The sequence below is a fragment of the Lutra lutra genome, chromosome 4 (genome assembly GCF_902655055.1).
Source record: "Lutra lutra chromosome 4, mLutLut1.2, whole genome shotgun sequence".
Lineage (NCBI taxonomy): Eukaryota > Metazoa > Chordata > Mammalia > Carnivora > Mustelidae > Lutra > Lutra lutra.
The window spans coordinates 73,956,919-74,029,007 of record NC_062281.1 but is presented as its reverse complement, the minus strand read 5'-3'; the positions used below and the strand labels follow the sequence as shown (position 1 = coordinate 74,029,007).

General features: G+C 36.2%; 1 long non-coding RNA gene and 1 pseudogene across 1 annotated transcript; one reads left to right on the top strand and one right to left on the bottom strand.

Moving 5' to 3' along the window:
* The first annotated feature begins 29,339 nt into the window (after positions 1–29,339).
* Positions 29,340–29,451, top strand: LOC125099371 (uncharacterized; annotated as a pseudogene).
* A 30,532-nt stretch (positions 29,452–59,983) lies between these two features.
* LOC125098278 (uncharacterized) lies at positions 59,984–66,561 on the bottom strand. Its single transcript, XR_007126781.1, has 2 exons — positions 66,233–66,561; positions 59,984–60,231 (listed from the first exon to the last, which is right to left on the bottom strand). It is a non-coding gene; the product is annotated as an uncharacterized LOC125098278 (long non-coding RNA).
* Between the last annotated feature and the right edge of the window lie 5,528 nt (positions 66,562–72,089).

Genomic DNA, 72,089 nt, shown 5'->3' with positions numbered 1-72,089 from the left:
TCATGGGATTGGCCTGAGGACGAAACGAGCTAATAGACGTAAAGCATGAAGAAAAACAATACCTGGCACATGGGAATCACTCAATAAAAATGTGCTGTTATTATTTGGAAAGTAAAAGGATTTTCAAATGCAATTTCCAAAGCAGTAGCAGAGATTTTTGGATTTACTTCCATGCTCCTCTTTTAATACTAAAATTAGCAGCCTTCCAAGTCCAGTTCCTGGGTAACTGCTGTTGCTATTCTAGGCCATCTGTGATCTTCAGCATTACCAAATTGGGCGTTTTCAATCCCCGGCTAGACCGCATCTCAACTCCGAGTGATCTGTTGTCTGTTTATTTGCAGCATCGGTCACAATTTGGTCTTTTTTGTATAAATTGTCTACATTAGCTCCTGAAACTCTGCAGCCGTCTACTGGGGCGCCAGCATTTGGATGGGTGTTATAACACCACATTTTCTCTTCATTATAAGTCCTAAAAATAGGGTGCCACTGAGTAACGTTTTCAGCCTTCGCAGCAAGATTTGGTTTGTCAGGAAATGGTGTGGGAGTAGTTCTCATATGCAGTGAAGGTGCAAAGTGCAAAACAAAAATAACTCAACAAGAGCTTCACAGCCCTGCTTTATGTACGTTATTTACAAAGGCCGCAATCTGGAGTTCCAGGCAGAGCCTTAGGGAGCTCTGGAGACCCTTCTGGAACATGAAAAAATGCCAATATGGATTACACAAAAGGGAGCATGGGATGAGGAAAGACAAGGTTTAATCTGTTACTCCTGCCCTCTTCAGTAGCTCTTGCGTCTGCTCGGGCTTCAGGAGGACTCCAAGTTTTGTCAAACTTGGAAGGAACTCTTCAATTCCATCATGCATAAAAACATATGGAGAAACTTTGAAACCATCACTGCTTTCACTTTTATGTGTAAAATTTCCCCCAACCTCTCTAGTGGGTGACTACTTTTCTTTCAGCTGTCTTATTTTCCTGTATGAAACAAGACATGTTGCATTAGTGAATCTTAATTGCCTTTTCCCTTTCTGTGACTTCATAATGTTTGGGAGCAAATATTTTGCAAACATTGAGACACTTCAGAATTATTATTCCAACCCTTCGGTGTAAATTCTAAATATTGTCAGAAGGCAAGATAAAGACAGTCATCTTCATTAATATCACCACAATAAAGAAAAAAAAAGCCACGATGTTTGGTACATTCTCCCATCCAGATCTAATAAATGTCACATTCTCAATTACAATAAAAAATCTCAGAGGAACATAAGCTATTCCTTTTGCTGCATTTTTTTTTTTAATTAAAGACATTATTTTGTTGCCCAGCTTGCTGTTAGTCTTTACCAACTTGGGTGAAAAGTCTTGCGTATCTCAATGCATTGGGGATGACGTCTTTATTTTTATGCCAATGAAATATGATCACAGACACCTTGTTTCGGTGAAAGAAGCTTTAGAATAGCTTTGCTTTAACACAGCTTTGCAATGTACTTTTGGAGTTAATAGACTCCTACAAATGAAATATCAAAGAGATTTTCCCCTTTGCATTTTTTTGAGTTACTTTCCCATCAAAAGTTTGTCAGTTGTACAGTATGGAAAACTTTCTCTTTTACTTATAAACCAGAGAAAGAAAAACTACACTATTTTATGTGAAGAGCAAAGAAGATGATGGATTAAAGCAGATGTAGAGTGTTTGCAGTTATATAAGACTATTAGGGACCCTGCTTGTTCTGGTTTTTGTAATTTGTCCATGTCCTACTTTATATAACTCAATCCATTGTGAGCCAAACATGAAATAAGCAAATATAGTATTCCATATTTCACTTTGTCAGCAAATTAAAAAAAAAGTGTAGAACAAACACAATAGTCATCATGGTTCTTGAATAGAGAACAAAGCATTTTTCAAATCCCAGGGACCTGTAAGAAACAGAAGGTTAAGGAGATTTTTTTTTTTTTTAACAATGAGCAGATGTGTTTGTTACTGTTGATGGACAAGCTTATCCATTTACTTCAATTAATAACAAGAGTGAGCACATCAATACGTAAGCTTGTCCTGATGCCTTGATTTTTTTTTCCAATTTGACAGGTAATAGTGGGGCTGGGAAAATGTCACAACAATTTAGTCCTGCCTTGCTGGCTTTAACTAGTTCAGTGACAATGGGAATGCATCTTGCTAAGATTCCTTCTAATTCATAATAATGCTATATTCGTTGACTCTTAAAGAAGGTTTAGAATCTGTGACAATTAATGGTTTAAAATCAAATGCTTTCCTGGGTTATTCATTTGGGCACTAAGTAAAATCAAATTAAAATATTTATGAACAGTATGAAAATGTGGAAACTTTCTTTAGGAACCTGTCTTTTCATATTGAGTCATAAATGAAACCAACTATGTTTGACAAAAAAAGGCCATTTCTTTATACGGCCAAGCTGCTACCCCCTTCCCATGTTCTAAAAGATCTTTTCTACAATCTAACATATTTTGTCAGAGAAACTCTAGTGACATTAAACAAACCATGATCTCATGAATTTTAGCATATGAGTGCAAATTAGGCCTCTAGCAAACTTGACAATGGATATCAAAATGTAATAATATCAGTAAATCGCTTCAGTGCTCACTGACCCACTAAATAAATGCTGTCCTTTTAACAGTGGAGCTTGAATGATTAATACCTGCACAGGAGGGGAGGGCAAAATTGGCAATTTCTGTTGTAAAGATAAAATAAAAGCCTATCTCTACTATTCCAGTGGCGATTGAGTTCGTCGTAAAGGCAGCAGCCTCAAGCGCTCCCTAGAGGTGTGACACCTCTCAGAGAATGCTCAGAGTATGTGGACAAATCAGTTTCTTCAGGGCAAGGACAGCATTATGTTCATCTCTGTGCCTCCACAGTGTCTAAGACGACACTTCTCACACATAAGGAACTCAACAAATGTTTTCTAGTGAGCACCATTCTTCTAGACCATTCCCTATGGTACAGTGAACCAAGTGTCTTAAAAATAGATGCGTAAAACTGAGGGTTTGTAGGAGACTTGGAGGATAGCCTTATGCAGTTCTCCCCAAATATGTCTCTTCTCATCACTGCTCACTCCCCACTTTATTCTATAAGTTATATAGAATGTTCTATAACATATATTCTATATGTATATAGGGCCCACCTCTGAGGCCCTCCCTGGCACCTTGAACACCCCAAAGATGAATGGCAGGACAAAATAGAGTAAAATCAGGTATTCTTGGTTGATTTACATCCCCCTCAAAACTCATGTTGAGATCTGAACTCCTAATACTTTATGATGTGACCTTATTTGGAGACAGAGTCTTTACAGAGTTCAATAAGCTAAAATGAAATCGTTGGGGTGGGCCCTAGTCCAATAGGACCAGTGTCCTTGTAAAAAGGGAAAACATGGACACAAGCAAGTCCAGAGGGCAGACAAAGTGAAAACCCAAAGGGAAGATGGGTATCTCTAAGCCAAGGAGAGAGGTCTGGGACAGATTCTTCTGTCCCTGACCTCAGAAGAAACCTACCCCATCCACGCCGTGATCCAAGACTTCTCTCATTCTCCAGAACCCTGGTACAATACATTTCTGTTGTTCATACTATCCAGTCCATGGTACTTTGTTATAGCCATCCCTGCAAACCAAGACAAGTATCTAACTCTTTTGCCCATTATTAAGAAAATCTAGGCAGAAAGTAGTTTGTAATGGTCTTGTAGCATTGTTGGGGAAGATAGATAATATAAGGACTCATATATGACCTCTACAGAATATCATAAAATAGAGGAGCTAACATTATTCCCTCCTATAGAAAAACATTATCTTCATGCTATTACTATCCTGCACTAACTCAGTGTTCAAATGCGTTGTGTAATATGAAAATGGATCTTCAAGTAGGATGGGAAATTACATTTGCTATAATCAATCAGCCTGCTCTGAAAAATAGATTATTAAAAATGCCTTCATTTGATTACCTGGGTGAAAATATAAATGGAAAATAACAATTCTAAATGCAGTGTAAGTATTGATAATGTGATGACTAGAGGAACTGTATTCATTCCTAACATTAATAAATTTTTAAGTTTTATTAATGCCTACAATAATATGGGCTTTTATATTAACCATAATTTACGTAGGCTTATCAACACAATGAGGATGGGGCAAACTCCAGGGGCTGCTATTTTCTGAAATGAAAATAGAGACAAAGAGACAAAGAGGTATGTTTACCAAGATAGCATATGAGGTGGGGTGGGGAAAACAAAGTACACAAAAAAGCTTATTGTAAAATTAGTCATTTAAAGAAATTGAGATAATACACTTGAGAAGGCAAGAGTAGTCTTTGATCAGATATATAGTTTTGTTTTTCAAGGTTTTCACTTGATTCCAGCCTCAGCAAGTTTAAATTTTTTTTTTTTTTCAGACAAAACCCTATTCCCATTCTGTAGAAAAAAACACAAGAGTAAGAAAATAGCTAGAGCTGTATCACAGGCACAATAGAATTCTTGGCTTTAAAATAGCTCATACAAACCTACAATAATAAACCAAAAGAATCACTACTATCCAGATCACATTTCACTAAAGGAAAAAGCCCTGAAATGTGAGCCTGGGTCTACATTACCAAGTAAAGACCCAATATGCCAATATGTGCTTTTCGATCATTTGTTACAGCCATTTGTTTCTGCCAGATAAGCCATCACTCAGCAAACATAAAACAGAAAAATTGAAGATCACTAAGAAAGATCTCTGTGAGGAATTTTAACAACTAGAGATTTAAATGTAAACATATTTAAAGCATTCATTCAATGAAAAAGGAAAAAAAAATAAAACATTACGTTCTTTAGCTTTCTCCCTTCAAAAACACATTCTTATTAATTCAGCAAATAATTATTGACCATTAAATTATTTTAGGATATCTTTGGTCATAGGTTGTGTTTACCTGTATAAGTCAATATGCTACATAAACTCTTATTTTGTTCTGAAATGGATCCAAATCCTTATTTTCATTTCTTGACAAAATTACACTTTTCCTTAAAGATAAGGACTACTTCAAACCACTTTTGTATATTTCAGAAGTCAATCTACACCTATTTTGAATAAATAAATAATGAGTGATTCCAATTTCTTATAATTTATTCTAAACCAGAGATAAAGGAGAGCGAAAAATTATCTGGAGAAAATATGCAGTCTGCTGTCATTAACAGCTTCCTTTAAAACTTCCCCATATCTGCCCCCAAGTGATTTTTCTTGCCTAACTTTTTATGTCAGTAAAAAAGATAATACCGTGCTGCAATGATTATGGGTGAAACTCACAGCAGCTGTGCTCATTGAATAGATAGTGACTTAGAAAACAGCTCAACAAGCTGCCATCATTGTTTATTTTCTCCTCTTCCTTTTGTCATACCCATCCCTCCACAACACCTCAGCATTGGATCGATCCAAATATTGTCACTTTCTCACTCCTATACTGGACTGACAGAGATATACCACACGGCAAGATAGACAGAGGTCTCGGACTTCAGTCTCCATACTACTAAGCAATCTTTCTGCAAGTCCTTTATCAGCCACCTGTCCTCTGCTCCTGTGGTTTTTGAAGCTTATACTTCTCTTCACAAAACTGTCCTTTCCTTAGTCCCTTGCTTTCAGAAGATGATCTTCTTTTTCAAAGAATCTAACACCGCCCCCAAAAAACCCTCAGAGAAATGGTAACTGAGCTCAGCAAGGTTGTCGGATACAAGGTCATACACAAAAACCAAATGCATTTCTGTATCCTAACAACAAGCATGTGCAAACCAAAATGTAAAAATCAGCACCATTCCAATCATTCCAAGGGAAATGGAATACTTAGATACACTCCTACACAAAACATGTATAGGATCTATATGTGTTTTGTTGAAAATTACAAACTACAGATGCAAAAAATTAAAAACCTGTATCAATAGATGGATGTACTATAATCAGGACTAGAAGATTCAGTAGTAAATATGTCAGTTTTCTCTCCAAATTTACTCATAGTTTTAACTCAATTTTCTTCAAAATCTGAGCTAGGTTTTTGGTAGATATAGGCAAGTTTATTTTTAAGTTCATATGGAAAGATATAGGCACTAGAATAGACAAAACAACCTTGGAAACAAAAGGAAAATCATTCTGGCCAATATTAAGACTCAGTGTGTAGCAAAAGTAGTTAGAAGTGTTAAATACTGGCATAGGGATAGACATATAGATCATTGATACCCAGCAATTTGACTCACACAAATACCTTCAACCAAGTTTTGACAAAAGTGCAAAGGTATTTCAGTGGAGCAAGGCTAGACTTTTCAACAAACAGTACTAGAGCAATTAGACAGTCATAGCCACCCCACCCCCTGCAAAAAAGAACCTTAATGTGCACCTCACAACTTTTACAAAAATTAACTCCAAAGGCATCAAGGACTTACATGTAAAACTATAAAATATTTTTTAAAAAATAGAAAATCTTTGTGATCTGGTCTAAGCAAAGAGTTCATAGACTCATACTAACAGCATGGTTCATGAAAGGAATATTTCACATGTTAAACTTCATCAAAATCGAAAACTTTGTTTTTAAAAATACCCTCATAAGAGAATAAAAAACTAGCTATAGACTGAGACAAAGTCATTGCAAACCATATACTCCACAAACAATTTTCAAAGCTCAATAGTAAAAATATTAATGATAAAACAATTACAAAATGGGCAAAAGTCATGAATAGACATTTACAAAAGAGGATACACAGATGTCAAATAAACACATGAAAATTTGTTTCTTGTCATTTACCATTAGGCAAATGCAAATTAAGACCACAGTATATCACTAATCACTACACACATATCCTGAATGGTTAAAATAATAAACAGAGACAACTCCAAATGCTGGCAAGGATGTAGGGAAACTGGATCACTTGTATATTACTGGGACAAATATAAAATGGTACAGCCACTCTGGAAAACGTTCAATGATTTCTTATAAAGCGAAATATGCAACTATCCTATGACCCAGCAATTTCATTCAGGGGCACTTAACCCAGGAAAAAATGAAAAATTAGATTCACATAAAAACCTTCATTTAAATGTTTATAGCAACTTAATTTGTAAGACCCAAATACTGAAAAATACTCAGATATCCTTCAATAGTTGAATGGCTATAAAAACTGGTACTGTCAGGCCAAGGAATACTAATCAGCAATGAAAAATAATGAATTATTTACATATATACATACCTAACAATTTTGATGCGTCTCTAGAGAATTATGCTGAATGAAGAAAAAAACAATCTCAAACAACCGCAAACATTTTTGACAAGATAAAATTATTAAGAGTGGATAACAGGCTAGTAGTTGTCAAGGGTGGCAGTGTGGACATTGGGCGTGCCTATTAAAGGACAGTATGAGCCATGCTTGTGATGGAATTTCTGGTCTTAACTACACCAAAATCCTGGTTGTAGTAGTCTACTATAGGTCTGTAAGATGAAACTTTAGTGTTCCATCTTAAAACCTTAGTGTTCCCTCCTCTTTGTCCTAATTTTCACAGCTTCTACATGATTTGTGAATGACCTCACCTACATTCATGAATTCAAGTACTCTTTCCAGATTGAAGAATCTCAAATTCATACCTTTTCTATAAGTCTGTGGAGCTGCCTAAAAGACATTCTTACCTTGGAGCCAATCCCTGTCTCCACTGCAACAGGTTTCACCTAATCTTACCTTCTTCTGATATTCCCAACACCCATCCACTTCTCTCCTAAATCCAGTTATCCCTGACTCAGAAACCCAGGCTCTGGAAACTCCAACCCCTCACTCACCCCACCTCCAATCAATCCACACTTCTCACCTATGGATACTTCTGGAATCCATTATTTCATAAGTTCTGCTGCTGCCCTTGTTCTAGCTCTCATAGTTTATCGCCCAGATCGATCCATCACCTCTTAAATAACTTCCCTGGAACAAATGTGGCTTTCTCAAATATTTCCTCCGAGCAGCAACCAGTGATTTTACAAAAACACAAATCTGATCACAGCATACCATTGCCTGAGACATTTCAATAGTTCCCTATTGTTTCAAGATAAATCTCATACTCTTTATCTTATAGTCTCTCAGTCTTCTGTTATACATCACCCCAGACTGACTTATGAAATGCCTGGCTGCTGTGTTCTTCTACTGTTAAAACTTGGTGTTGACCTCCTAGTACCAGCCCTGAACTTCAGTGTAATACTATGCATCCAGACCCTAACACTGCCTCCTTGCACATTTTAAACTGTCGTGTTTAAGAAGGTTAAGACATGAGAACTTAAACCCTACGCCGTAGGAAACTGCTCTCCATTGGCCCCTCTGCTACCCAAGTTGCTCATGGCTCCCACCTGGACACCCTCAAGTCATATCTTTAACATCTTCAGCCCCAGAATTACTCCTCTGTAAATGGAGGGATTGGTCCATACAATCTCTAAGAGACTTTCCATTTCAATATAGTATAGTCATATAAAATGGTGGCTGGAAGTGTATGTCTAATGACTCAGGTAGCATGTTTCCATTCAATTAGCAATTGTAATTAACTCTATGTCTGCCTGGCATCATATATATATATATATATATATGTGTGTGTGTGTGTGTGTGTGTCTGTGTTTATATATACACACACACATATATATGCACCTAACAATTATATATATATGTATATATATATATGCATATATATATACATACATACACGCACACATGCACATACACATATATATATAATTTTTACCTACTTGAAAGGCTATAAATCATTAGTGATTCTTTGATGAATGATATTAGCTAAATATAGCACATCACCTATCTTTCCATTAACTTTCCACTAACTGCATTGGAGAGAACTAAGGAAGAATTTTACCCTGAAGATTAGTCTGTGGGTATTTTTTTAAATGTTTCTTTCTTTTTTGTTTCAAATCTCATTTATGTAAATTGAAAAATAAACATGTTATTTTTGCAAAATTTGTTTTCCATTTATACTACTTCTCACATATAATTATATCTGAATTGATGTTTTATCCCACCCATTAAAACACAAGCAGAAAAAGTGCCGATTAAATAAAAAGTACTGATGTATTTTCCTAATGAATTTTGAAGTAGGAGTAAAAGTGGAAAAAAAAATTTTTTTTCCAAAGGAAATTTTGATAATTATTTAAAAACATATAATTACAAAAGCCAATTGAAAGTACATGTGAGTGTATAAAAAGCAAAATATTTCTATGTTTATTATGAAGGAATTCATCATATTTTGATATCTTTATTAAAACTTGTGAAATGAAACTTAGCTCTTAAATAAGGTTATTATTTCTAAGAATATCATTTACTTTGGATAAAAATAGCTGTGCTTCTTTCTCTGGGGTACATTGAAGAAGTTATTTTGTATGGAAAATTGATAAGTATATTAGAGTTAAAGGAATATTTTAGCTCTAATTTTTATGTAATTTTAATAATAGTGTAGCAAATTATAGTGTAAGTGGAAGAGCAGAAGAAAATGAGATAAAAACATTCTTTTTTTTTATATTTTGCTATAGTTCCACCCAATGTAATGCCATAGCACAAATATATATTAAGGCCATGGCAGAATGAAAAGAAGCTGAGAATATAGGGTGATAAAAACCCACTTAATTTCACAGGGCTTAACCTTTCCCAAATTAAATCAGATTCATTCACTTTAGGAAACTTCTTAATGCTAAGTAATAGTTTTTAAAATGTAAAAGGCAAAGAAATTTAACCTTTAGTCATGCATTTAATTTCCCGCTCCTGACATAGTTTCTATTACTTGCAGGGTAGGTAAGAGGAAAAAAAAAAGATATAAAATAGAAATGAAAAAATTGAGAGATATGTCCCTGTAGCAAAAGACTGACTTGTAAGACATAAACCTAAAACTTAGTGAGAAGCCATGAAAAGATGCTTAATCCCGAATCCCTGCTGTGGTTCTGGGTAGCCAAACAATTGTTAATGGGTAATCAATGCTGCTCACCCTAAGCTTCTTTTTCTCTTTTCCTGGCTTTTCTAGAACTTTGCCTTGTACTTTACTAAGACCACCACTGAGATTCATTAAATACTGGGTATATTACTGGATATTGGTTGTACAAATGTCAGCTGACTAGACATTCCCTGTAGTTTGCCTTGACTGCCAAGATTATAAAAGCCCTAAAGTATATTTAACTTCATTTTTGTCATTATTAAAAGTGACCTTTTAGACATTTTGCTCTACTGATATCTGAACTTTGGCTGAGGATCTTTTTGAAGAGGGTGTTTCGGTTCAGTGAACAATGATAAGGTGACAGGTGGAAGTGAAAGCCACAGTTATGCACATAGGAGTGGATCCACATTTCTTTTTCCCCCCAAACTGTCCAGGTTGTAGCTCTTGAAGATTTAGCAGGAGCAAGAAGAGCTGAATACATATCTGTTACCAAATAAGGAATGGGTGCAAAGCCAATTATCAATAAATAATCTATGCTTTTAAAATGATGGTAAAATAAAATCTCTCAGCTTTGGAGACATTTAGAAATAAGAGACATTGTCCCTGGTTTGAAATAAGTTAGGTTGGAAAGCAAAGGTATAGATTAATTATGATCCCTCACTATTAAGGTATATTCTGGGGCAAGAAATGAACTACATGAAGGACACACACACACACTTACACACACACACACACACACACACACAATAGGCATTAGAGCCCATCGTTGGATCCCCAAAAAGAACTGGCATAAAACAGGCAGAAATTTTGCACCTCGTGAGTACATTTTCCGAAAGTCTTAGCTTTTAAAAATGTTTCAGGCATATGCTAACTTTCTAGCTTGTAAGACTAATGAATAGATCTTGGAGGAATTCCTCTCAAACTGCAGATTGCAACCCATTAAGTATAAAATCATTTAAGAGGGAACTAACTAGAACTTTAATTGATATTTAAGTTAAAATGTTATTTCTTTTAAAAAAATCACACAAAAAATCAATAGCTATAGTACTAAACACATACACACAAATAAGAAATAATCATTGAAACAGAGACCCTAAAATTACAAAGAGGTCTGCTTTGGATAATATTAAATTGTAGAACCCAGAAGCACAGATAACTTTGTAGAAAAATTAAGTTTACTAAGTTGACCTCAGTCAAGGTAGAACAATGAAATGGACCAATGCCCATAGAAGAAACAACAAAAATTATCAAAGAAATAGCTAAACACCCTTCCCTAAGAAAATAAAGGGGAAAAAAACTAGACCTAGGTGGTTTAGCCATTTTTATTAATTATGAAATTCCAGGGAAATTTTAATAATCTTTCATGGAACAGATAGCCCAAATGATATTTAAATTGTTACAGAAAAAAGAAGAAGCTTTAAATTTTTTATATGAAGAAAGAATAACATTAGTCTTTTTTTTGGATAAAAAAAATGATGTCTATTATTATTTCAAATATCAAGAAATAAGAACAACTTAAAAAAACCCACTTGAGGTGAAAGTTTCTAGAGGACTTAGAATTTGAGATATTAAGTCACTTGAAAGAAGAATAACATTAATATTAAAGCTTGATAAATATAGCATGAACAGGATAATGACACATGAAATTTACTCATGAATATTGACATAAAAATCCTGTATAAAATATTAGTAGAGGACGGACTGAAAAATAACCACATGAGATTTATTCCAGGAGTGCAAAGATGGTTTAATATTAGAAAATCAATTATAAAATTCCCCATATTAAAGGGTTTAAGTTTTCTTAAGGAAATGGCTGATCCCAGGGCTGGGGCAAAGAAAATGCAAAGTGAAACAGAATAGGAAGTAGTCAAAGATAAATGGAGACTGTCAAAAGACATTCAGGAGATGACTTGCTGGAACTCCCACTGGCTAAATTTGGAACAATAGAAGCAGCAAAATAATGATAATGATGAGATTAGAACATATTGAATAAAAATGAACCCATGAATTCACAGTAATATTCATAGAATTGGTACTTGAGTGGTAAGACTGAAGATAAATCTTGTCTATACTTAAGAAGTTCAGATAATAAATGCAGGAGGAATTATGGGATTAAAGAAACACCAGTTTGCAACATACAGTATAAATGGCTTAGGGAAGGGTTATTGACAAATGTTGAAATCAGAGTGAAAGATTGCTGGGAACAGGACATTCACACTACCTCCACAGATTACTTTGTTATTACTAAAGGAAAATGTGTCATTACCATGGAAAGATATGGCACTTATTATCTTAAACAAGTGATCAAATTTAACCTAACCAATAAAGGAAAAAAATGAACATTATGCTAGCAATGGGAAGTATACATCTCTGCCTTTGAGTGTTCTGGGCGTGGTGTCTGGCTCCAAGTGACCCAAGGTAGATGATGAACAATAGGAAGGACAAACTTCCAAATAACTTTCTGGCAAAGATTGCACCCAGCTTCTTTCTGAGGAACAAAACAAAACAAAACAAACAAACAAACAAACAAACAAACAAAAAAACACTTTAAAATGAAAAGCACAATTTATCCAAGAATTAGAAACTTGTGTGGAATATGGGTCACTTAGAAGAACTCCTTGGGAATATGGCACTTGAGCCTTCTTGGTGAAGAGACCGATGCTTGCCCACCTAGGAGCTGACAACCTCATACTTGTGGTGCTCACGTTTCTACTCCTTTCCATCACCTTTTTTTTTAAAAAAAGTAAAGGTGTTCTGAATCTTCCTGCTGCCAGACAATGGGAGGAGTCCTTTATCAACCTGGGCTAATTTTGGGGAAAACCTCTGCTCTGATGTTCAAATGACACAAGATATGTAAAGTTTCAAGGATACCACTTGCCACACAGAAGAGGATGAAACACATTTCTTGCCTCTAATGAATGTCAATATTTCTTCTTGCCAATATTTTATCTCATCTTTAAAGAACTGTCCTCCTCTCTTCTAAAATCGCTTCAGGGTGAACTGAGTAAATAAAAATGCCTCTTCTGGGGACAAGTCAGTTGTTTCAGAAAGAGAAATTTCTTATTAACGTGTTGGTGGATGGAATTATCCTACTCTTCACTGTGAAGATAAATTCATCTCCCTTGTTCCTTTTTTTTCCCCCGCTATAGAAATAGTTTTAAAAGAGAGACATAGAAAGAACCAAAAATAGAAAGAACCTTACGTGTCTCTGCTAGAATCCTCTCCTGTGACTTTGCTGAGCTGAATGATAATTACCAGTTGCCTTCTTTCCTGTGTTTCCATACTATTCTGTGTATAACCTTATTAGAGCATTTATTTATTCATTGATTTGTAATTTCTTGTTCACATGCATGCCTTCACTGCTGGTGCATAAGCTCTGTGAGGGCAGGAAGCTTGCCCTATTTACAATTCATACTAGTACTCAGCATGATAGCCAACTTGGAGTGGGCATTCAATAACTGTCCACAGAAGATATAGAAATATTCTATTCTTTTCTCTCTGTTTCTCCTGCTCTTCTGCCTCTCCTCTTTCTCTGCCTCGGATCTACTAATGTCTTCACTGTCTTATGAGAACACTGTTATTAAAGGTAGGTCTTTCACATGTTTTTTTTTTTTGTTTTTTTGTTTTTTTGTTTTTTTTTTTGCTTTCCAATATCCTATGATTCTATAGAAGAAATGGTTCATAATATGTCTGCTTTATATTTGCCAAGTTATGTCACCTTCAAAATTTTACTACTGTACACAAAGGGTCTCAGCCATTAATGAATGACTCATTTTATTTGTCAGAAGATACAAAAAATCATGTCTTTCTAGGTCTACGATATTTAGTAAGTTACACACAGTGCACTACAAACCCTCTTATATGCTGAGTCATTGAAATTTGATTATTAATTTTGAAGAAATAAGAATACTTTATGAGATCCAAATGCTTATTTAAATATTTGCATACTTCTTTTGGTTGCTTTGGAAAGCTATGTATATATTCCTAAAGTATCAGATATATATTGCCCTTTAGATTAATGTTTCTGGATCTTTTATAGAGGGATGAGTTTGAGTGTTAAATTTATTTGCCAGTACACAGATACAATGTAAAACTTTTTTTGTGTGTGTGAAGAGTATGATCAAAATACATTAGTTGAATTGGCATTTCTGTCCTATTTATTCTCATACAAAATTATGCAGACTTGATTTTCTTTCTTTAGGAGAAGTTAGAAAATGCTAAATTTGAGTCAATTCTCTCTTGAATCTTTTTCAAGTTATTTTTATATATCATTGATTTTTATTTCTCTTTTAGAGATAAGACCAAGAGAACATATAGATACCCAGCAATCCTTACAAAAAGTTTCTAAAACATTTTGTTTCCCAAAACATTTATAGCTACTGTAACAAAAAGAGACATTTGGAAGATCACAATTCTTGTGAAGTGCCCTACTTTTTCTCTGCTGTATCTTAAAATCTCTATCATTTCTATAGATCAAAAGATCGGCATTTAGAAAGTTTAAAGATGCTCAGAACAACATCAAACAACATAGGGAAGTCCATGTCTATGAAGCAAATTGTTTTAATTGCTGAACTAAAGGTTTTAATGACAATGTCTGCAAAGATTTTATCTACCTGAGATGCATTCTTTTTTTTTTTTTAAGATTTTATTTATTTATCTGAGAGAGAGACAGTGAGAGAGAGCATGAGAGATGAGAAGGTCAGAAGGAGAAGCAGACTCCCCATGGAGCTGGGAGCCTGATGTGGGACTTGATCCTGGGACTCCGGGATCCTGACCTGAGCCCAAGACAGTTGCTTAACCAACTGAGCCACCCAGGTGCCCCCTGAGATGCATTCTTAAAGGCCTTATTCAATTGTGAGGTTTCAAAGTTCATTCTTTCCTATTTCTGCAAATGGGACAACTTCTTTCTGTGTATAAAGAAATCACTGATCTTGATTCATACTAACTTGGTAATGGATTAACCCTTTTAGATGTGTCCAGTACAGTATTTCTAACAACAGAGAGGAAAGTTGAACCTTAAAGTACTATTGCAATATACAGAAAATAGAATGTGCTATGTGGTGGCAGTCTCAGATAGTTCACATATTAAGTTTAGGTAAACCTTACAGAATGAAAAAAAAATTATGTCTCACAAAAAAATCAATAAAGATGATGTATTACCTTACCTTTTCCATGTGTTTAAAAATTCTTTTCCTATATATTTAATCATCTTTGAGGAAAATTTCTATATTTATACACACTGGTATGAAATTACTTACCCTTTATAACATACATAATAAACCATATTAATTTTACCATATGCCAGCGAATGAGGTAATTATTATTACTTAGCAATTCACTCTAAAAATGAGGTGTCTACATTTTAAAATCAGACTTCCAATTGGCAAAAGTACATTATCAAAAGCTTCCTTTAATATCTTTGTCCACAGGGACTCTGCTATGTGTCATATAAAGGAGGTTGAAAAGACTTGACAACTCACCTCCAGGAAGCTGACAGTTTGCATAAAACAAAGTTGGTATAAACAATCCTAAGACTTAAATGTGCGTGTATCCTCCCTATTGCCATGATTTGAGAAGTACCAGAAGACCCATACTACCTGAAAATATCATCCCAGTGTCTGGAAATTTAATTTTGGGTTCAGGTATTATGCCCAAAGGCCAATGTTAAAATGGTCATGTTTCCTTATGTACAAGTAAAGAGAGAAAAGGCCTAAGGAATTGAAGGGGACCCAGAATACAGGACGCCAAAGATGCTGCTTTGGCATCTAGATTATTTTTAAACTGAAGACCACTGCAAGGAGAAAAGCTCTAAACACAGGGCACAAGTCTTCCTTTAATAAAGGAAATTTACATATATAAGGGAAATTTACATTTATATAGTCTCCCTTTGTAAAGATATCTTCAGTTCCCCTACCAGAAAGAGCAAAAATCTTATCAAGGGAAAAGGCACCTACCTACCCCCGGATAAAAACCTTACGATGCAACCCTTCTTTGGCCCACTTCTCCTGCTTATCTTCTTATAACTTGACTTCCCTGCCCAGAAGCCCAGGAGACATTTTCTTTCTCTCTCTCTCTCTGTCTCTCTGTCTCTCTTCTCTTTTAGCCTAAGCTATAACCCCAAATCCTAACCACATCTTTGAGTTACTCATCTCTGAATATGATTCCCATGAGCAAGTGAAACACAGATCTGTTTGTTTTTCTCTTACTAATCTGTCTTGGTCAGCCTCGTTTACAGAGCACTGGAGAACCCAAGATACATGGAAGAGAAGAGGTTTCCCTCCCCTACAGAGTTCAACCCATTGGTTTGTGTTCACTAAACAAAGGATCTATCAGCACAGAGTTTGCTCTGGTAAGGAAGGGAAACCAGATTGTTACATGGAATCAGGATCCATTTTCTCACCTATATGGACCTCAAACTTTAGAGGCGTCAAGATTATCATAAGGTCTCTGCAAATCTGAACATGAACCCCACATTGTCTGTAGCAAAATAAAAAATAGATATCCACATACATGTATATATACAGACATATTATGTGGTTAACAAAATCAACTTTATGTCTAATGCCACTGATTTTTTAGATTTTATAGATTCTTTAGAGTCAATACTGGAAGTACATGTACTTTCAGGTAAAAGTATGTAAAAGTTCTAAGATGGAAGAGAAGTCTTTATACTCACAAGGTAGGGAGTCATGAGCAATTGTATGCTACCTAAGACAAAATGTTCCTAGGGTCAGCCTGTTGGAAAAAAAAATAAGAAATCTGAAGATAAACCACCAAAACTATTGAGGTCTGACATAGACAGGTAGAAAAATTGCTCTCCACTCACTTACTGATATGAAAGAATGCACACCCACATGGACCCTCACCACAGTCTAAGAATGTTACTGGACCAGTAAGTTTAAGACAAAAATCTAATCTTAAGGGACTTCTAGTAGACCTGGGATAGACAACTGCCATATGCAGAAATATCTGATGGAAGTTTTAGTTAAAACTGTTTGGGGGGGTGCCTGGGTGGCTCAGTGGGTTAAGCCTCTGCCTTTAGCTCAGGTCATGATCTCAGGGTCCTGGGATTGAGGCCTGCATCGGGCTTTCTGCTCAGCAGGGAGCCTGCTTCCTCCTCTCTCTCTCTCTCTCTCTGCCTCTCTGCCTACTTGTGATCTCTCTCTGTCAAATAAATAAATAAAATCTTAAAAAGAAAAAACTGTTTAGGGAAGTCTCTGGTTAGGTCTGATGAGTAATTACTTTGATAAAGGAAATTTTAAAAATATATAGCAGGAATTAGCAACTTTCTTGATCTTGAGCAGTGAGAAAAATACCAGTGTAGGAAAGCAAGCCTCAGTTGCACATGAAAGATTGGATCTAAAGAGTTAATAAGAGTTTACTTATGGAATGAGTTGTTGGGAAAAGCTCAAGATTCTGTTGAAAATTGTTGTTGAGAAGATCTCAAGATTCCATTGAAAATTGTTTGCTCCTCTATTCTAAAAAACCCACAGTTATGTTCAAACCTGTAGTGAAAATCTGTTATCCAAATAACTTCGTGTCAATGGTGCTTTGGAGAATAAGGAGAAATAAGTGTCCATCCACCCTTGGGACAATATGGGTAGAGTCAAGATAACAACAGCTGCAGGGAGGTAAGGTAGCAAGCAGGTGTGATCGTTGAGTAAGGAGTAAAAATCGAGAGGAAAAGGTGATGGCAAGACATAAGTCAATGTCAAAGCATTTAGAAATATGTTTTTCCTCTGATGCATAGCATGGAAGCTTGAGCCCTTCATTTGGATATTAAAGTAACAGATGGGTTCAACATGTTAGAAGATCAGGGACCAGTGAGTTAAAAAATGTAATCTGCAATTTTCGTTGATGCTTGTATTACATGGAGAGGAAAGGATGTGTCTGTGCGGGACTGGGGCAGGGAGGAAGGGATAAGCTGGGCAGTTGAATGGAGGAGACAATGGAACAGGAGAGAATAGTGTTTGAGATTCATGGATAGAAGGTTGAAGAAAAGATGTAATGCAGTCTGTATTCTACTTCCTCTCTAATTCATTAGGGTATCTTTAGCCACTTTTGTTAGAACTTCTTTTTCATAGAATTGATTTTTATCCATCTAAGATGAAGAAAAGGCTTGGACACTTATACAAAGAATTTGTAAAAGACAAGTTAACTTGGGCAACTACTTCTGTTCCTGGCCACACCAGAGGGCTATATAAGGGGTATATAAAAAGCAAGAATAATTAGGAAAGAATTTTTATTCATTCTTATTGTAATTGAGTCTTTGTTCTAGCAGAATCAAATTAAAACGTTGCTTGTGCTTTTCAAAAGACATTTTTGAAGTAATTTTTACTCTCAATGTGGGGCTTGAACTCCCAACCCCAAGATCAAGAGTCACATGCTCTACTGATTATGCCAGCCAAGCATGCTCATAAGAAATTTAAAGAAATAATTCTTGACTATAAGTAAACAAAATTGAAAGAAATAGAAATTTGGTTTCTGACAGATAGTTATATGAAAAATGTTGCTCTTTTATCCAAACACCAAAGAGACCAGTGTTTACACATATCAAATATATGACAGTTGTAATTTGAGCTGGAGTTTTAAAATGAATATAAACAGCAACCAAGGAAGAGAAGAGTACAAATTAGAAGGTGGGTATGCAGAGCAAAGATCAAGGAATGATTTTTTTAAAGGATAAAACACATTTTTGACAGAAATCTCTCAACTCAGATTGTACTTTTACTACAATTATAGTGGATCAGTGTGGATATAAAGTTGAGTGTTTTAATTAAAAATATGCAATGCATATCGAGAAACTCTTTGTTGCACCAGGTACTTATGACTTAGTGTTAATCTAAGAGTATTTCTGAAATTTGTAGAAACAAAGACATATTTAACAGCACCAATCAGTTAAATTTTCAAAGTAAGCTCAGATGCATTCAACATTCTTATAAAAATAGAAACCACCCATTTTTTTTCAGCATTCCAAAATTCATTATTTATGCATCATACCCAGTGCTCCATGCAACACGTGCCCTCCTTAATACCCACTCTGAGAAACAAACTGAGGGTTTCGGAGGGGAGGTGTGTTGGGGGTTGGGTGAGCCTGGTGGGGTATTAAAGAAACCACCCACATTTGATCACACCATAGCCCCTCCTTATATTGCCCCCTCTCTGAGCCAAAAGAGGTGTATGCCTCAAGTTCCTGGTATGTTTTTACGCACGCTGCCTTTAAACCTCTTAAATACAAATGAACATAAAATACAGGCATACTTCTCATTATGACTTCCACACACAAATTCTAAAGGAAAGCACAGAACAGCTGCATTCCACTTTTTTGGGGCATGAATAGGGTCTTTAATATCAATACTGAAATGGAAGTGATTAGTATAGTTACTGAATTTTAAAGCACCTTGGGATGTTCAGCCAGCCAGTTTATTTGATTGGTTGAACATGCGGACACCTCATTGTGGGAAAAATATGTTGGCACAGGCAAAGAAACAGCGATCTCGCTGTTCTATAGACATTTTCAGATGATTTGAACTGATAATTCTGCTTTTAAAAGTGATGCTTATAAAGAATAGCATGCTCTTTCTAGCATTATATGGTCTTCTTTACCTAATCACACTCCTTACTCTAAAATTAGGAGCATTGAGTATGATCGTTTAGGTTTGGCTTCACTCACAGAAAGCTTTTATTCATGATGCTTTGATGTATAGTATTGAATGTGGAAATTATCTACTTTGATTATAATACATTGCTAGTACAAGATCAATATACAAAATAAGTTGCATTTCTATACACTAGAAATAGTCTGAAACTGAAATTAATAAAACAATTCTATATACAACTGCATCCAAAAGCACAAAATGCTTAAGAATAAATTTAATAAAAGTACAAAACTTATATACTGAAAGATACAAAACATCATTAAAAGATATTTTAAAAAGACCTAAATAAACCCAAAGACATCCCATGTTCATGGGTTAGAAGATTTAAATTAATAAACTTATGATAGTCCCCCAAATTGTTCTATAAATTCAACACAATCTTTATCAAACTACCAATGGGTTTTTGTTGGTTTTGTTGTAGAAATTGACAATCTGGGATGCCTGAGTGGCTCAAGCCATGGTCCCAAGGTCTTGGGATCCAGCCCCACATCCAGCTCCTTGCTTCACAAGGAGCCTGTTTCTCCCTCTTCCTCTGCCTATAGCTCCCCCTGCTTGTGCTCTCTCTGTCAAATAAATAAATAAAATCTTTAAAAAAAAAAAAAAGAAAGAAAGAAATCTATGAAGTGATCCTAAAATTTACATGGTACCACAAGGAACCCAGGATAGCCAAAACAATCTTGTTAAACAAACAAATAGCAAAAAAAAAAAAAAAAAAAAAAAAAAAAGAACAGTTTTAGAGGGTTTATATCACTACATTACTACAGTAATGAAGACAGTACTCAATCAATACATTGGTACTGGCATAATGATAAGGATGATTTATAAAACAATGGATTAGAATTAAGCATCCAGAAATAAATTTTTACATTTATTGTCAATTTTTAAAAGAGTGTCAAGACAATTTATGGAGAAAAGGAAGTCTCTTCAACAAATAGTCCTCGAACAATTAGATAAGATATCCCACCCAAAAAACTAAAACTGGACCACTACCTCATATCATACACAAAAAAATTAACTCAGCATGTCTCAAAAAACTAAATATAAGAAGTAAAACTAAATAAAAGGAAATCTTAAAACACAAGCAAAAACATTCATGACTTAGGATTAAGCAATGTTTTCTTAGAAAAGTATAGATACCAGAAGCAAGAACAAAAAAAAAAAGAAAAATTAGAAAAATTTAAATATACTTCAAAGGATATTATCATGAAAGTTAAAAGACAACCAACATAATAGAAGAGATATTTGAAAACCATATATCTGATAGGGGACTATTATCCGGAATATGTAAGGAATCCTTAAAATTCAAAAGTAAAAAGAAAATAATTAATTTAAAAATTAACAAGTATTGGAATAAATGTTATTCCAAAAGTGCTCTGCAAAGAGCCAGTAAATACATAAAAAGATATTCAGTGTCATTATCAGAGAAATGTAAATCAAAACTTATTTGTGATATAGCTTCATAGGTATTAAGATATCTATAATAGAGAAGATGGCAATGATAATTGTTGGTGAAGATGTAGAAAATTTTAATTTATAATTTTAATTTATAATTTATAATTCCTAATGGCAATATAAAATAGTACAAAAACTTGGAAAACCAGTTTGGCAAGACCTCAAAAAGTAAACCATAGAACTACTTTATGCGGGCACCTGGGTGGCTCAGCGGGTTAAAGCCTCTGCCTTTGGCTCAGGTCATGATCTCAGGGTCCTGGGATCAAGCCCCACATCGGGCTCTCTGCTCAGCAGGGAACCTGTTTCCTCCTCTCTCTCTGCCTGCCTCTCTGCCTGCCTCTCTGCCTACTTGTGATCTCTGTCTGTCAAATAAATAAATAAATAAAATCTTTAAAAAAAAAAAAAAAAGAACTACTTTATGATCTAGGAATTTCATTTCCATATATACATATACCTTGGAAATTGAAAACATGTTTACACAAAGCCTTTATATACATATATTCATAGCAACATTATTCACAAGAACCAAAAAAATGTAAGTAATTTGAATTGGATAAATGAAGTGTGGTATATCTATACAATGGAATATGATACAGCCATAAAGATGAATGGAGTTCTACTATATGATTACAACATGTAAAAACGTTGAGAACATTACCCTAAGTGAAATAAGACAAATACAAAAGTTCACACACTGTGTGATTTAATTTATATATAATATCCCATGTCGCCAAGTTCATAGAAACAGAAAGTAGATTAGGTTTTGCCATGGACTGGAAGTAAGAAGAATGAACAATCCATGTTAATGAATATGGGGTTACTTTTTAGGGTAATGAAATGTTGTATAATTAGATAATGGTAATGGCCATAAAACTTTGTAAATGTAACAAAAGCCACTGAATTATACATTTTCAAAGAGTGAGTTTTGTGTTATATGAATTTATCATAATAAACAAACAAATATTTTTTTAAAATATTTATTTATTTGACAGAGAGACACAGCGAGAGAGGGAACACAAGCAGGGGGAGTGAGAGAGGGAGAAGCAGGCTTCCCACCAAGCCGGGAGCCCCATGCGGGGCTCAATCCCAGAACCCCGGGATCATGACCTGAGCCGAAGGCAGACGCCTAACGACTGAGCCACCCAGGTGCCCCACAAATAAATATTTTTAATGAAATTTTCAAAAGGAGCTGAAAATTAGGACAGTAGTCCTCTCCCCTTATCCATGGGAGATACCTTTAAGACCCGAAACTGCAGATAGTACTCAACTCTATACATGTGCTTTTCTTCTTATACATACTCATCTATGACCAAGTTTAATTTACAAATTAGGCACAGCAAGAGAATAACAGTAACTAATGATGAAAGAGAACTATTATAACAGTATAATAAAAGTATATGGATGTTTTCTGTCTCTGTCTCTCTCTCTCAAAATATCTTATACTATACTCACCCTCCTTCTCGTGACGTTGTGAGATGACAAAATACCTGTGTGATGAGATGAAGCAAGGAATGACAGTGACATAGGCACTGTGACATAATGTTAGGCTACTTTGGACCATCTCACAATATGTCAGAAGGAGGATCATCTCCTTCCGGACCATAGTTTATTGCAGGTTAAAAAACTATGGAAAACGAAGAAATTGGTAAGGGGAAATACTGTGTAACATTTGTGGAATTATTCAATTGTCAAATAGAAACCTCTTCTGTATTGTGAGAAAATGGTAATGCTAAAATTATATGCCAAAAACCCTAACAAGATGGGAGAAGAAGAGTGGGTACCTTGGGCAATTATGTTAATATATTTGTTGTGCAACTTATGAAGACAGACTATTATAAAGTTTATAATAGAACAATATGGACCAAAATTTAACTTCCAAATTAATGTAGGAGAAGGAAAAAGGAAATACACTGAACACAAAGCAGGAAAGAATAGAAAAATGATCAACAGCTTACTCAGAAAGTTATGATAGCAATACTTCAAAATATAAAAGCAATCCCAATGAATATCTAGAAAATTTAAATTTATCTGTAAAAATGTAAAGATTGTCAAATAAATATTTTGAATCTAAAACTATGTGGAACATAAACTGGTAACACAAAATTTTAAAAATGGAGAAGATAAATCAGGTCAATACTAATCAGATAATTTCAGATAATATAGAAATTGAGGAAAAAATAATGACATAAAGGAGAAAAAAACAAAATAATCTATCAAATACACAAATAAGAATTTTACATGCTTTACAACATAGCCTTGAAATATATGAAATTAAAAAAGATAAGGAGAAATCAACAAATTCACTGTCATTTGGGATATTATATTAAACACTTGTCAAGCACTAATAGGTGAAGCAGAAAAAATAGTAAGACTATTGCCTTGAGAAGCAAACTGTACACATTCATCTAATTCAAAGAATTTGGAGGTAGGAAAAGACTTCATACATATGAAAAAAGCACAATCCACAAAGAATAGATGAATTTGACTATATTAAAGTTAAAAAAAACATCTGAACAACATAAAACATGTTAAATAATATTAAAAGTTTATGATATAGTAGGGAAAATACTTAAAACTTTTATATAGCACATAAATTAAAGTCATTATTCAGATATGTTATATTATATGTGTGTGTGTGTGTGTGTGTGTGTAATTATTCCTGCATATATAAAGAATCAGAACAAAAGTATTTTAAATTTAAACTAGATTGATACATGAAAAGATGTTTGACTACACTAAAAATTAGGAAAATGCAAATTAAAAAACAAGACATAATTTCACTATTAGTTTCACAAACTTTAAAAAAATCTATCACCATTTTCATAAAATGTAACAAGGAGTAGAACAATAGAACAATGAAAATTCTCAAGCACTACTGAAGGAAGTATAAATTGGTACAACCAATGATTGATATTATCAATTCATTAGAAGTATCTTATCTTTTAAATTGTAGTTAGTGCTCCAATATTTTAGAGGGTAGTAAAATAAATTTACCTAAGTTGTAATCTGAAGTGACTATTTCTTTTGTAAAAGTACGGGGACAGATGCCTAAAACATTTTTCTTTGAATCCAGAAAAGGAATGGAAAAGAGTTCATGGAAAAGATCAAATCTCTTGAGCTAAATTTCCCTTGAAATTAGATTCTTTAGAATACTATTCATTTTACTGAATACCTACTATGTTCTTAGATGAGAAAGATCAATAACTTTTCTAAGGAAACATTTACCTTTCTTAAAAATGACTAAATCCACATTTTTACTAATTCTAAGCAACATGAATTTCTGAGAAATTTTATATAATTTTATGTTTATGAAAAACTTCTGTTTCTTCTAAAGTTACAACCCATTTCTTCTTTATCCTTTAGGGTAGTTTGTCATCATGGATGTGAATACATCAGAAATGTTACATTTTAGCAAAAAAAGAAGAGGGACAAATTAAATTTTATAGATATATATGCTTATTTCTATGTTTATCTATATTAATTTACCAATAAATACAATTCTAAAACACAAAATTAGCATCTCTAATGCATACTGAATATACTGAATTAAGTAAAAGTCACAAATAGAGTACACAGAATAAAACAATTTGTTTGTTTTTGCCTTACCGACTATTCCTAGGTTGGGAACATAACATTTTTTTTTTCATTTGCTTTTGCTTAGGAAAACTACATAGATTAAAAATTGATTCTGATTCTAGAAAATAATATTGTCATCTAACCCATACAACAAATGTCTTTGTGGTTTAATTCACTAGAACAATTAGTCTCAAAAAAACTGATATACCATAAAGTGTTGAAATTATATTTTAATGCAGATCATAGTAAAAGAATAGATTACCTGTGGATTCTGATCATTGCTTCTTAGATGTGCTCGCTTCAGAGGAAAGTTAGAATTGTATAACACAAAAGTTATAAGCAATATGATAGTCAAAATATGTGAGAGCTCTAGATCAAAACACATCTTCCTTTTAGATATAAAAGCACTTTATATTTTCAGATGCGGACTGATACTGTAGTTTAATAAATATGATTCTTAAAGTGTATAAATTTTGTACATTAAATCTCCTTTCAATAAGAGCATAACTGGTATAACTGGTAGAAGTAAACTCTTGTAGTTGAAGACTATTCAAATAAATCTTCTCTTTCTCCCCAAACCCACTAAAATGCCAGAAAAATATAAACGGTCATCTAAATGATTTTAATCTATAAAACAAGATTTAACATCCACCCCTAAATCAAAGGACATGTTACTGTAGTTATATTCTAGAAAAATCAGGGTTTCTCATGACAATCCTTGAACCAATCCTTGCTGAAGTCTAGTACACCCTACCTCCAAACCAGGATTTTGGTCTCTACTCACTTCAGGGCAGAGAATTCCCATTCTATATCATTTCCCAGAAAAGGGAGAAACTACAAATTAAACCCATGATGTTGCTTTTCTTAAAATTTTATCATATTTGCTATGGGAAACTTCTCACTAGCTATATCTCTTTTATTTATTTTTTTAAATTTACTTTTATCTTTTCAGTGTCCCGAGATTCATAGTTATGCACCACACCCAGTGCTCCATGCAATACATGCCTTCCTTAATACCTGTCTCCCACCTTCTAATACCCTCAGTTTGTTTCTCAGAATCCACAGTCTCTCATGGTTTCTCTCCCCCTTCGATTTCCCCCAATTCACTTTTCCTTTCCTTCTCCTAATATCCTCCATGTTATTTCTTATCCTCCACAAGTAAGTGAAACCATATGATGATTGACTTTCTCGGCTTGACTTATTTCACTATATCTCTTTTAGATTCTAGTACACCACCATTTTGCTAGGCCTCTTGAGAATTGTAGCAGATATTCACTACCTGCTTTGTGGAAACTGCCTTTACACGCTGGGGGTTAGAGGGGAGAAGGTTGTCAATCAAAAGACACCACTTCCCCCTCAACAGGAAAGTTGGTATATTTAATAGTCTTCAGTTATGGATTGAGACGGGACATGTGAGCCAACCAAGACCAGTTATGGTCCTTGCAGGGGAATTCATATAGAAACGAGAAAAGAGATTCTACATTGTAATCTATATGCTGTCAAGGTCCCATAATCTTGTATTTAGAATTACATACTTGCCTTATATTTTATAATAATCCTAAGTTATAAAACCACCAATTTCTGACTTGAAAACTACATATTAAAATATTTTTCTATGTCCAATTAAAAAGAACTAGAATTTCCAATCCCATCCCAGACTACTTCACCTTTCTTGGCCATGGATCAATGGCAAATTTACTTTACTAGCTAAACAGTAGGGAATAGGATAATTCAGGAAATTGGTGATAGATTATGGAGGCATTATTATCTAATATATTTATCTGAATTTCATGTTACTATGTGATAGAAATTCTGTGAATCGTATAAGTTAATAGTTTCTGCCCTTAATTCATAGCCAGATGTCCACAACGTAATCATACACCACATACACCTCTAAGCTCTTAAATGATGCAGTGATAGTTGCACTGGGAACATTTCCATGGAATTAAAAGTTTCAGTTAAGAAGCCAAAGATTTGATGGGCATCAAAAATGAACAAACTTCTAAAAGTCCTAGAGAGAAAATGTGACTCTGAGAAGCAAGCAATGTCCTGGATATTTCTTATGGACATGGATTTCCTATCTTAGATGTACCCTTAGCTTACTGTTTACCTAACACAAACATGCAGAGAGAAATTACTAAGTAAATTAGGATTGTTCCAATTACCAATGACCAGTAAAAATTTAAGGTAGGTTTTGTTTGTGTGTATATGTGAAATTTTTAGTATTGCTTATGCTCACCAAGTAACTTGTGATAATATTTCTCATGATTTGAAATAATCATGTCCTTCTGGTCCTAAGGCCACAATTGATTCACTGATTTCTGTATTCCACCTGTGCACTGGACCAGGAATAATAGCAGTACTTCCGAACACAAAGACAAATTGCGTATTCAAGTGGGAACAAACTGTCAGTGCTGAAGGCTGTGGTTATGGTGCCTATTTGATAACCAACACCTTTTCTGAGAATATATAGCCAATCCTTAAATTCGAGGGACTTGAGATGTTGATGCTCCAAATATGAAAACATCATAGCACTCCTCCTGGAGAGCTCTGGAAGAGAGTGGGGTAGACAGTCAATTCTATCTTCCAGAAGCCCTTCTTAATAGGATAGCAGAGGAAAGATGGCTGAACAAAAAAGGGCTGAAGATTTTGGAGTATAGCAAATAGTAGGAGAAGAATAATTGTTAAGTCTACTTCAGATTGATAGGCTCAGTACTGGTTATTCTTCAGCCTCTACACTCACCCAGTTTCCCTCTCATATGCAACATTTTTTTAAACCTTTTTGATCAGTTCACTGAATGGGCTGGATATTGATATTTATGCGTAAAGAATAGAGTATTGTATTTTATTTGAAGTGTGCAATTAGTTTCATTATGCATATCTTTGGTGAAAAGCCAAAGAAAAACTGAATGAAAGGATGTTCTCTAATTTGTCACCTCTGTAATTAATTTTGCTCTTTTTATAGTAGTAGTTCGATGACTGCATACTTGAATTTGAAGGCTAGGAGAGGGGTAAGTAATCTCGACCATTTTGTACATATTGCATTTTGGGAGAGAACTGTGAATTGATAAAATACAGAGAATATACATATAAGTACACGGACACATACAGGTATATTTATTTAAGTGTGTATGTCTCATAAATGGATGTGATCCAACATACACACACACACACACACACACACCCTGGTACTCATTACAATCACTACAGACACATAAAAATTCAAGAATTTAAGTAACAGTGGTTATTAAAAGGAAAATTCCCTAACCAACACCATCTATTCACCTTTCAAATTAGCATTTCGGGTGTCAAAAGGTAAAGGAAAAGATGGTAAATATTATTTTTCCAAAAATTCCATTTTGAGGCACTTGGGTGGCTTATTCAGTTAAGCATCTGTCTCTTGATTTTGGCTCAAGTCATGATCTCGGGGTCCTGGGATGAACCCTCTGTAGGGCTCTGCACATGGCAGGGAGTCTGCTTGATGATTATCTCCTTCTACTTTTACCCTTCTCACTGCTCACACACACATGCTTGTTCTCTCTCTCTCTCAAATGAGTAGATAAATCTTTTTTAAAAATTCCATTTTGAACTTGCCTCTAAAATATTAAACTGTATTTCAAAATACATGTTTTAATTAACTATGCATACAGAAGTATATGCTTTGTCCAAGACCTTATAAATAAGCATATCAAAGCTACAAAGAGCATATAAAAGGCCTACTATACATTTTCCTATTCCTTTTACATTAGCCCCTTTGACTTGCTTTTTTTTTTTAATGTTTTATCTTCTGTTTCACACAGAAGCTCCTCATAATGATCTCAGTTCATCTTTGTGTTAAGAATGTTTGCATGTATTTATATGGCTGTGACTCTACATTCTATCTCTCAGACAGAACTCACATTTAATTCATGTTCTTTTCATAGCTATGGGATAAGGAATTTCTACAACTTTCTCTGGTCCAGCATGTTTCACCTGTAAGAGGTAGAATCAACTTCATTCCATGAGTAGTGTGTGTTTTTTCTGTTATATACTCACTGTCTTTCTGCAAAGACTACCAAAAGCTGTTGGCTTTTATCTGGCAGAGGCAACAATATACTTTCTCTGCCTTGCCTCAGTGTTATGCCAAATCTTCCACTCTCTGCCATAATTTAGACTATGGAGATGTTCATTTCCTCGGCATCCCAGGAAACACCACACTGGTCTACCACACTGTGAGCATCATACTGATTTGACATGATAAGTAGAAAGAAGAAAACACGAAGTATCACAGATGCCTTTGTCAAACATGATTGTCCCAGATGGTGGGAAATCAACCATGAAACTTGAGGGGGTACCACTGGAAGCATTAGACTGCTGGGGTATTCTTTCTTTCTTTCTTTCTTTCTTTCTTTCTTTCTTTCTTTCTTTCTTTCTTTCGTTCTTTCTTTTTTTTTTTTTCTGGGGTATTCTTTCTATAGGAAAAGATTGTTGTATCCTACCATGCCTATCATTAAGAAGAGATATCTTCAGATTTTAGAGGAAATATATCAGTTTCAAGTGCGCTGCTCTGATTCATTTAAGAAGTAATAGTATAAGGCTGCTAGTTTTGAGTGGGATCCAAAGGAAGATCAGTATCAGGAGCAAGTCCAGGCCAATTATTTCACCACTTGGCTCTCAAATACTTGAAGTGTGAGTGACAAATAGTGACACTGTATGGAGCTCTAATAAGAATGATACCACAATCAATCGCTTCTCGGCCTTTTGGCTAAGATCAAGTGAAGAATTATACCACAATCAGTTTTGAATAAAGCTGCATCTTCTGCAGATTATATTCTTTTCTTCATTGGAGAAATATCTCCTCACTTCTTACTAAGACTTAACAAGAGCTAAACCCATAGCTATGGCACAAGTGAACTTCACATTATGAAATATTCCTGGGCACATCACGTGCTAAGGTAGAACGTACACCAGCGATCTATGACCAAGTGGAATGGCCTAATGAGATGTAGGAATCTAGGAGTTCTGAAGTCACAAAGAATTTATATGAGAAGTGGTTCAGACCCTCTGGCATTGTATGCTGTATTGCCTTCTCTTCAATCAACATTAACATCTCATAGGGATTTTCCCAATATATGCATTGAATTGTTGATCATTTTTTGTTTCTGTTTTTATCATAGTTAGAATACAGGAGTTCAAAACCCAACATGTAGAATTGGGATGTCTCTCCTCACTCTTTCAGGGAAAAGCATTGTTTTGAAATATGTGTTACTATTCTTAAAATATGCTATATTTCTCAGATTTGGCATCAATATAGACGGTCTTTGCTTCTTTTTGTGTGTTTCTGATAATATAATTATATTCATTATTTATTGGCTAATCAGTCAACAAAAAAAGTCCCAAACTATTTTATCATGCTCAAATTATTCACTAGTGTTGTTACTTAAAATTTTTTATTTTAGATATACATGTATATTTAGGTATATAAATATCCTTATGCTACTTTGATATCTTTTTTATTTTTTGAATTTTATTTTATTTTATTTCAGTGTTCCAAAATTCATTGTTTGTGCACCACACCCAGTGCTCCATGCAATACATGCCCTCCACAATACCCACCACCAGGCTCACCCCAACTCCCACCCCTTCCATAACCCTCAGTTTGTCTCTCAGAGTCCACAGTCTCTCATGGTTTGTCTTCCCCACCGATTTCCCCCAACTCACTTCTCTTCTCCATCTCCCACTGTCCTCCATGTTATTCCTTATGCTCCAAAAGTAAGTGAAACCATATAATTGACTTTCTCTGCTTGACTTATTCCACTCAGCATAAACTCTTCCTATCCCATCCATGTTGATACAAAAGTTGGATATTCATCCTTTCTGATGAAGGCATAATAGTCTATTGTATATAGGGGCCATATCTTCTTTATCCATTTGTCCACTGAAGGGCATCTTGGTTCTTTCCACAGTTTGGCAACTGTGACCATTGCTGCTATGAATATTAGGGTACAGATGGCCCTTCTTTTGACTACATCTGTATCTTTGGGGCAAATACCCAATTGTGCAATTGCAGAGTCATAGGAAAGCTCTATTTTTAATTTCTTAAGGAATCTCCACACTGTTTTCCCAAGTGGCTGCACCAACTTGCATTCTCACCAATAGTGTAAGAAGGCTCCCCTTTCTCCACATCCTTTCCAACACTTGTTGTTTACTGTCTTGTTGATTTTGGCCATTTTAACTGGTGTAAGGTGGTATCTCAATGTGATTTTGATTTGAATCTCCCTGACAGCTAATGATGATGAACATTTTTTCATGTGTCTGTGAGCCATTTGTATGTCTTCTTTGGAGAAGTGTCTGTTCATGTCTTCTGACTTTGATTTCAATTAATCCCATATTGCAAAACTATGCTTTATTTTAACACTTTGTTCTTGTGTTTCATCCATCTTGGTTTTATAATTTCATTTAAATAGACAAATTTCAAAGCAAACTTGACTCATATTTGACTCCCAGAAAATACTGTAGATTATTCCTCTTGTTTCCTACTGGTTTAATTACTCAGTCTTTCTCAGGAGTTTGGTTTTATATCAAGTGGTTTTTCTATCTTTGAAAAAAATTCTATGCTTTTCCTATGGAGATATGGCATATGGCCCATTTTAGAATTTTTTTTTTTTCACTCCTTTCAATATACTGTGATTTGTTAAGACTTTGGTATAAACACTGGAATGAAGTAAGTCTCTTCCTGAATCTGAAATTCTGAAATTCCATGATCTGAATATGAACAAGGGAGTATTCTTCCCACCTTTCAAATTATTGTCCCAAGTAATGAGCATTCTGTTTTGTTCTGGTTTCAGATCATCTAGAGTGAAAAGAAGCCCTTACAAGACTTCATGTTATCCACTTACCTCAGTAAGACCCTGCTATAAATTCTAAACATAAGGATAAATAACATTTAGGGAATAGTCATAGTTTAATTGTATTTTTTATGTCAGATTATTTATATGGTGATGAGGTGCCTTAATGTTCTCTAACCTCTCTTAAATATCAAAACTTCTCATTAGGGCTTTTAATAACTGAAATTTTTACAGTGAACCTCACAAGAGAGTTTTTATATTTAAACAAGGATGGTAGCTAAATGAATGAGGAGTGATATTTGAAACACCATCAAAGCTTCAGGGGAAAGGTTTTTGTGTTATAAAATTTTAATACCTCTGTAAAATTCTAGTCTAAGAAATGCACCATATTGTTAGGAAATTATCATTGTCAGAATGGAAGTATACAGCATTACACTCATCTTAAGGATATTTTTTGGTCACAGAACAAATGTATATTTAGAATTTATGAATTCATTGTGTTTAACAAAGGTGAGATAATACATAATCTTTTAGTATTTGTTAATCATCTATGTTACAGAAATCTCGTAAAAGTTTCATCCCAATCATATATATTTGGAATGATTGAAGAATGACTTAAAATCTTCTCCAATTATTTAGAAATCAATTTAATGATAATTCAGCAAACATTTTATTGTCTTTGCTGAAGTTCGATACTCTCTTGGCTTCAGGGAATAAAGAGAGGCTATATAGAATAGAAAAAGAGAAGGAAGAGAGATAAAGCACTAAAGTAATCATGGCATCAAGACAATTTTGATAACAGAAAATACTCCTGAATGTAGGATAAATGAATTTGGAGTAGAAGTTAAGGACCATGAATATGTTTGGGTTGGTCACAGAGGGAGAAAAGATCTAAGCAGAATGTTGAACAAATATGAAGTTGCTAGTTTGATACAATGGAAAAGAACATTCTAGTTAGGAGAAAACATGTAAAAAAAAAAAAAAAAACCCAGATCTGTGAACTGAAGTGGTTTAATGTGTTAATTAAATAACCAGTAGTTGCCTCAGGTCCCGCAGGATCGCAGAAGGATCGGGGGTGTCTCAGTGTCGCAGAGCTTACCGGTATTAGAACGGGGAAGCCGGCTGCAGAGACAGAGCCGAGGAGTGACTCTCAGCTCAGGGTTGCCTTGAACCGGTCGCAGGCTCGGTCAGCTCGGAGCGCGGCCGGAGGCCAGGGTGACGAGAGTCATTTGGCACTGTTCTCTGAGGGCGCACTGAGGAGTGGGGCCCCGGGCTCTCGGCTCCTCCGGGCCGGAGACCGGGAGGCCGCCATCTTTATTCCCGTCCTCCGGACTCTACGGAAAGCGCTCAGGGAACAAAAGCTCCCGAAAGCGAACCCGAGCGGATTACTCAGCGCGGCCCCGGGTAAGGGCGGTGCAACGCCGCCTGGGGCAAAGACGCTTGAGAATCACTACAACGGGCCCCTCCCCCAGAAGATCTACGGGAAACCCAGCCAGGACCAAGTTCACCTACCAAGGAGAATGGCGGAATTCCAGAGGAGAAGAAAGCAAAGCACGGAACTCATGGCTTTCTCCCCATGATTTTTTAGCCTTGCAGTTAATTTAATTTTTTTTTCTTTTTCAATTTTTTTTTTCTTTTTCTCTTCTTCTGCTAAAATTTTTTTTAACTTTTACCATTTTCTTTTTTTTAACGTTTTTTAAATAGTTTATCTAATATATATATATTTTTTCCTCTTTTTATATTTTTTTCTTTATCGGCTTTCTTTTTTTTAATAGTTTTTTTTTTTTCTTTCTTTCTGAACCCCTTTTATCCCCTTTCTCCCCCCTCACAATTCAGGATCTCTTCTGATTTGGCTAAAGCATATTTTCCTGGGGTTGTTGCCACCCTTTTAGTATTTTACTTGCTCCTTCATAAACTCTTATCTGGACAAAATGACAAGGCGGAAAAATTCACAACAAAAAAAAGAACAAGAGGCAATACCAAAGGCTAGGGACCTAATCAATACAGACATTGGTAATATGTCAGATATAGAGTTCAGAATGATGATTCTCAAGGTTCTAGCCGGGCTTGAAAAAGGCATGGAAGATATTAAAGCAACCCTCTCGGGAGATATAAAAGCCCTTTCTGGAGAAATAAAAGAACTAAAATCTAACCAAGTTGAAATCAAAAAAGCTATTAATGAGGTGCAATAAAAAATGGAGGCTCTCACTGCTAGGATAAATGAGGCAGAAGAAAGAATTAGCGATATAGAAGACCAAATGACAGAGAATAAAGAAGCTGAGCAAAAGAGGGACAAACAGCTACTGGACCACGAGGGGAGAATTCGAGAGATAAGTGACACCATAAGACGAAACAACATTAGAATAATTGGGATTCCAGAAGAAGAGGAAACAGAGAGGGGAGCAGAAGGTATATTGGAGAGAATTATTGGAGAGAATTTCCCCAATATGGCAAAGGGAACAAGCATCAAAATCCAGGAGGTTCAGAGAACCCCCCTCAAAATCAATAAGAATAGGTCTACACCCCGTCACCTAATAGTAAAATTGACAAGTCTTAGTGACAAAGAAAAGATCCTGAAAGCAGCCCGGGAAAAGAAGTCTGTAACGTACAATGGTAAAAATATTAGATTGGCAGCAGACTTATCCACAGAGACCTGGCAGGCCAGAAAGAGCTGGCATGATATATTCAGAGTACTAAATGAGAAAAACATGCAGCCGAGAATACTATATCCAGCTAGGCTATCATTGAAAATAGACGGAGAGATTAAAAGCTTCCAGGACAAACAAAAACTGAAAGAATTTGCAAATACCAAACCAGCTCTACAGGAAATATTGAAAGGGGTCCTCTAAGCAAAGAGAGACCCTCAAAGTAGTAGATCAGAAAGAAACAGAGACAATATACAATAACAGTCACCTTACAGGCAATACAATGGCACTAAATTCATATCTCTCAATACTTACCCTGAATGTTAATGGGCTAAATGCCCCAATCAAAAGACACAGGGTATCAGAATGGATCAAAAAACAAAAACCATCTATATGTTGCCTACAAGAAACTCATCTTACACCCGAAGACACCTCCAGGTTTAAAGTGAGGGGGTGGAAAAGAATTTACCATGCTAATGGACATCAGAAGAAAGCAGGAGTGGCAATCCTTATATCAGATCAATTAGATTTTAAGCCAAAGATTATAATAAGAGATGAGGAAGGACACTATATCATACTCAAAGGAACTGTCCAACAAGAAGATCTAACAATTTTAAATATCTATGCCCCTAACGTGGGAGCAGCCAACTATATAAACCAATTAATAACAAAATCAAAGAAACACATCGACAAGAATACAATAATAGTAGGGGATTTTAACACTCCCCTCACTGAAATGGACAGATCATCCAAGCAAAAGATCAACAAGGAAATCAAGGCCTTAAATGACACACTGGACCAGATGGACATCACAGATATATTCAGAACATTTCATCCCAAAGCAACAGAATACACATTCTTCTCTAGTGCACATGGAACGTTCTCCAGAATAGATCACATTCTTGGTCCTAAATCAAGTCTCAACCGGTATCAAAAGATTGGGATCATTCCCTGCATATTTTCAGACCACAATGCTCTAAAGCTAGAACTCAATAACAAGAGGAAATTTGGAAAGAACCCAAATACATGGAGACTAAACAGCATCCTTCTAAAGAATGAATGGGTCAACCAGGAAATCAAAGAAGAATTGAAAAAAATTATGGAAACAAAGGATAATGAAAACACAACAGTTCAGAATCTGTGGGACACAACAAAGGCAGTCCTGAGAGGAAAATATATAGCGGTACAAGCCTTTCTCAAGAAACAAGAAAGGTCTCAGGTACACAACCTAACCCTACACCTAAAGGAGCTGGAGAAAGAACAAGAAAGAAACCCTAAACCCAGCAGGAGAAGAGAAATCATAAAGATCAGAGCAGAAATCAATGAAATAGAAACCAAAAAAACAATAGAACAAATCAACGAAACGAGGAGCTGGTTCTTTGAAAGAATTAATAAGATTGATAAACCCCTGGCCAGACTTATCAAAAAGAAAAGAGAGAGGACCCAAATAAATAAAATCATGAATGAAAGAGGAGAGATCACAACGAACACCAAAGAAATACAGACAATTATAAGAACATACTATGAGCAACTCTACGCCAACAAATTTGACAATCTGGAAGAAATGGATGCATTCCTAGAGACATATAAACTACCACAACTGAACCAGGTAGAAATAGAAAGCCTGAACAGACCCATAACCAGTAAGGAGATTGAAACAGTCATCAAAAATCTCCAAACAAACAAAAGCCCAGGGCCAGACGGCTTCCCGGGGGAATTCTACCAAACATTTAAAGAAGAACTAATTCCTATTCTCCTGAAACTGTTCCAAAAAATAGCAATAGAAGGAAAACTTCCAAACTCATTTTATGAGGCCAGCATCACCTTGATCCCAAAACCAGACAAGGATCCCAACAAAAAAGAGAAGTACAGACCAATATCCTTGATGAACACAGATGCAAAAATTCTTGCCAAAATACTAGCCAATAGGATTCAACAGTACGTTAAAAGGATTATTCACCACGACCAAGTGGGATTTATTCCAGGGCTGCAAGGCTGGTTCAACATCCGCAAATCAATCAATGTGATACAACACATTAATAAAAGAAAGAACAAGAACCATATGATACTCTCCATAGATGCTGAAAAAGCATTTGACAAAGTACAGCATCCCTTCCTGATCAAAACTCTTCAAAGTGTAGGGATAGACGGCACATACCTCAATATTATCAAAGCCATCTATGAAAAACCCACCGCAAATATCATTCTCAATGGAGAAAAACTGAAAGCTTTTCCGCTAAGGTCAGGAACACGGCAGGGATGTCCGTTATCACCACTGCTATTCAACATAGTACTAGAAGTCCTAGCCTCAGCAATCAGACAACAAAAGGAAATTAAAGGCATCCAAATCGGCAAAGAAGAAGTCAAACTATAACTCTTCGCAGATGATATGATACTCTATGTGGAAAACCCAAAAGACTCCACTCCAAAACTGCTAGAACTTGTCTAGGAATTCAGTAAAGTGTCAGGATATAAAATCAATGCACAGAAATCAGTTGCATTTCTCTACACCAACAACAAGACAGAAGAAAGAGAAATTAAGGAGTCCATCCCATTTACAATTGCACCCAAAACGATAAGATACCTAGGAATAAACCTAACCAAAGAGACTAAGAATCTATACTCAGAAAACTATAAAGTACTCATGAAAGAAATTGAGGAAGACACAAAGAAATGGAAAAATGTTCCATGCTCCTGGATTGGAAGAATAAATATTGTGAAAATGTCTATGCTACCTAAAGCAATCTACACATTTAATGCAATTCCTATCAAAGTACCATCCATTTTTTTCAAAGAAATGGAACAAATAATCCTAAAATTTATATGGAACCAGAAAAGACCTCGAATAGCCAAAGGAATATTGAAAAAGAAAGCCAAAGTTGGTGGCATCACAATTCCGGACTTCAAGCTCTATTACAAAGCTGTCATCATCAAGACTGCATGGTACTGGCACAAAAACAGACACATAGATCAATGGAACAGAATAGAGAGCCCAGAAATGGACCCTCAACTCTATGGTCAACTCATCTTCGACAAAGCAGGAAAGAATGTCCAATGGAACAAAGACAGCCTCTTCAATAAATGGTGTTGGGAAAATTGGACAGCCACATGCAGAAAAATGAAATTGGATCATTTCCTTACACCACACACGAAAATAGACTCAAAATGGATGAAGGATCTCAATGTGAGAAAGGAATCCATCAAAATCCTCGAGGAGAACGCAGGCAGCAACCTCTTCGACCTCAGCCGCAGCAACATCTTCCTAGGAACATCACCAAAGGCAAGGGAAGCAAGGGCAAAAATGAACTTTTGGGATTTTATCAAGATCAAAAGCTTTTGCACAGCAAAGGAAACAGTTAACAAAACCAAAAGACAACTGACAGAATGGGAGAAGATATTTGCAAATGACATATCAGATAAAGGGCTAGTGTCCAAAATCTATAAAGAACTTAGCAAACTCAACACCCAAAGAACAAATAATCCAATCAAGAAATGGGCAGAGGACATGAACAGACATTTCTGCAAAGAAGACATCCAGATGGCCAACAGACACATGAAAAAGTGCTCCATATCACTCGGCATCAGGGAAATACAAATCAAAACCACCATGAGATATCACCTCACACCAGTCAGAATGGCTAAAATTAACAAGTCAGGAAATGACAGATGCTGGCGAGGATGCGGAGAAAGGGGAACCCTCCTACACTGTTGGTGGGAATGCAAGCTGGTGCAACCACTCTGGAAAACAGCATGGAGGTTCCTCAAAATGTTGAAAATAGAACTACCCTATGACCCTGCAATTGCACTGCTGGGTATTTACCCTAAAGATACAAACATAGTGATCCGAAGGGGCACGTGCACCCGAATGTTTATAGCAGCAATGTCTACAATAGCCAAACTATGGAAAGAACCTAGATGTCCATCTACAGAAGAATGGATAAAGAAGATGTGGTATATATACACAATGGAATACTATGCAGCCATCAAAAGAAATGAAATCTTGCCATTTGCGATGACGTGGATGGAACTAGAGGGTATCATGCTTAGCGAAATAAGTCAATCAGAGAAAGACAACTATCATATGATCTCCCTGATATGAGGGAGAGGAGATGCAACATGGGGGGTCGAGGGGGTAGGAGAAGAGTAAATGAAACAAGATGGGATTGGGAGGGAGACAAACCATAAGTGACTCTTAATCTCACAAAACAAACTGAGGGTTGATGGGGGGAGGGGGTTGGGAGAGGGGGGTGGGGTTATGGATATCGGGGAGGGTATGTGCTATGGTGAGTGTTGTGAAGTGTGTAAACCTGGCGATTCGCAGACCTGTACCCCTGGGGATAAAATATATGTTTATAAAGCTGTAAAAAAAAAAAAAAAAAAAAAAAAAAAAAAAAAAGAAAGAAAGGATGAATCCCCAAGTTTTGTAGCAACATGGACGGGACTGGAAGAGATTATGCTGAGTGAAATAAGTCAAGCAGAGAGAGTCAATTATCATATGGTTTCACTTATTTGTGGAGCATAACAAATAGCATGGAGGACAAGGGGAGATGGAGAGGAGAAGGGAGTTGAGGGAAATTGGAAGGGGAGGTGAACCATGATAGACTATGGACTCTGAAAAACGATCTGAGAATTTTGAAGGGGTGGGGGGTGGGAGGTTGGGGGCACCAGGTGGTGGGTATTGTAGAGGGCACGGATTGCATGGAGCACTGGGTGTGGTGCAAAAATAATGAATACTGTTATGCTGAAAAAAATAAAAAAAAAAAATAAAAAAAATAACCAGTAGTTTAGTGATGGTGCAACCAGAATGAAAAAGAAGCAAAAAGAAACAAATCTGGAAGACCAGCAAAGAAGACTGTAAAAGGCCATATTTAACCATCTATTTATATTTCTGTTATTGAATTATGAGCCATGCTAAGGGCTTACACTTTGTGTTTAATTCTAAGGGAGTTTTTTCTGAGTTCTGCCCTTACTGTCCATGAAATGGATTCTGGATTAATAAGAGACATATGGGAGAGAGGGAGACCAATGAGGAGTCACCTGTTACTTAATACTAAATTATAAAACAGTTATACAGCACCTTTATATTATCATAGAGTACCTTATATGTTGGATTTTATCATATTATAGTATATTACAGTGTGGTGTATATATACAGTATATACTCTTTTGTAATACTATATATGTCATCTGTTCTATATAGTACTACTTGGACTTTACATATAGTAGAGAGCATCATACCCATTCCATTTGTTATAAAGTATATAATTTATATTCCATTCTTAATATACACTCTAATTGTAATTATATAATATATATATATAATATATATTACATATATATAATAATTTTTTTTGTGGTACATGGGTACCACATCACTTTATTTTCCAACTTGACTCCTGGACAATGGGAATTCAGTTACTCACTTTTCTGGCTACCTTAAGGTCCCTCGCTGATGGGGCACAGGCTCGGAGGAGAGGCTCAACAGAAAGATGGGATTCCCCAAGAGCCAACCAGGCTGGGAGAGGACTGAAAGGTCTACAGCAGATGGACCAAGCACCAGCAGAAGCTCGAAGCGCCCTCCCCCAAGCCCTTTACCACACTCCTTGCAAGGGACAGGCCGGCACCTCAGTGACCCAGCTCAGGGCCCTCCCTCAGAGATTCTTCCTATATACCCTCACTTGTCATGCTAAGCCTGGCACCCTCTCTTATATAAGTATACTTATATACTATTTTAATAGTATATTATGAAATATAAGGTACCACCTATATTATGAAGTATATATAATATGCATTCAGAAAGTTGTATTTAAAAATATTATCCCCTGGGGCACCTGGGGGCTCAGTCGGTTCAACATCAGACTCTTGGTCATGATCTCAGGCTCATGAGATGGAGCCCTGGCATCAGGCTCCACAATCAGAGCAGCACAATCCTTCCCCATCTGTCCTTCCCCCTCACTCACCCTCTCTCAAATAAATAAAGTAATTAAATCTTTAAAAAAGAGAAAAAGAAATATTGCCCCCCAAATATTAAAGGTAGCAATTATCTTTGGGTAATATATTTTTTTAAATTCTTCTTGTACTTTTTAAAGTTATTTTAACTTTTTTCAGTGAATGTGTATGATTTTTTTAAAAATTGATTTTTTAGGAATAAAGTCAGCAATCTTAACTTAGAGTTAACTGCAGGTGAAGAAGTGCAGAGTATAACAGGCATTTTGAATGGAAAAGTGGCAATGCTTATGTTTAATCAGACATGGGCGCTAAGAGACTAGGATTTCTGCAGGATTTCCATAGGTTTCTGCTCAACGTGAGAAAATCAGTCAGCAGGTTCAGGAGGAACTAGGTAGTGTAGAGGAGACAGATGGGCTAGAAGAAATGGAGAGAAGGGGGAACCTGAAGTGCACAAGGAACATTAATGAGAAGATATCCAATTAAATATCTAGGCCTGGGGGTGGGGGGAATAGGCCTGGGCCTCAGGCTAGAGAATGCAGCTAGAAATATAATTTAGGGAACTGTCAAAATATGTTAATTTGTATACTTTTACCAATAGAACTGTGATATACATTGTTATTTAAATTTTTGTCTTAATTTTACTAGGTGTTATAGCCTCAATGTGTAAACCTCCCCAGCATTCAAACCCTAACCCCCAGCACCTCAAATGTGACTGTTTTGCAAATAAGGCCTTTAAGGAAGTAATTAAAGTTAAATGAACTCCAAAGGATGGGGCCCTAATGCAATAAGACAGATGTCTTTACAAGAAGAGGAAGAAACACTAGAGTTCTCTCCCATGCGCTGCTCATACAGAGAAAATGTAGAAAGTGGCCATCTGCAAGCCAGAAGAGAGGCCTCACCAGCAATCATTTTCTCCCACCTTGATCTTGGACTTCTAGCCTTCAGAACTTTGAGGAAGTAAATTTCAGTGGTTTAAGCCACTAGCTTGTGATATCTTGTTATGGACACCAGAGCTGACTAATAACCTTGGAGAAGTGTCAGAAATTACTCTGCCTGTCAAGTTTCCCAGGAACGGTGTAGTGTAGGTCTTTTCAGTGAATAGTTTTAAGTGTTCACTTATTTCTCAGGAGAAACTGAGGCAGAATTGTTAAACACCATGACTATAGCCACATCAACAGTAAGGAGTAGAGTAGGGATCCTAGTCCAAGACATTTGATTCTACTCTAGACCAGAAATACTTCCTTTAACCTCACCAAGTGAGGATGATAAACAATGTTACAGTGTACTATAAGAAGGACTGGAAGTGACTATTAGAACTTATTCTGTAGCCTCTGTATAATTAAATTTATGCAAGAACAAATAACAAACTATACATTGTTCAAATATATAAATAATAAATGCATAAATGCAGCAAGGCTATATGTAATGTACTTCTCAGCAATAAGAATGTGATAAAAAATAAGTTCGGTTGGGGGCCACTTGGATGGTTCAGTTGGCTGAGCAACCAGCTCTTGATTTCAGTTCAGGTCACGATCTCAGGATCCTGGGATCACCATTCAGCAGGGTGTCTGCTTCCCTTTTTTTCTCTCTCTGCCCCTCCCCTGGCTTATGCACTCTTTCTCTCTCTCACTCTAAAATAAATAATTCTTTAAAAGGAAAAACAAAATAAAGGGTCAGTTGGAATTATAGGTATGAAAAAGATGGCCACGTAAAAGTGATACAGTGAGATGAGAAGTGTGAAGAGAGACTTGGCTGCCTCCAAGTCAATAGGTAAGCAAAGGAATGGGACCCAGGCAGAAGAGAAGACCAAGAGGGGAAAGAATTGGGCTAGAATTTGTGAGAAGTGAAAAAGAAGTTTCTAGGAGGGTGGAGGGGTAATTTTTCTTCCTTTGCCTAAGTTGAATTAAGAAAACACATAAGTAGATGTTGGAACACTCCTTTTTGGTTTTGATTCTGAGTGGATTCTGATGTCATTTTGATCCCATTTTGCTGCTGCTAGAAAGTGGGTTAAGAAAGGAGTAAAGGTTGTTGGGTGAATCTCATCCTCAGTGTGCCATAGAAGACCGCTGTAACAGCCTTGGCTTCATGACACCAGACAGGGGGAAGGGAACAGTACTGCACTATTCGTGGAGATACCATGTTTCTCTGACTGCCCTGTATTATACTACAAGTACAGTAGTTTTTACTTTCCCAAACTGGGAACAGTTCCAGAGGAATGCATCTGGATAGCATTTGCCCATTACCCTCCCCAGAAAAGAATTAGTCAGCAAGGACCCTATTCATAAAAACAAATTCCATCCATTTCTGCTTGAATGTCACGTCTTTATGTGGCAAAGTGTGGAGTGAAACCCTTTTTCTACATAAAGAATGCTTTTTTGTGATTAATGGATCTCCCTCCCCCCACTATGTAAGTAGACACCTCCTGATTATATACCTGAGGGAGCTCAAAGATTACAGACACCGTGAGAGGGGTTTCGTGTGGTGTTTCTGGACTGAATTGTATCTTTTCTGAAAATGGAAAATATAGTAAGGATTGGTTTCAAGAGAAATGTGTGCTTTCCAAACTACAGAAGGTATATAACAGGATATTCTGAATGTGGGAGTGTAAAAACTGAAGCTCATGTTCCTAAATCAGGTGAAAATTTTAAGAATCATTTCTATTAGCAATGCGTAGATTCCAGGCTCTCAATCTGGTGAATTACTTCACAAAATTCTATTTCCCAGAAGTGAGGAGTTAATCTTAATGGAGTAATAGAGTTTTAATCAGCCCATAAGGTTGATAAATTGGGTTGATTGGAACCACATCATTAGACAGTGAATTTTGGCAGATTTTTAATAGTCACTGAGGGTGCCTGAGATTTATGGTCTAGCCAGTTTATTATTTTCCTTTGGCTGAATGATCATTTTAATGTCCTGTGACATACAATATACCCTGCCTACTGTGGAATTTATTCAATGACAAGTTTTTAACATACCGTAAGTCCAGATCATTACATTTCAACTAAGGAGCAGTATAGAACTTCGATGTTGTTCTTTACTTCAGACACTTAAGAGAGATGAGGTATTTCATTGGTGATATTTAACACAGTTCCCTGTTGTTGATCTGAGGCCCTGTGTAAAAGAAGGTCATAAAATAGTGAATACCTCTGACCAAAGGATTGCATCACCTGTCAAAAAATTGGAGTTTTGAAAAATGCTTTGCCAGAAGAGCCTCATAGGCTTTCATTCTAATGCTGATTGTAGACACAGCTGACTCCGCAGACAATTTTACACAATGACAATAAACATGCATATGCCTGCATGAGGAACATAGGCTCATACAATTACATCTCTGCTCACTCAAGTACTAGTCACTCTATGCAATTACTCTATACATATATACTCAAAGAAAATGTGGGGGTTCCAGCCTCCCCATATTTTCCTTCCCATTATTATTTATCCCATTATTGTATCCCATTATTATAATGTATCCCATTATATATTATATATATTATATATATATTATATATTATAATGTATCCCATTATTGAATACAGTGGGATTCTCTTTCTGCAATTGTGAGTACCACAGTCCCTCCTCTTCTCAAAAGTGGGTCAGCTCTGCCAAATGCTTGTGAACACTTTTCAGCAGACAGTTTGAATAGAAATAGAGGTTTAAAGAAAATGAAACTACATCACTATAAAATCCATCTACTGACCCTGGTTATAATCCTACTACCCAGGTATTCTAGAAAGGGTGATGTTCAGGATTTAAGAAGACTCCAAATGTAAAAGTATCATGAGAAAAAACAAGCATCCTATCACATTTTATGTGTCACACACCTTAACAATCACTTTGATTACATCAACTTGTCTTTGTGGTAACTGGATGAGGCTGGCCCTATCCCTCCCACTTTTTGGATAAAGAGATTGAGGCTTAAAGAAGTTACATTGCACACAAGATCCCCTTGTTACTAAATGTGACATCAGGACTGAGTTCCAGGTATGTCTGACACCAACCTGGGGATCCTCAAAGCATATTATTTTGCCTTGGGAGGAACCACAACACCATCCAACTTGATAGTCAGTAATCATAGGAAGTTATTGGCAGTTATGCATTTTTTTTTCCTTTTGGCCACTGAAAGCTTAATTTGATTGACCAGTTGGTTGGTTTGTTTGACCAGTATGTAACATGATTTCTTCCATTCAGCCAAAGAGAGAGAGAGAGAAAAGAAAGAAACCTAGTTCTATGGAAAATGGACCTGGCCTCAAGAACATTGTGTGGTCGATAAAGGTGCAATCAGTTTACCTCCCTGATTGATTCAAGGGGCTCCAGGACTTGAAGACTCCATGTAAAGTTAGTGGCAAATCATATTCACTCATACATTATCTCAGAATCTTCCCTTCCAAAGGAACTTATCTCCCCAGCATTAATTTCTCTCTCATTCTTCCCAGACCAAAAACCCTTCATGTGCTGATGAAATTATCTTTTCTCCTAATCCAACTACTAACCTAGAGTCTCAGGAGAAATGCCCAAGAGTTGTCTGCTAATGCCTAAGAGTACAATGAGTACATTCTCTTCTGTATGAATGATAAGTAAGGAATGCACTGTTCCCATTATTCTTATAGAATTTCAGGCCTTTGCATAAAATAATAGGATTTAAATATACAACCAAAAAAAAAAAAGAAAAAAAGCCACCCAAACAAATAAACAAAACTTTAACTTTCTGTCAATTTCCATTAAACAAGGCAACTGACATTTTTATTTCAAAATGTCTTGTGAGGATGGCTCATTGGCTACATAAATATAAATGCACATATCTGAAATTCAAATGTCTGATTTCAAACATCGGTCATAGGCCAAAAATGTTGGCAAGATCACTCACAGATGTTTCACAGAAATGGGGAGAAGAGAGGTCAACGTACTGTAAATACATGTAGTTGCCCGATGCTTCTCTGGTCAATTTCCTCCTCAGCAGAATACATTTAGTGTAATAAATGTTTCATCTGGGAAGCTTTCCAGATTCATCATTAAAATAAAAAGTAAGCACAGTTGTTCTTAGTGGATCTTTTTTCCATCACAGTATTAGTCACATCTCAGAGGCATGCTGAAATGTGTTGGTGTGTACAAAAGGGTCAGAAGAGAAATGAGAATGAAAAAGAAAGAGAAATAAAAAATAAGAGAGGGGTATGGATTTTACAGGGAAAAGCCCTCACTTGTGGAATAAATTTAAGCTTTATGCCTCCTTGTCATCTGTTGGATGATAGCACAATATATTAAAAGTAAGATTTTATCTTGCAATGCCTTTTTGCTCTGGCTTAGCAAAATGATCTCCTTTTTCTAAGTATCTATAATAATTGCAGACTATTCTGCCTTGGATTGTTTGTGATTCTACCTTGCACTTTTTGTGTTGCTAGTTATTTTAAATTCACCGAAGCCAGGAATCATATCTTAGGTTCTGTGGATTTCTCACTGTCTTAGTCTGCTCAGGCTGTCATAAGAATATAGCACAGACCGGGTGGCTTAAACAGCAGAGCTTTGTTTTCTTGGAGTTCTGGAGACTGGAAGTCCACGATCAGAATGCCAGTGTGGTCAGGGTCTGGCAAGACCTCTCCTCCTGGTTTGTAGACAGCCACCACCTGGCTGAATGCTTATGTGACCTCGTGACCTCATCTAAACCTAATTTCACTCCCAAACAAACATCCCCAAATATCATCAGCTGTGGGATTGGGGCTTTAATATGTGAATTTGGGGAGTACACAAACATTCAGTCCATAGCATTTATTTCACAAAATGAATTGCCTTATACACTGAAAATTGTCTTTAAACAGTGAGTTAAGGCGAGCTAATTAATGTGACTTTTATAATTAGAAGTAAAAAGTTTTCTGTTCATTGTTCTGAACAAAGACCTAGGATCATTGATCCTATTAGGATCCTATGTCTGGATCCAGGAGTCTGAGGGATGCTTTAAATAAGGGAGGGGAAATTTTGGTAGGAATTGGATTAGAAGGGAGACATGTGTTGTGTTGTGTTGTGTTGTGTTGTGTTGTGTTGTGTTGTGTTTTTATAAAAAAGGAAATTCAAAGGGAAGGGCAGAGTGGAAGCCTTATTGCTTTTATCCTATTATTTTGGCTAAAGAATAACAAGAAGTTAGAAAGTCTAGAAAATTTAAATTATTTTCCTAATTACCTAAAGCAGTGATTTTTAAGGTGAAATGCACTTATCCTCCAGAATATGAGATAATCTACTGGATATGGTGAGAAAATAATAAAACTTTTATTCAGATTTTGTCTAAAAAGGTAAGGAAGCACTTAAGCTCCTGCATTATAAGAAACCTTAAGGAGAGCATTTTAGTATGTCTTTTAGTAAGTATTTTATAAGCATTTTGTGATGCCTTGCCATTTTTGTGAGCCTGGGTTTGTCCAGTTTTAATGAAATAAAATCTGTCAAAATGGACAAATCACTTTAAATAATCCCAGGTTGAGTCAGGGAAATAAAAGTCACACTAAGTATTCCAAGCATTACAGTGTTCAAATATTAAATGGACTTCATTTGGAGAACAAAGTGATTATAAGACCATTGGAAGGGCTGGCTCTCTGAGAGCAAAATCAAGGAGACCACCACTAGTCCTCAGGTGTCAATACAGAAAACTAAGAAGTGCTGTTGCCATCCAAAGATTAGGAAATGTAGAAAACTGTGACCAAGGACACAGTCACCACTGGCTATGGCTCTGCAAAGATGATGGTGGTTAAGAGGATGGCATTTGGCTGATGTCACCACTTTCAACTGCCAAAGCCCATGCAGCCACCACCACCTGGAGAAGATGGAATGACTTGGAGCAACCTTCCACCTCCCAACTCTTCTGAAGGGCATTTTGTTGGCAGAACCTAAACCATATAGAGAATCCTGCTTGCTGAGGAGTCTAGGAAAGCTTTCCAGATCTGCAGTACAAAGGAAAGTCCAATAGAAAGCGGGATGGTCATTGAGCATCAACCTCAAATTTCCAGCCTAGAGGAAGATGGGAATAATGCCAAAACAAGAAAACACAAGAAAGTGGTGGAGTTGACACTTTGCTCATAGTGTGAATTCTGTCAGACATATTATAAAATTGTTTTTATACACACACACAAGTATATCTATTTATATTCTAACTAGATGAAAAAATTTCCCCCAAATTATAAAGTTACCCAAAAAGTGCTTTAAATATGGATTTATAGCCACTATTGATAAGTATGATATTCACAATAAGTTTTCCATTGTGATATTAGTTGATAATAAGAGGAACCCATTATGCATAAGACATTTAAAATTTTGTATCCAGATCATGAAAACAATGATCATGTTGTTTCAGATGATGTTTAAGGAATGTAAACCTTGGCCCAATACCTCACAGAATTTCACTAGACTTAATAACAAATATTTGAAAACTGTTGCAGTTTTAAAGTAAATAATGACTGTGGAAAGAAAGATACATTCCATTGGGGGAAACAATTGTTCTTTCTGCCAAGGTAGAAGTATTTGTAACACTAAATAGAAAATATGGGAAAAACTAAACACATACTCTAGTCAGTAAACACTATTGAATATATATAGAGTACATTTCTAAATGTTTGTAAAAAAATATAAAAAAAGCATGTGGTCTGAAAAGTGTGTTGTACAGTTTAATAAAGGCACAGATGTTTCTAACATGTATCGTGTTATTTTCTAGAATCTGTGCTAAACTAAAATGCCTATAGAAGTAATTATTTTAAGTCACTAAAGAAAAGAGGTCCTGGAGAAGGTGAAACAATATTTGAAGGAGAAAAAAAAAATGTGTAAATGTAGCCACTGATGGAAGAACTGCTCTGACAAAAATAAAAATAGTAATATTATTTAAAGGTTTCTAAAATAAGTTCACAGAGATGGCACCAGATGTGAAATTACTCACAGCATTGCTCACAGACACATTATTGCAACAAAGGGAGGGATAAAGTGCGATGGGAGGATCAATGCCCTTAATTTAATAAAACCCAGTCTTTTAAAATACAAGAAAATCTTTAAAATACTTTATTATGACACTTGGATGCACATTAACACCTTTCAAAACAAATAAAGATTTTCTCCAGTTCTATCATAGCAAAAGTGTTAAAAGAAATTGTTAAAGTTGTATACACACACACACACACACATGCACGCACACACACATATATATTCTAATTCTGCTGATTTAGTTGGTGGTGATATCCAGATGTTAAACAGCAAATAAACATAATTTAAAAATAAACACATTTAATTGGGCCCCTCAAAATATGGAAAATTATTTTTACAATGAATGTGAAAAATGAAACAAATGTTATGGAAGAATGTTTTCAAATCAATAGTTGGAGCAATTCCATCATTATGTTATTTATTATTAAATACAATATGTGGGAATTATAAATATTCACTACGCTTCTAAGAAATTTGGGCAAAAAATTCATAGCTTATTTTAAAAAACCAAAATAAAGAACATTAGATTTTGATATCAAAATCTGTTATCAAGAAAAATGGAAAAAGGTTAAGGAACTTGAAAGAAAAACCTTATGATATTGAAAAATAAACTTCATGGTTTGCTAAGTACAAACAATAATATTCTTCTATTTTAATTTGTTTTGAAACTATTTTTTCATCCATGATAGTAGTTGAAATCCAATATCAAAATAAATTGAATTTAGAACCACATATTGCAAAATGTGAATTTGATATTTTTTTTAAAAAATTGATTATATTCAATTGCATTACTGAATATTTTAATTAGAACAAAAATATTACTAAATTAAAGTAAAAATATTATAAAATGGTGTTTCCTTTTTATCTCATAATCTTTCTTGATTTGCTGTGTTTTTTTACAATGTAAAATTACACTATTAGCACAGTATATTTTGTTTTCTCCTGCTACATAACAAACTACCCCCAAACTTAGTGGCTTGAAAGTAGCAAGCCTTTATTTATCAAGGTTTCTGTGGGTGAGGAAAGCAAGTGCAGCCCAGCTGGGTGCCTCTGGCTCAGATCTTCCCGCACAGGCTCTTAAGCTGTGGGTGGGAGCTGCAGTCTCTCAAGAACTGACATGATCTGAAAGTTCTGCTTCTAAACTCCCTCACACGGACTTGGTAGGCTTCAGTTCTTCATGGCCTTCTAGACCCAGAATCTCAGCTCCTCGATTTGCCACACGAGCTTTTAAAATTTCAGGGCTGCTCACATCATGGCAGCTGGCTTGCCTTAGAGTGAATGAGTGACAAAATGAGAAAGGGTGCTCAGCATGGAAGGTGCAGTCTTTTTGTATCATGATCTCAAAGGGACATCCCGCCAGTTTTGCCATATTCATCAGTAGTGCACCACCAGGTCCAACCCATGCTCAGGGCTAATGGGAATCTCACAAAGACGTGAATGCCAAATGGATCATCTAGGACCACATTATAGGCTGCCTACTACACACAGAAATACATGTATGCAACATTTAAGTATATAATATGTTAATATTGAGTCGCAGAGAGTTTCTGTTTGAGAGAGTGAAAAGTTCTGGAAACGGATAGCAGTGTTTTGTTTTTTTAAAGATTTTATTTATTTATTTGAGAGAAAGAGAGGGAGAGCACGGAGGGAGAGGGGTTGGAAGAAGCAGATTCCTCACTGAGCAGAGAGTCCCATGCAGGACTCGATTCCCCAAACCCAAGATCATGACCTGAACCAAAAGCAGATGCTTAACTGACTGAGCCACCCAGGTGCCCCGATAGTAGTGACTGCTATGAAAACTTTGTGAATGTACTTAATGCAACTCAATTATACACTTAAAATGGTTGAAATGGTAAATTTTGTTATATATTTACCACAAAAGAAGTTTGAAGACAATTTTTTTTTTACAAAATTAACTTTCCATTTTTTTCCAAGTATGCAGAAGACAGCGACGACAGATCAGATTCTTTTTTTTTAATTTAGAAAATGTTGCGGCACCTAGGTGGTTCAGTTAGTTAAGTGGACGACTCTTGATTTCAGCTCGGTCATGATCTCAGCGTAGTGAGATGAAGCCCCAAGTCCAGCTCCACACGCAGTGGGCAGTCTGCTTAAAATTCTTTCTCTCCTCCTCCCTCTGCTCCACCCCTACTCTCTCTCTCTAAAATGAATAAATACCTCTTTAAAAAATAAAAATAAAAATTACAAAATGTTAAATGATTGGGGTTATAAATATATGTGGTTTGTAAACAACATTTTGACTAAAACTTATAGTTCTTTTTCACTTCTCATAAAAAGGAGAATAGAGAAGGTGACAATGGTTGGGAAGGATCTTTGATTTATTTAACTTTTTCTAAGGTGTCTTATGAAGACTGAGTCCAAAAAGGAGGTGAATTTTGGTATATGCTTCTAAAGCAGGAGTTTAAACTAAATTCATTATCAACTTATCAACCATTTCTAATCCCTGTCCAATACAAATATTTCCTACTACTATATTTTTCTCTTGGAGAGAACTGTCCTGAAGTCTTCATCCAAAATAGAAGTCTTGATATTATCCTTGATTTCTCATTCTCCACACCAAGTGGAGTGGCTACCAAGGTTTGCCAGTCTTTCCTTCTAAATATATCTCAAATGTCTGCCTTCATTTTTTTCTTTTTCAGTCTGCTGATGTGATGGATTACATTAATCAATTTTCAAATATTGCCACAACTTTGCATACCTTGGATAAATGCCCCTTGGTCAAGGTGTATATAATTATTTTCTTGTTTCCTATGCATTCAATTTACTAGTAATTTGTTGAGGACTTGTGCACCTATGTTCATGAAAAAATATTGGTCTGTCCTCCTTTTCAGTCTTATTACACCCTAATCCCAATCACCTTACCTTCCAGTCAATGGTACCATATTGCCTCTCCTTCCCCCTTCTCTCTCTCTCTCTCTCCCTCTGTTTTCTTTTCCTTTTCTTTCTTTTTTTTCTTTTTTTGGGAGTCGGGCATAAATGTCATTACATGGTGAACATGTGTATTTATGTATGTCTTTTCCATTTGCCCAAGACTTCTTGTAAGACTTACTCATCTTTGATTCTCAGGGCTTAGACCTAGTGCTAATTCCTGCCGTATGTTTATAGTTAATGATTATTGTTTTATTTGCAAAGGAATGAATGAAATATTTTGTGTGTAATAAAATGTAATAAAAGAGATGTAACATCATGTGAGATCTTCTATTAATAACTTCTGAGGTCACTTCCATCTCTTTTATCCTATGATTACTTTGATTTTATCTTTTAGTGATTATATGTGGGATTGGATCAATGTTGTGTGGAAAAGCACATTAAGAAAAGATTTAAGAAATCTTATTTTGCTATTACTGCAGTTATTGCTACTCTTCAAATTAGATTCTCTCTTTCATAAAGTATTTTAATATTTATTTTCTATTGACATTATGACAATTTTTTTTAAAGATTTTATTTATTATTTATTTGACAGAGAGAGATCACAAGTAGACAGAGAGGCAGGCAGAGAGAGAGAGAGAGAGGGAAGCAGGCTCCCTGCTGAGCAGAGAGCCCGATGTGGGACTCAATCCCAGGACCCTGAGATCATGACCTGAGCCGAAGGCAGCGGCTTAACCCACTGAGCCACCCAGGTGCCCCGACAATTTTCATATAGATATGAAAGAGTGTGTCTTTGTCCTGAACCAGCTTTTGCCTCCCTTGAACTTTGATGAGTCACTTTGAAGAGTAATGATGATTATGTTAATTCATAATATTATTATTGTTATGTAACTACAAAGTTTCTTCAACTTTGAATCCATATTTTATCTATTAGCTGGCATATATGGGGAAACATCTTTGTGACATCTCTTTGTTCCTGAAATGTTTTGAATATAATGTGGGGCAAACATTTTACAAGCTTTCTATATAATAACAGTTGACTGTCCTAAACAACACAAATTTATTCATTACTGCCCCAACACTCGATGCCTTTTATAGGGGTTTATAGCTTTAACATTTTTTTAAAGTAACAATCCCTGTTTTTAGCCTTGAAATTTTTAAATTTCTCACTTCAGAGCTTTACTAGAGAGAGATTGTGGGTTTAATAAATAATGCACTATTTCATTTCAGATATTATTACTCTCCAGAATAAATAAATTTAAGGAAATCCTCAATGTCATTATGGACTCTATAATGTAGATGTGCGTCCTCGCTCTTCACTGCCATGGTGTACTAGACCTTGAAAATGCCTCCGGTCCATGTACCTGCCTAGAAAACCAGTTACTTCCAGATCTGCCTTTAAAAATTCTGTAATTTAGCCAAAAAGAATTTTTAAAAAGAAATTTAGTCCTGCCCCCAAAATAAGAATGTTATTCTTATTTTCTGTAATGCTTAATTTCTTAACAAATACTACTAAGTAATTATTTTGTCATATATAATATATTGCAAAAACAAATGACCACAAGTCTAAGTGGTGATTTTCTTCCCTTAAATGTAAAGCAAACTAAAAAGGCCAGATTTATGGAACTAGAAACTGAAAGCCCTTGCATATTCTTAGCCCAACCAAAAGTTCTATACAACCCCTTATCTTATCTAATTAAAGTGTCATGGCCTGGGATGAAAAGAACATGATCTTGAAAACCAGATTCTCCATGTGAACTTTTAAAAAATTTCTAATGTGGTGGTTTTTGTTGTTGTTGTTGTTGTTGTTGTTGTTTTCCCAAGACCACAGAAAGGGTTGATAGTGGCGGGAAGAAAGTGAAAGCAAAAGTAGCATTGACAAAGAGTCAAAAGAGTGGTCCTCCCCTCAGAGATTGTGCTTAATCTCAATTCTGCCCTTGCAAACAAAGGGGCCCAGGAGCTTGAGGAAGACCTCCTGAGAGCTACAGATCCTGGCCATGGAAAGTACTCGGAAGAGGAGGTTTCCCCTAATCCTTTCTAAAGAGAAGGTTTCACAACATCTAGAGAGCCAGGGGATCTGAACAAAATAACTACCACTGTTGGCTGAACTTATAGAACCTGTAACTTTTTGTTTTCCTCCCCCCAAAATATCAAATGGTCAGAAAATTTCAGTGCAATATGAAAAGCAAAGCCCACATTTTTAGTTAAATAATAAACTAATGTTACACTTTCTAGGGAGAAACAGTATTCTTATTTGGAGAAGGTTTGTTTTATGTTTTTTGTTTTATTTAAATCCCATTTCCCTGATGATTACTGATGTTGAGTACTTTCCCCTACACCTGTTGACCATTTGTATGTCTTCTCTGGAGAAACATCTCCTCAGTTTCTTAATCCATCTTTGGGTTTTTTAATGAATTAGTTATTTGTTTGCTATTGAATTGTAGGAGTTCCTTATGTATTTTGGATATTAACCCTTCATCAAATATATGGCTTCCAAATATTTTCTCCTATTCTGTAGGTTGCTTTTTCATTTCACTGACTGTTTTCTTCCTTCTGTAAGAGCTTTTTAGTTTAATCTAATCTCACTTACCAATTTTTTTCTTCTGTTGTCAGGGAATTGCAAATCAAAACCACAATGAAATAACACCTCACACAGGTAAGGATGGCTATTATCAAGAAAAAAAAAAAGATTGCAAGCATTGGCAAGGATGTGGAAAAGAAAGAATCTTTGTACACTGTTTATGGGAATGTATGTTGGTGCAGGTAGTCTGGAAAACAGTATGAAGTTTCCTCAAAAAGTTAAAAATAGGACTACCAGATGACCCAGCAATTCAACTTCTAGGTATAAAATCCAAAAGAATTAGAACTTTAAAGAGATAGCTGCATTCCATGTTCACTACAGCATTATTCACAGGAGCCAAGAGGAGGAAGACATAAATGTCTACCAATGGATAAATGGATAAGGAAAACGTGTATACAAATACAATGGAATATTATTCAGCCATAAAGGAGAAGGAAATCCTGCCATTTGTGACAACGCGGATGAATCTGAAGGACATTATGCTAAGTGAAATAAACTAGACACAGAAGGACAAATAGTACAATGATGCTATTGAATAAGGAATCTAAAATTGTCAAACTCATAGAAGCAGAGAGTGGAATGGTGGCTGCCAGAAGCTGGAGGGAGAGGTAACAGGCAGCTATAAGGCAAAGGGTTGAAAGTTCCAGCTATACTATATGAATAAATTCTAGATAAGGAGAGCACATGATATGATGAGCACTGGGTGTTATATGCAACTGATAAATCATTGAATGCTACATCCAAAACTAATGATGGACTAAATGCTGGGCAACTGAATTTAAATTTTAAAACATGAATGAATTCTAGAGATCTACTAGACAGTATAGACATTATTTAGCAGTACTGTATTGCATAGTTAAAAATTTGCTAAGAGGATAGATCTGAAGTTAAGTGTTCTCATCATAAAATAATAATAATAACAACAACAAATAAAGAGGATGAAAGAAAATTTTGGATGTGATGGATATATCAGTAGCCTAGATTGTGATGATGGTTTCACAGTTGTATACTTATCTCCAAACTCAGCAAGTTTTATACATTATGTCTAGTCTTTGTATGTCAGACATCAATAAAGTGATTTTTTTAAATTCCAAATTTGAGAACCATGACAAGATCGCTATTGCCCCAAACTGAATTCTGCTGAACTTCTATTTCTAAGAGCAGGAGCTCTTCTCACTGGAGATCATGTTTACAGATCAGTTTGTAATATTATAAAGGCATCAGAAACACAGAAATAAATGGAGCATCCCTGAGCTGATTAGATTATCCTGAGCTCTTTCCACATGTGATTGGAGATGATCTAATTGGCTTGTGTAGTAAGTAAGTTATCCTGAGTGTTTGAATATAATGCATGTATGTTTACAATACCAAAGCACATTAGAAATAGATTCATTTACTCTCTTTCTCTTGGCATTATTCCTATTAGGGAAAGCTTTCCACGGTGCTTCCAATGAAAAGGGGGGGGGGGAACGTTTGGAGTGATTCACCATTGGCTCCTAAGGATTTTCCTCTATCTGAATCATTAGCTGCCTTCAAATGCCATTTTAAGAGAAAAAGTGTGCTTTCTGAGTCCGTCTTTACCTAACCAGTTTTCTGTGATTGGTCTCTCACATGAAAGGAAATGGAGACCACTCTCAACAGTGTATTCAATTGTGTTGGAAACTATTACCTATTCCCTATTACCCTGCCTTGCTTTCTGTCTTAATATAAAGCAATTGAAATCATAATAAGAAAAAGATTCAGATCTGAGAAAAAGAACATTTTATTTTCACTTCTCATTTCAAGCTACTGTTTCTGGCTATTAAGTTCTCTAATTCTCAGGACACATAGAATATATATTGCTAGAAACAGAAAGGATGTAATTACTCACATATTAGATTAATTAATGGGATCCTTTATTGATATTTTTATATTCTGAGGATTGTATACAAGAATGAGGAACAAGATGGCGAATGGCGAAATAGACCTTTTGGACCACAAAAGCAATTTTCTAATTGCTTAATATTTTTTTTAGTAATCATGGAGTTAATAAATCTAGACAAAGGCATGGAATTAAACTGACAATAAAGACATCATCTAATCATAATTAAAAATTGAAGAGCAATCAATGTGTATGCATTAAACATTGTGACAGTTACTCCTACATCTAAGGTCCTGAGTCTCTTCTGGTTTTCATCTAAACAATAATAGCTCTCACTGTATTTCACACACCATTCAGTTTTTATTCATTTGGTAACCACTTATACAGTACATACTTCACTCTGAACTCATATTTTGCTGTCCACATTCTCTACAAAAGCATGGCCTTAGTAGCCAGGTAAATATGATGCTCGCACTAATTTTTAACATCTCTTCACCTGTGAGCAAATCTTAACCAATTAACATTGTTTCATAAGATTGAATAGGCAAAACTTTTATTTAAAAACACACACACACAACTAGCTTTTACTAGCCCATCACACAATAACAACAACAACTGTGCAAGGCACTGCATTGGAGAGAATTCAAGAAACAAAAATGCTCTGTTCAGAATGGAATTCATACTGTTCCATTGTGACAAGAAGGAGGTGGACTTTCAAAGCTGCAAGAACCTTGTTCATTTGAGCAGTAGCTCATGCTGTTCATTCTCCTAAAAGGAGAAAATAATGCAACCATGCTAGTTTCCTTTTTTGGAACTTGAGTTCTGCAAGGGCATTTCCCCTTAGTGCACATAGTCTTGTTATCCAATTCAATCCTATTATTTCACTGGGGCCAAGAGAGTTAAAACGCTCTTTCCAAGACCATGTGGTTGATCACAATCAGTTAAGATGAGAACCTCTATTGTGTGGTACCTACTTGTTATGTATCGAATTGTGTCCCCTCAAAATTCATGTGATGAGGCCTAATCCCCAAGGTGACTGTATTTGGAGATGGGGCCTTTAAGAGAATAATTAAGGTTAAATGAGGTCATGAGAGTGAAATTCTAATCCTATAGGACTGCTGTCCTTATAAGAGGAGTTAGGGCTACAAAAGCTCTCTCCTTCTCTACATGCATGCATGGGAAAAGGCCAGTGATAAAGCATTGTCTGTGACCTAAGAAGTAAGGTCTCACCAGAAACCAATTCTTCTGGCATTTTGATTTTCAACTCAGCCTCTGGAACTTTGAGTAAATAGGTTTCTGATGTTTGAACCACCCAGTCTGTGGTATTTTCTTAAAACAGTCAGAGCTGCCTAAGATGTTATCCACATCCTTGGTCCCAAAAAGCCCTGAGAGACAAATAGTCAAACCAACCCAGAGTGATGTGAAGCAAAGTCAACAAAAGCCTGAGCCAATGGGACCTGGGGGAGTGCCTCATTTCCTCTGAGAAGCACAGCTCAAGACAGAATTAGATGTGCAGAGACTCACTGAGGGGAAAACTTGTGAAAGACAAAGGCCAGAGGGATCAGGAGCAGATGGGCAGAGCCTTCCAGTTGTAATGTGGGTCTGACATCTATGAAGCGAAAAGAAGGATTAGGGAAGAAGAGTTCCAAACTGCAAGGGTAGCCCCAAGACATTTTTGGCCAGGTTGATGGAGAGACCCAGAGCAAAGATGGCTACTCTGAGGAGTCCTCCATTGGGATGAAATGGCCAAATCTAGGATTCCCACTGTGCTCATTCATTGTGCGTAGCCTGCAGCAAATGAGGCCTCGGCATAAACACTGAGGTGGATCTGAAGGGGAAGCATCTGGATGCTACCCACCAACTTGCCCTCTCCTAGTAGATTCCCATGAATGGCCCAGCTCCTAGGTCAGAGGGTCAGTGTATTATGGCAAAACCAGGACTCAAATTTGGAAGATGTTGTTCCTTTCCGTTCTAATACATTACAAAGTTTTATTATTTCTTATTTTCAAGATTTATTTATTTTAGAGAGAAAGAGAGAGAATGTGAGCCCAGGGGAGGGAGAGAGGGAGAATCTTGAGCAGACTCCCCACTGAGCATGGAGCCAGATATGAGGCTCCATCTCAGAACCCTGCGATAGTGACCTGGGCAGAAATCAAGAGTCAGATGCTCAACCAACTTAGACACACAGGTGCCCCACGTTACAAGATTTTAAAGCCAAGGAATGGAATAAAATTAAGTACACTACACAGATAGTCATAAAGCCTAGGCCTGGGTAGATGGTTTACTTAGCAAATGTTTATGGTATGTGATATTTGTAGTGTTTTAAAGTCTATAATAATGTTTGCTTTTTTTTCCTGCTCACTGTGATTTGATGAAAACCCAAATAATGAGTAATGTGATTCATTCTGCCCTGTTGACAAGTATGTGTCTAATATTTGCAAATAAAATGATAGCATACCTCTCAGGGTGTGAAGCCATCTGTCGTCATCACAAAATTGGTCCTTATCAAGTTATCAAACTGTCATGTGCGATTTTAAAGACCTTTCAGTGCCTGTGCTCACCTCTCATTCTATGAAATGGAATGCAGTGGGGTTAATACATTTTTCTCCCATTGATAGGCATGAAATTAGTCCCAAACTCTACAGAAGGAGAGTTAGTAACATCAACTTAGAAATCTTCTATAAAACTCTCATTTTTTGGAGCTATCCAGAATCCCAGCGCCCAGCTAAGTGGAGTATACTGTGTCAGTGGAAAGTGGGAGGACCGTATCTAAAAGGAAACACCTGCGGCAGAGAGGGCCCTTCCATGAGACAAACCACACTACACTTGTAAGCGGACTGACTTGTGTCTTCATAAGATCCACATGTTGGAGCCCTAACCCCAGTGTGATGGAATTTAGAAATGGGGCCTTTGGTAGATACTCATTTTTTTTTTTTTAAGATTTTATTTATTTATTTGACAGAGAGAGAGAGAGATCACAAGTAGGCAGAGAGGCAGGCGGGGTGGGGGGAAGCAGGCTCCATGCTGAGCAGAGAGCCCGATGCAGGGCTTGATCCCAGGATGCTGGGATCATGACCTGAGCCGAAGGCAGAGGCTTAACCCACTGAGCCACCCAGGCGCCCCAGATACTCATGTTTAAATGAGGTAATGAGAAGAGACAGTCATCCTCACTCCCTTTCCACCTATTCACAAAGAAGTCACGTGAGCACAGAGCTGGCAGTAGCTCAGTTGGCACCTGGACCTTGGACTTCCCAGCCTCCAGAACTGTGAGAAATAAATGCCGCTGTTTAGCCACTCAGGCTACCATATTTCGTTACAGCAGTCCAAGCTAAGACACACCCATAGCTCAGCTAAAGCAACCTCTACAAGGAAGTTTCTTCATCTCTGATGTTGGAGTCTTCCCAGCGAAGGTAGAATAGAGAGTCTTCAGAACAAACTGAAGTGGTTCTCTTCAGAGAGCAGTTTCCTTGTTGCTGAAAGACCTCCCCTGAGGGTGGACTCTCCCATAAAGCTGGCTAGAGACTTCATGCTCAGCAGAGTTAATCACAGACTTTGTGCCTCATTATTCATCCTTGACATTATGGTTTCATTTGTGTGTCTGTTATCCTCCAGTAGGATGGGGCTTCCATTGGCCCATCACCTTACAGCCTGCTACAACTCTGGTTAGGCTGAGAGAATGATAAGAGTCATTAGCAAAGATAATAGAAATTGAAAATGCACGTGCCCTGATTTCCCTGCCCTTATTTCTCTATTTGCGAACAGATGATCAGAAATGCTTTCTTCCATGGATGACCCTCAAGGCCTTTAATCCCACCAAAGAATCATTGCGATAATGTGAAAGATAGTTTGGCTCAGAGCTAATGGGGAGTGAGGAGCTTCCAGGGGACAGTGGCTCCTCTCACATCTTTCACAACCTTCTTGCCACTGCTTAATCAGACACAGGAGGAAGCAAGTCTCTGGGGGTGACTCCAGGTCAGGACTGACCGAGCAGACCTACGCTGTTTAAATATGCTTTAGATCTAAAATACGCTACTTCTGCTACTCTGCAAAAGTTCAGTGGGATAGAATGACTCAGAAATGTTGCACATTCTAAAACGCAAAACTTTTGCTAAATTCTTTGTAAGTTGTCCTGGAGTCCTTGTTTATAGCCTTGTGCCAGAGGAAGAATAGAAAACAGATTTTCCTATTGTATCAGACTAATCTACTCATTACTGGGAGCAGGCGGGGGGGGGACCAGATCATTATACCCAGAGTCATTTCCTTTTTAGGATGGAACAATAATTTATAGACCACAAAAGGATGTTGTGCAAGGTGACAGGACTCAGGACTGGCTTGATGAAATATTTCACATATTTTATTAATTTCCAAGCTCAGCTAATACTTCGCAAATTTATGTGAACTATTTTGTTCTTTTCACAAAAATGTATTCCACTATGCTTCTTGTTGATTCAATAATTGACCACAGTCCAGGATTTGAGAGCCAATGTTCAAACACCATTCAATCACATAATTGAAGAAAAGAAACATCAGTTTCTTTGGTTTGGTTGTCCAAGTATATTAAAAGTACAGCTGTCCTTGGGTATTCCCGAGATCCCAGCTGAACAGCACCCCTCATTCTGACTCATGCTTACCACCAGAGCCTGCACAAGCAAATTCCAAACACACGCAGACACCTTGCAATCTCACTCTTTTTATTAACATTAAGGCTCATATGGCATTACTGTAACATATTGTAGTAGGCAATATAGTTTGGCTTTTAACTCATCTTACATATATTTGGCTTCTTTGAGGAATCCAGGTAAATAACACTAGCTTGTTAGTATGGCATGGTATCAGGAGAGATGGTTGGTCCAGGAGTGAGCACGCCAGTTCTGATTTGACTCTGCATTCATTTCCTGGGAAAATCACTTTTTCTCTTAGCTGAAAAACAAAGCAGGGGGAACAGTAGGACCTTATTGCATGTGGATGTTCTGTATAAATTTAAATGAAGTAACAGTTATGAAACAATTCAAATATGGCTAGACACATGGCTGGAAGAATTGGTCGCCTCCCGCTATTAAATCCCCTTTTCTGCATTTAATACTTGGGGAAGACCTGAAGGGCAGCAGAGACAGATAAGGAGTGCCCGCTCTGCTTTGCCTTCACCCAGCCTTCTTTCCTATCACCCACACCCAAACATATTTTGCCAAACATCACTCATTCTCTCTGAGGGAAGCCATTCCTTGGGAGATGGTACACCCCTGGACTGGCATATGCCAGCACAGCTGAAGGAAAAAACTCCCATGAATCCACATGGAGAGGCAGAGGCTCCAAGGAGCTAATTAGTTCTTTGAGCGAGACTCACACAGACACAGACCTAGGCCCTGCCAGACCCAGATAGAAGATGAGGGCCAAGCGCCAAACGCAAGGCAGGCCTTTCGCTGCTCCATAGGGTGTGAAAATTCCTTCCGAGAACTGAACGGTTATTTTTTTTCCCTGAGATTTGTTGCTTCTAGGAATGAGATGAGACATTCAAACTCATTTCCCTAGAGGCTGAAACCAAATTTGAAACTAGCAGTGAAAACAGTGAAAGACCAATAATTTCGCCAGCTGGCTCTCCTACAATAATCTAACATCGTATGGGAAGTTGTAATATGTTGTGTGATTACTTCCTCTCTTTTTACTTGTTTGCTTTCCTCCTCTATTTCTGAGTTATCTTTCTTCATTTTGTGAAGAACAATATAAATATATAATGTTTTCAGATTGGAAACAAGTTTTCCAAGCTAGTGGGTTATTCTTTTTTTTTTTTTAATTTTTTATTTTTTCAGCATAACAGTATTCATTATTATTGCACCACACCCCGGTGGGTTACTCTTTATTTCTGAATACTTTGAGAAGGAAGTTGTCATTTTTGTTTTCCTCCCCGAGAAGTAAAGAGAAAGTCACCACAGAGCTAGGTACATAATGAATATAACAAGGAATTATTTTATTGGAATCCTACATGCTTTTGGTTATTAGGTTACTGGTTTTCTGTAATATTCGACCCCTTTCAAACTGTGAAATTTGCTCAATTTTTATTGGAAACATGGTGGTATTTCAGCCAGAGTTTAATCTGCTCAAATTATTATACTTCTTGAGCGTGTAGTGTTATTGTCTCACCTCCAATATTACATATATGTTTGAAATACATATGGGTATATATCTGCGTAAAAGCTAATCTTAAGGGTGCAACCCCATCATTATACACATATCTCGGGTTTCTGAAGAATTTTTGCATACTTTCTGAAGTTTGAATTACCTAGAAATGCACAAACACGCTTGATGTTTAAGTGACTTTTTTCTTGTAAGGTATTTTGATTTAACATTAGTTATAAGAATAAGAATATGAGTATTGTTTCTAAAATAAATGGAAATTTAACCCACTGTGGTATTTATTTTCATCCACTCCTCCTTACCTGTGTAGAACATTACAAATTACACTCTCCACTACCATGCTATCTTATTACTGATGGATTCCCATGATACCTTGCAAGCGTCTGTCTGCCCCATGCCCGGTTCAGGTTTAGCAGCTGCAGCCACAAGAGGCTTATGCCCAAAGACCCCACAACTTAGCAAGTGCTCAGATATGGAAGGAAGGAATTGCAATAAATGGGAATATCATTTTTTCCCATAATAATTTAATGTCTTTTTAAAGTATCCATTATATTAGCTAATAGAAATTTAATCAGTTTAGCACCAACTACCTACACTGCTCTCCTTGCTTTTCCTGGGACTGCGTGTGTTCTCAGGAGTTCATGTGGTGGCCAGGAATTACCAAGCTGCTCTGGCCCAGGCCGTTCCCTCTGCACAACATAGCCACAAAGACCTGTCAGGCTCTCTCCCCTTTCGCTATCCCCCTCCAGTACCCAGTGTCGCCATGTTGTTCCCATGTCTCTCGGAATGAAGAGTGACTTCATGGAGCCATCTGAGCCTCTTCATCCTGACCATGCTGACTTCTGACACTCAGAGATCACTCAAACCTCTCACTCTGTGAGGACACTCAGGTCCCTCTGCCTAGGTGCATCACACAGGAATTTCTACATCTTTACTCCCAAACCTGCAGGTGGGGAAACTGAGGCCTTGCCAGCTTTTCCAGTTTTTCCAGGCAAGCTCTCTCTTCTCTCAGACACACGTGAAGTCCCTGTCATCCCCTCTGCGGCCATGTTCATAACTCCATTTGTGGGAACACATCTCGGTGCACACCCTCTCTGACTTCCTCTGCAAATCTCCTCTGACCCCACCCAGGGAATCATTTCTGAGCAGAGTTGTTATCTATGGAAGACTTAACTCCAAATCTCTGTCTTCTGAATTTCCCTGGTCCCCAGCTCTCGAACTCAAAAGACTTTTCTCTGCTGTAACTTTCCTTTCTTGAGACTAACTCCTTATTGACAAAACAAGGGGATCAATGGCTCAATGCAGGTAGCAAAGAGGAAGGGGGACTTATCAATTACATCAGAATATTGTATATAGGCAGCGCGGTCTATATATCACAAGATTTGTGATTCGAAGAATTACTGGTTACAAGGAGGGTCACTTTACTTGATTGTGCACAGACAATGTAATGACCAAGCAAATGATGTCACAGCTGAGACCTAAAAGATTAATAGACATTGGTCAGGCAAAGGGAAAGACTTGTAGGCATCGGATGCAGAAGTGCATGGATGCCAAGAGCACATGGAACATTCCAGAAACTAAAAAAGGTCAGTGTAACTGGAATATAAAGTGGGAAGCATGAAGAGGGATCCTGCAGCAGCAGGAGGAAGGCTGCAGAGATAAAGTCAGCTCAGCAGACATCACCTTCTTCCTTATTAAAGATCTCCATGTTTACTTGGGCCTAACAGGGTGAATCATGACTAATATGAGCCAATTCCAGCAATCTTATGCAAGTGATAGGTTAAAGATGAGCAAAATATCACAGTCTGGTGAACAAGCCACAAGAGAAAGTCAGCTGAATACTCAGGAAAAGTTTTCCTCCCTGATACTGGAAAGGTATGTGAGGTGAACAGAGAGTATTCTCTTTCCCACACTGTCCTTCCCACTTCTGAGTGTGACTGTTCACTGTCTGATGTTAGGAACTAGAGAGTATGTAACATGTGAATAGAGAGCTACAAATATAAGAATGGAAGACAGTGTGGTGATATGAAATATAGAATGATAAAAAGAGCCATGGTTCTTGGCTGAGGTAGACTCTGAAACAGGAACGGTATACCTCTGGATGTTCTAGTAAACAATAAATATCCCTATGGTGTAGGCCACTATTAGTTAGGTATTCAGTGACTTGCAACTAAATTCTTCCCAACATGGCAAGACGTTTCAGGATTTTGCAAGGGGAACTTAAATGACTGGGGTCAAGCATGGGAAGATATTTGCAGACAAATGGCAAGGACCACATTAAGGAGAAACATAGCAAGGACAGAATGGAAAACTGAAAGAAATTCAGTATGGTTGGAACTTAACATGTAAGTTTTGAGAAATGGAGCTCAGATACAGGTATAACTAAATCATTGATGTTCTTACAATCCAAGTAATGACATTTGGATTTTATCCTAGGGGCAGAGAAGTTATTGACAGTATTAAGAAGAGTTAGGTGATCAGATTTGCAATTTTAGAATTTATTCTGGATGAACATTGCCTAAACTAGGTTTCTATCAGAGGAATTGGAGAGTAAATTCCAGAGCAGGAGATGGAATCACTAAGATTTTGTAGTCAATTAGATTTCTGTAATGAGAAAGACAGAGGAGCACAGAATGATGTTCAAACCCAAATTTCTATCACAGCAACAGGAGAAGGAGCAAGAAACTCATAAGGAGTGAAGATATTGCTAATTGAAATTTCTTTTAAAAAAATGTCCTTTTAAAAGTCTTAAATATTAGTGGTTATCTAAATTTGAATTTTCTCATTATATAGTCACTAATCAAATAGGTGCATTAAGTATCCTTACAAGATTGTGACTGACCAGAAAACCATAATCAGTTTGCAGAAACCAAATTCCTAACCATATTTCTTTTCCAATGACCCCTTTATTTCCTTCCAGAATAAAGGAAGTGTTGAGTGTACATTGGGAGATTAAGAACCCCACAGAGACTAATGTGTGCATCAAGGCTGCATTTATCAATTAAGGGATTAACATTCTAACATAAGTTTAATAATCTGGTATTAACATTAAGACCCTATGCCTTAGCTTAGTGTATGCACCAGAGCCCCAATAAGAAAAACTGTGCCTTCAACCAAGGAAAATTCAAGAAGAATTCATTTACAAAGGGACTATTTACAGAATATTTTGGAGTATAGAGAAACTACCAAGGACAGTACAGTCACCTGGGTTAGAAAAAAAAAGTTGTCATCACCCACAAAAAAGGACAAGAGAAGAGGCGGGTACTAGAATCTAGAGAAACTTATATGTAAGACCACCTTGAGACAAGTGGTCCCTTTAGTCTAGAGACATAGCCTGCAGGAACTAATCACTCAGGTAGTCAGCCAGAGGAATAAATAGCCCTGACTTCACTCTGCTCCTTCCTCCTGATTTTCTCCCAGTGAAATTAGTTTAATTAGCTGAACCCAACTCAAGGACCTTGCCTAAGGCATCTCTTCAATATAATCATGTATTTCAGCCTGCAACCCAAGTAGGGGTGGAAAGATGAGAGTTAGTCTGGAGGGGTAAGTAGCACATATGCAGCATGACCATAGGTGGAAATATTATCTGAATCCATTATCTATGTGAAAATGAAACTCATATGTGAATTTAATAGCTAGGTTTTCAAATACTGAGAAGATGTATGGTTAGAATAAAGACAGAGAAGTTTTAGTTCAAAAAATTTGAATTGATAACATAAGGACTCACCAAAATCTAATTATGTAGTTTTAATCAGTCTTTCCTGCTACAGATATTAGCCCATATTTGTTTTTAACCATAACAGGTTTTTGGGCAGAGGAAGGGAACTGTAATAGGATTAATTATGAATGAAAGTGAGCAAAACTACAGTATTAAACTACATTGCTAATTAGACATTACTTAAAATTATAATTGTGTTTTTAGTGAATGATGCTTTTATAGTTAGAGTGGTATGATAATTGCTAATAATGAAAGGAAGAAATGGCGATAAAAGATCTCTTAATTTGATTTGGGTTTTGGAGGGCATTTTATACATAGTAGATGTTCTTACATTGAGTGTCATCTCGATTCACTCTAGGACTGAAGACATGATGGGATGTTTGGAGAGCCCATCCTGTGGATCAGCTAGGGCTCTATTTACATGAGATTGAGGTGCTGCCTGAATAGGAGTGAGTCCTAGAGGAAGACAGAGCCAGGAAAATCAAGTTATTTCAAGAAGAAAAATTCAGTGATTCTGATAAATGGCATAATGTCTGTTCTGTATTGCTCTCAGATCAAGCTTGAAAGGATTCACACCTGAGTGATAAAGCAAGGGAATTTAATGAACAGGCAAGAAAAAAAACTGAAAAATTATTATTTTACCAAAACCTACCAGGAACAATAAGAGAAGGCATCATATTGCAATGATCAGAAGTACCACTTTCAAATATCCTGCAGAAGGCAGGATATTTAATGTCATATGTAACAAACAGTCTTGAGGAGATATTGATGAGAATCTGCAGTAACATGAATACCCTCATCAATTAAAAATATCTAACATCCCTGTGTTTCTTTTAAAGGTCTTATTTATTTATCTGAGAGAGAAAGAGAGCACAAGCAGGGAGAGCGGCAGACAGAGGGATAAGGAGAAGCAGATTCCCCACTGAGCAAGAAGCCCAATGTGGGACTTGGTCCCAAGAGCCTGAGATCACAGCCTGAGCCAAAGGCAGATGCTTAACCGACTGAACCACCCAAGCAACACTTAACATCCCTATGTTTGATACAGACATAAGAATCCTTATCATACAGTACCTATAGTCTTGAGAAAATGTTGATAGATCACAGTAAGTGCCATCGTGGTGTCCTTAGAAGGTCGCAGAATACAACAGCTTCTTTGGCCATCAGCACCAATGGAAGGCTTTCCAAGGTAAGTTGGAATAGGAGACAATTTAAGTATAGGAAGTCTTGGTAGATTTCCAATAGAACAGGTGAAAGCGAGGCCAGAGAAATAGGACTTTTCTACTAATAAATCTATAGGGATGGAAAGGAAACAAGGATTCAATGACACATAAAGGTGAATAAGGGCTTTAACAGCATATAGATTAACCAATTAGCCTCAAAATCTTGTACATTGTCCGATTTAGTCTTTTCTTAACAAATGTTTGGCCAGTTTTGCATCATGCAACTAAGTATTACAGATAACCCTTCCCCTCAACTTTCAATACTTATGTTTTACACTCTTCCTCAGGTTAGGGAGGGAACCTGAGAGTTACATATTATAGTATAGCTTTACTTTTACTTTATATTAACCTATAATAGTGTCTTGATTATTTATATTTTTTAAAAAATCAAAATACCACTAGTAATATGAAAAATATCTTCTTGGGACTATTATCATTTTTAATTATTCATTCATTCACTTAAAGTACTTATTAAAGACCTGCTTTGTGAAAGAAATACATTAAATTTTTATTAATATTTAAATTTGTGTATATTTTTAGTAACTGATGGGTGAAAAATAGATAAGAGGGAAGAGAATGAGAAGAACATCCAATATTTGTTATATGGTAATTTCAACATTTTGTATGAATAAAAAACAGTGAATAATTTAACTTAATATGTTAGTAATAATTAATTTGGCTCTTTAACATATCACAAGTAATGTTCAACTACATTGATTTTGGTTTTGTGCTTTTTAAAAAAAGTGATGTCTAAAGTAGGTAAAAACTGAAAATACATATTTGAAATAAGTTACATGTGAAAACTAAAATAGCTCTATTCAGCAATATAACGATGTTACTTTTACCTACCTCTGAAGACATTATAGGTTTTCTAATTTTCATTAAAAAATAAGTATTACCTCTAGGGAAAACAACATAAACCGAAGCTACTAACATTTTTCCTGTGGTCATATTTCTAGCAACTTGTTTTTCTTGTATAAGTCTTGTGGTTTCCATTTTAGAAATTTATCACATAGAGTGATGAGAAAAATAATCACAGCCATAAGATTTTATTTCTATATGCCAAGTTTACACTTAGATTCTAATGTTAAAATCAATTTATTAGAACAATTCCAGAAAAGACAGTATTTAGCTTAAGCCATATATGCAAAAAGTGAGTATTTATAGTTATAATATTTTATTCACTCTTAAATGTGTCTTTCTCTCCAAGGATTTTAACTGTTAGGCAGTGATGCTAAGGATTTATGTAATGAGGTAATATGATATTATAAACAAGTGTACATTCATGGTCTTGACTATGGCATAAAATCTAATCTCCATATCTTCAGTGACAACTTTTAACAAATTTAATACCATATATTTTTACCAGGTTTGGGAGGGGGGAATATGGTTTATTGGATGAAAACTTCAGACTACCATTTTCATCATTTACATAAATTCTATTGGTAGCCAATCCTAAGGTAAACACAAAGAAAATATTTGAATCTGTTTAATAGAATTCTTCATTCAGTGTGAGAGAATATTTATGCTGATTTGGACATTTTTGTGAAATGATTTAAAATAGGTTTATTATGAAATGATTGACTACACAGTATTTATCTTTGCCCAAGAAATAGGCAATCAGCTCATTGGTTAAGAGTTTAATCTTCTAATTTTTCTCAACTTTATCAAGGATAATTTCAAACCCCAAGAGTTTTAGTATGTTACTGACTAAATAGTTCTAAACAGTCACCTTTTTATTCTTTAATATGCATGAAAATAATAATGTGATATCATTTATGAGTAATATCAAAAGTAATATCAGAGTTTCAGATTAATTGACCATAGCTTACGTTTACTACAAATGGAAAAGCACTTTTCACATAAATAAATCATCCTACTTTTCATGTCATATTCCTGAAGGTGCTAGTTTTATAGTCAACATTTAGTAAGTGAGCTAACTCAGTAGGATGTAATGAAGACAATTTAGGCATAATCTAATATCTTAAGATGTGAGGATAACTGTTTGGGGTACTTTCATCATTTGGATAGTAACTAGTACAAGGCCAAAACCCAACCAAAAAGAAAAGAAAAGAAAAACCCTAGAGGAAAAAATTATTTTCATTCCCTATTACACTATTTTAGCCTATAAATACATGTCAATACTCTATACGAAATATTTGTTCTGCTGGTTCCAGGCAAGAAGTATCATCTTCATGTATGATAGATTACTTGCAGTAAATGTATATCTATAATCATTATATCCTGGTCCTAAAATACTTTTCATCAAAATTACACCCATTTTTCTGTGTTTCCTAATAGTGTTCTTTTTATTCCATTATTCTTTTTATTCCATCTGAGTGTACTAATACGTAACAAAAACTAAGATTTAAGGCTATTAGGTATGCAGCCAAACACCCAGTTTCTGGGACATCCTTTGCTTCCAATCCTTGGAAGATCATTTTATTTCAGGAAGTTGAGATGATAAGGAACACCCCAAACCGCCATCCATTTTGGCTTCTATGAAGGGAAATTTCAGAAAGCTCTGGGTCAGTAACTCCTTTGACTTAGTACCAAATGAACTTTGCTGATAATTCTTCTCCAAAATTAGTACTTAGGCTGAGAAATTAGATCCCTGTCCAACTACCACAAATGCAGATTTTTCCCCCAAACCCTGGTCCTAATAGATAACCAATAAAAGAAGATGATTACATCAACTTGATAAATGCAGTATGTTCTGTTCCTCTCTTGGAGAAGTATGAAGAAATTAACAGACAAAAAACTGAAAAATCATACAAAAGAGAAAACTGTTGAATTGTATTTTTTTTTAGATTTTATTTATTTATTTGAGAGAGAGACAGTGAGAGAGAGCATGAGCAAGGAGAAGGTCAGAGGGAGAAGCAGACTCCCCATGGAGCCGGGACCCCAATGTGGGACTTGATCCAGGAACCCCGGGATCATGACCTGAGCCGAAGACAGTCGTCCAACCAACTGAGCCACCCAGGCGTCCCACTGTTGAATTGTATTTTAGCCATCATTTGTCATACATGACCAGAAAATCACAGCACATTACCAAACCAAGCAAACTAATGCAAATTCTGTATCAACACTGGGCTAATTATGAAATTATGAACTGCACGCTCCCCTAGAGATCAGAATCTCCTCACTTGTGACCTAGAACCCAGAGAGATGAACTTCCTGGCAATCTGCCTGAAATTCCAGTAATACCCAAATTTGGGAACTCTGGGCCTTCACTGCGACCTGCCTGTAATTTGCAGCAAAAGCAAACTCTCGTCTGATTAGGCAACATTGAAAATTTCATATACTTAGTATTAAAGTCTCTGCATTTAAGTGTTTTTGTCTTCTTTTTTCTTTGTTTTCCATTTGTTTTGTTTCTTAAATTCCACATAATAGTGGAATCATATGGTGTTTGACTTTAAAAACGGACTCTTCTTTAAGTTTTTATTTAAATTCCAGCTAGTTAACAAATATTTATTGAAGTATTGGTTTGAAGAATAGAATTTAGTGATTCATCACTTACATATAACACTCAGTGCTCATCTCAAGTGCCCTTCCTAATGCCTGTCACCCAGTTAGTCTCTTAAATATAGAGAACAAACTGGTGGTTGCCAGAGGGGAGGTAGATGGGGAGTCGGTGGAATAGAGAAAGGGGATCAAGAGCGTGCTTATCTTGATGAGCACTGTACGAATTGTTGAGTCATCATATTGTATACCTGAAACTAATACAACACAGTGGATTAACTATACTTCAGTAAAAAAATAAATATAAATAAAGTTCACAACCTTAGTTGACATTAACCAATTTCCTAGAATGTCCCACATTGTCTGTCACTATCCTCTGCTAATATAATATAATAGCTGTGCTCATGGAGAAGAAAAATGTTTTAAAGTTATATTATAATCTCAGGTCAGTCAAATATTTATAGATCATCTACTCATGCCAGATCTTCTGCCAGGTTCAGGAGGAAATGACTCTAAATGAGGTTAAGACTCATGTTCTTTAATAGGTAGCATTCCAGAGAAGATAGAATCCCAGATGATGGAGAGTAAAACACAAAACATTTTATTTAATAGGTTTAGGGAAAACCTTCAAATCTGGAGTTATGGATGCTCAAGAAATAGTGGAGGAAAAAAGTATTTATTTTGACGGTCTTCTGAGCTTCAAAACTTTTTTTAATTATCATTTATTCATTCATCTTTTAATAATTATCATATTCTAAACTTAACTAGTTTTCTGCCAACCCAACTGCATAAACCTTCTTCCTCCTTTAGTTCAGTCTTGATTAATGACCTTGCCATTCTCTTAGTCACTCTAACTAGAAATTTCAGAGATTCCTTTATTTCTCATTCTGTCTTATCAACTGCACTGAATTCATCACCAAACTTTATTGACTCTATATCAGATTTAATCTCAAGTCTGCTTCTAGCCCCTTCTCCTGTGGTTCTAACACCACACTTACAAACGTTGCCTTAATTCGGGTCCTCATAGTTTTGCTCTAGGATTATGAATAGTTGCTAACTGGTGTCCCGGCTTTCTTTATCCTCTCTGTGGCTCCCTTCCCCTTCCAGTTACTATACCACATCCATATTTGTCATTCTAAACAAAAATAAGATAAACAACAACAAAACTGACCGTGTTTGACTTTTCTGTGGTTAATATGATAAATTTCAAACTCCACAGCATTCCAAAGAAAAATTTATAATCTGATCCCAGGATGCCTCCCAACTAAATCTTCTACCAATAAATTACCTTTCTACCTATACATTATGTTCTTTCACTCTTTTGATCCTAAACAGATTTTCTTTTCCTTCTTGAAAGATGGTCTTGTTCTGTCTGTCTATTTGGTGAGCTTATCTTTACCCTCAAATATCTAGTTTGCATGGATCCACCTCCGCAACTTTCTCCCCATTGAATGATGGCAGGAATGGAACATTTCCATATTCTTAGCACTACTTACAGTCCTTTCACAACACCATCTCATTACCTTTGCATAGGATATGTCTTCCTTCCAAGATTCTAAGTATCATCAAACTATAGCATTAATATTTGCATCTCTGGAACTTAGCAGAGATTTTCTCAATAAAAGCATTCATGATTGAGTGAATTAATGTTATAATTTAATTGCTTATTAAAATTATCATTTATGAATAACAAATATGTTACAAAAATAGTGTATCAATCAAAACCTGCCAAAGTTGGTTTTTTAACTTTGTTTCTGATTATGTTGAGAAGCTATCTGCCGAGGGCTGGACTGGTATGTTTTATATGTGCCATTATTTTCTACTCAAAGACTATTTTTGTTAGTAACAGAGATTTGAAAGAGGATGGAAGGAAGGAAGAAGAAAATAAGAATGGAACGAAAGGAAGTATAAAAGATGAATACAGACTGTCAAATAACATAATGAACTGATATGCATTCTCTTTTGCCGCTTCCAAAATTCCAGTAAAAGAATAGAGACAGCATGTATAACAAACCACAGTCAACTTCCAATTTCTAATCCGAAATATAAAGAGCTTGGGAAGGCATAAATCCCACACTCACAACAAGAAAAACTGAAAAGTTTCCCTGAGAAACTGAAAATCAACAATTCTTAGATCCACGTAAGCACTGAAGTTATGGAAAACTGGCACACTTAAAATTGGAGAAACAGGAAAATTCAAAGAATCACAGCTGACCAGAGGACCAGCCTAGGAGCAGATTCCCTCA